Source organism: Thermobia domestica, chromosome 7, assembly GCF_964235325.1.
Source record: "Thermobia domestica chromosome 7, izTheDome1.hap1.1, whole genome shotgun sequence".
NCBI lineage: Eukaryota > Metazoa > Arthropoda > Insecta > Zygentoma > Lepismatidae > Thermobia > Thermobia domestica.
This window is the reverse complement of record NC_137460.1, coordinates 285,461,290-285,533,378: the sequence shown is the minus strand read 5'-3', so window position 1 is coordinate 285,533,378 and position 72,089 is coordinate 285,461,290. Positions and strand designations below refer to the sequence as shown.

The 72,089-nt window shown below is 33.5% G+C and overlaps 1 protein-coding gene and 1 long non-coding RNA gene across 2 annotated transcripts; one reads left to right on the top strand and one right to left on the bottom strand.

The window, feature by feature from the left end:
• Positions 1-18,906: 18,906 nt before the first annotated feature.
• LOC145689090 (uncharacterized) lies at positions 18,907-25,162 on the bottom strand. Its single transcript, XR_014132091.1, has 2 exons — positions 24,671-25,162; positions 18,907-19,413 (listed from the first exon to the last, which is right to left on the bottom strand). It is a non-coding gene; the product is annotated as an uncharacterized LOC145689090 (long non-coding RNA).
• A 4,037-nt stretch (positions 25,163-29,199) lies between these two features.
• Positions 29,200-62,398, top strand: LOC145690992 (uncharacterized). Its single transcript, XM_081766467.1, has 2 exons — positions 29,200-30,110; positions 58,274-62,398. Exons 1-2 carry the CDS (start codon positions 29,746-29,748, stop codon positions 59,727-59,729), a joined length of 1,821 nt encoding a protein of 606 aa, XP_081622593.1. The 5' UTR covers positions 29,200-29,745; the 3' UTR covers positions 59,730-62,398.
• Positions 62,399-72,089: the final 9,691 nt, after the last annotated feature.

The window sequence follows — 72,089 nt, the reverse complement described above, 5'->3', positions numbered from 1 at the left end:
TTCATCGACTTATCCAAAGCTTTTGATACAATTGATCATGCTATTCTTTTATGCAAGTTGTATGCTTATGGTATTAGAGGAGTAGCTCACAACTGGTTTCTCTCTTATTTATCCAGTAGGCAACAAGCGGTACAAATATCAAAATTAGCTGCAGATGGTTTTCAAACAACTTGTTCGTCTTTATCGACTGTAATCAGAGGTGTTCCTCAAGGTTCCATTTTGGGTCCTATTCTCTTCCTGATATATAGAAATGACTTGTTAGAATTTATGCATCCAGCAAAATGTATTCTATATGCTGATGACATCAGTATGATAATATCAGGAAAATCAATAGAAGTTGAGAGGAAATCTGACATTTTTACAGACAAATTAGTAAAATGGTTAACAGCGAATAAGTTAATTATAAATCATGATAAGTCGATTCTCTTACATTTTCATTTTCCAGGAAAACCGCGTATATCACTTAGAATAAAAATATCTTCTAACTTACTCCAATATTCTTGCATAACAAAGCTTTTAGGAGTAATCATAAGTGATGATCTTTCATGGTCTGCTCATATCTCCACTTTAAACAAGAAACTAAGTAGCGTGTGTTTTGCCTTATACAAACTTCAAAGTACTGTATCGAGAGAAGCACTTCTTAGCTTTTACTACGCCAAGTTTAATTCATTAATTAACTTCGCCATAATACACTGGGGATCTGCTGAAAATAGTTTAAGCACTTTCCGATTGCAAAAAAAAAAAAGAAAAAAAAGAAAAAAAGCGATTAGAATAAATTTTGGGTTACCCACAAAATCGACATGTAAAAAGGTTTTCAGAGAAGCAAAAATTTTAACACTCCCCAGCTTATACATCTATAAATCTATTCTTTTTACTGTGAAAAACAAGCATCATTTTATCTTTAACAAAAATGTTCATAGCCATAATACAAGACAAGGTAGTGACATATTTGGGATGCATCAAAAATATGCTCATATAAGCAAAACCGTGTACATGAACTGTGTCAGATTGTATAATAAACTTCCTATGTATTTGTATGACCAATGCTTCCATTCTTGGTAAGACTTTATATAATCCACTCACTGAAAAGTGCTATTATACAATTAAAGAATATTTAAATGACTCATTAACTGAAGAGTTGGTAACAGATACTTACCCGTGAGTACATGCCTGGTGTGGTACAAACAGTTACCTAATTAGATGTAAATTGTCATGTTTTTATACTTAATATATTCTATTATGGGGTTTTGTATTTTAGAAAGATGCATGATGTATACCTCTGGTACTTGACAATATTGTATGTTTTTTCTTTCTTTCTCACAACTGTAATGCTTACATGAGAATTTCTCATGCTTTGTAAGCTAATGAAACAGGCAAATAAATGAAATCAAATGAAATGAAATTGGGTCATGGTGGGTGCTGGGTCATAGGTGATGGTGATCAGAGTGGGTCACGGTTGGTGGGGTCAGTGGGTCACGGTGGGTCGTGGATTACAAAGAGTGGTTGCTCAGTGAGTCGTGGGCCAATGTTTCATTGATCTACGCATCTCTAAGTCTGATTTGTATTTACGTCTTTTGTCACTAACGATGATATCTAACACGAGACTTTAAAGTTAAAGTGAAGTCTGAATCACTATAATGCTTTACGTGCTGGAATCGAACTGGGACCTTGCGTACCAAAACCACATATCTTATTTTATATACCAACGAGGATCTCATTTATCTTTCGTGAAACAGTTGCAGTGATTTTTCTTGATATCCGATTCCAAAAACCTTAAAGGAATTGCAAGATTCTGAGATATTTTTCCACTCATAGACCATGCATTTAATTTAAAAGAGACGAATTTCCTTTTCTATTTTCCTCTTGATTTAATTGTATTTCGAAACTTTAACCTTCATTTCATTTTATATAGAAGTAATTAATACTCAATGACTAGCTTCAAAATGCCTGTCCTTAATTTTTCAGCTATCTTTTTCGCATTATTGATTCATAGAATTTACTTAATTCACATAGCATAAATTCTAAGTTTTTGTGCCTTCCAACCTCTCGCCTTACACTTTTCTAATCTCGTCCCATACCACCTCTTCTTTCTTCTCGAAACCGCAATTCTAGCTACAGTCATCGCCTTTATTCATAGTAGAGGTCTTAATTAAAAGGATAAGATATTTTTTTAATCCCCATCATATTAATATGTTTACTTAAACAACATTCATAATGATTAAGTTAATAATTATATTTATTGAGAATTAGCCTTCGGCTAGCTGGGGCCTTCACCCCCAGACAGGCCCGTATCGATGTCGTGTCTTGGAGCCCGGACTCCCCTACATTTTTGCTGCCCCCCTAAAATTTTCACGGTAGACTTGTAATTGAACTATAATATGGTGATAAACTGTAATAAAGTTGTATCGGCCCCCTAACTTCTACCGCCCCCCAACAATTTTGTGCTGGCTACCGGACTGTCCCCAGATCCCCGCATTTGCTCGGCGTATGGCCTAGTGATGGGTAAATTCCCGGGATGATATTTTTCGGGAAAATTATCGGAAAAATTCGGGAAGATTCCCAAAATTGGAATGTTCTGGGAATTTATTACTACATTATAATTTCAAAGTTGAATTCGTTTTTATATAACAGTATATTATTAGTGTTGTCCCCAGAGGAGCCTTTGAAATGTATATTCTGAACGATGTTATGCTATTTTATTAATATTTTATTACATTTATATAGTACTCATATATGGATATTTATTTACAATATGTTCTATGAAGGTAATTTTGTTTCAAAAATGGTATAGTAAGTTCACATACTTTTAACCCACTAAAAGGTTTAAATTTATATGTAAGTGGATTTTCTATACTTGACTCTATTAATGATATTATAAACATATTAAATTTTTAACTGTTATAAACAAATTAGGTTGGGTAACTGCCAGAAGACACATGTCCCACCATTTTGTCAACATTTACGTTTAGCTTTGGGGCTCTAGATTTTGCACCGACTTTTTTGCGATATTCTTTTCCGATGCGGTTGTGTGGTTTCATACGTTAAATTACGTCACCAACATTAAATTCAGACAGCGAGCGTAAGAAAGTGAAGGCGGGTTAGAGCCCCACAGGGCACATTACCAACAATTCACGTTCTTTTCTCACATAAATGGTTTGTACAAATTCCATACTGCCCTAAAAATAATTGTGTTCGATATTTTCTTCACTACTTGAACACCATTCTCGACTCATTTCTTCCGTAAATCATCCTACTTTTTGCTAGTTTCCTCCTCCCCAATACTAAACAGTAGGGGTGGGGTGGGGATTCTGCGCCACTTCATCATTTCCAATAACATCTAGCACACCATCAATAATAATAGCGCACCCCTAATAACAATAGCGCATCCCCCTACCTCCAAATAACTTCTAAACTACCCCTAATAATTTCTACCGCACTCCCTACTTCCCAAATAGACTCTATCACATCTCAAATAACTTCTATCTTACTCATAATAACTTCTAATGCATTCTATCACTAAATCTAGTTACAAAAGCAAAAAAATCACTAAATCTAGTTATAAAAATCACTAAATTTAGTAAAATAAAATTATAAAACACTTTTATGATTTTACCATAAAAGTTAACTAAATTCTTCATAATTACATAATACTTACAAATTAGTATATTAATAGTTACAAGTTCGGATACTGATAATGGAATCTTCTGCTAACCGTTCTCTATAGGAAACAATGACTTCTTAAACTCTGTCCACTGATCATAATTCAAACTGAATAGACAGCCGTTAATATCAAAAACAACTTGAACTTCGGTTTGCACATTTTTCACAATTACATTGAAGTTATTAGTAAGTATAAATTTCTTTTGAGGATCCATTCTATTCACTCCATTTTTTACTTCTGACAACATATTTTTGATCATTTTTATTATTTTTTGGATTCACATACAGAACTCAACAGTTGGATAGTTATCTTTTAAACCAGTGTATTTGACTTTTATTCCATCTTTAACGATCTCATCAATCATTTTATCTGTTAAGTGTTTTGTAAATCTAGGTGGAAGAAATACCTTAAACTCTTCACATTCAACTAAAATGCTCTTTCCAAACTTAGTTTTAATCTTTTCCATTTTCACAATCTTATATTCTGTATTTAATTCTAATTCTCTTAATCCAATAACCTGTTTTTGTTCAAGACTTCCAAGTTTATTTAAAAGTTCAATATGACTCGCCATCGTATTTATTATATTAAAACTTTTTAAAAATCAGTTTCTAATAGCCTCGAATTTCGTTAAGTATGTCATTGATTCTGTTAACAATATCTCTTACATTTTCATCTGTTAATTCGCCATTCATGAGCTTAATTACATTAAGCTCATCTTTAAACATCCCAATTCGATTCACCATATTTTTATAATATTCTTTCTTTGAAGCTATATTAAACCGTGTAGATAAACCAGTTATAACAGCAGAAGCCGAAGCAAATGCAGTTATAATAATTGAATATACTGTAACAGGAATAAATACATTGATGAACCCTGTAGAAGCTGATAATAGAATTGATAACGTAATAAGAGTAATATGAACACATTTTATTCTCTTGAACTTCCTTTTGTTTTTCATTAATAACTTCTCAAGATTTAATATAGTATCTTCAATTAACACAATTAAATTCTCACGTGGAATGTTATCTGGAATAGTCATTTTATTAAATAAGTTTTTATGATAATATCATAAAAACACTTACAAACTAAACAAATCTAATAAACATATAATTGATTTATATCTTCTCAATTATTTGTTCTTTCTCAACATCATACTCTAAATTTTTCTTACCAATCATAACAACATAGCAAATTGTTTTATCTGGTACATCACTTTCAAAATTAACAGTCAGTTTCAAATTAGTTCTATCACTTACAGTTACTGATTTATGCTTGCTTGTGTTAATTACGAACATCGGCCTATTTTCTAAAAATTCCTTAGGATAATAAAACATCTCAGTATTTCCAATTGTAGCTCGCTTATATACCGTATACATTTCATAAACTTTCAAATACTTATGTTTTGCAAAATCTAAGTTTAAAGATTCTAATGGGAAAGATTCATTTCTAGAATTACGAAAATGGATATTCTGAACTTTACAATGATCAAAATAGCTTGAATCTCTTTCTTGATTATCATTTCTATCAGTTTGGAAAAAGGCAATCACAAAATTAGGCATATCAAATTCACTTGAGTTAAATTGTGTGGTTAAATCGAATTCTAAATATTTCCCACTAAGTGATTTCTGCAAACATTGATACGTATTGAATGAAATAGGAATCTTACCTTCTTTTAACATATTAGGTCTTAACAAGGTGGCATAGTTAGGTTCATAGTTAACAATAGGCATTCTTAACTCCATATTTGTAATCTTAATTTTACCTGGATGTGGTTGATCATTCTCATATGTTCCATCCTGCTTTTTTGTTTTCCAAATAGCAAATGCATTATCATCAGAACCACTTCTTTTAAATGTATATTTCAAACCTCCTTTCCACATAATATCTTTAAAATCTGAACAAAATCCTGGTAAAAGTCTTAGCAAAAACACTATTTCTTCATCTGTTCTTGCCCACGTAATTCCTTCCCATCCACATTCATCATAGTGATTTGCCTCTGGTTTTGAAATCGTACATGTGTTTACAGCTGTTGAAGTTAAACCAGGATAATCTATAATATCTAATATCTGACCATGCTTACTAATTTGAATTTGAGAAAACAAACGTGGGAAGAAATTATTAATAAGTCTAATATTTTGACCAGTAGTATATTCTCCATCACCATCTCTACCTCTAATTTCAAAAGTTACATACATATCAGCATAATAAGGATGTATGAATCCATCACCCACGTCAATATCAAATTCAATAGACCTGTTTGGCTTATTTAAATTCTCAACTGTTTTTTGATTAGGTTTAAAGGATTGTAATTCATATGATTGTATCTTATCCATTTTTATTATAAAAAATATTTATAATCGTTTTATGAATTAAGCCCATAAAATAAACCCATAAAAACTTAAATATAACTTCTCCAAATATCCTTATTCCTATTCACCTGACTAATAATTTCTGAAAAACTATACCCATCTGTAAACATTTTTAACACTGTAATGCATAAATGACCACAAATTACCTCGTTAAAATGTTGTATACGGCTGCTATTGTACTTTATATTATGACCAAGATATTTTACGAGTGTTTTTGGTGGATTACCTCCAAATGAATCAAACACACACTTTCTATTTCCTTTTTTCCAATAACAAATCCAATGCGTTCCTATATTTTTAGACGTATCAAAATTAACAATACCACACTCATTCTTCCTTCGTTGTTTAGGCAATTCATCACTCATAAATACACCTCTAAAGTTTGTTATCTTAAGTTTTTTAACAAGTTGTATTAGATCTAAATTACTTAAAGGTTTAATTTCTTCTTTTTCTTTACTGTTTTGGAGTTTACGTTTTTTGAAAGCTTACCACCTTGTTTTTCTTCCATTGCTAAGTTATGTCGCTTTTGTTCTTCTAATTCCATTTTATTCTTTTTTGCATCATCTACAGTCTTAGCAATAGCAGCCGCACCTCCAGCAACAGAACCTAGAGCACCTATTAAAGCTAAAATCGTTGGAATAGTAAATATAAAACCACCATAATGAATTTTATTATCATTTGCCTTCATTTCTTTGTTTATTTTCTTAAGTTGTGGTATAGAAAGAGATAGAGACATACATTGTCCTTTACTTAGTTTTGCCTAATTTTGTTTGAGTTGTTTGTTAGTTAAAATGTGATCTATATTTAATTGTTTAAGTTCCTGATTAGGAATCGTAAATGTAAAACCTTTTAACTGCATATTTATTATATAAATTAAACGCTTTTTATGAAAAAATTACATAAAAAGTACATATATAAACCTAAATCTAAAAAATACTTATAAACCTAATCTTACTTTCATTACTTATAAACCTAAACCAAATCTTACTTTTGTATTCATCATTAAAGCAGTTCCAAGAGCAGGTAGTTTTTCAGTTATTAAATTAGCATGTTTATCAAAAACTCTTTCCCAAGCTTTATTTTCTAATTTCTTATCTGCAATATGTCTTGATTCTGTATCTTTATTATCCCTATAGTATATATCATGTTCTTTACAAGCCTAATCTAATTTGTTAATACCTTCATCACCTCTTTCTAATCTTTCTTCTAACTTAGTCCCAGGCCCGCAAAATCTAAATCCTGGAATATGCAACTCAAATGGAAGTTTATTAATCAAATCATTTACTAATCCTTTTCCATACTTTTTACTATTCCAAAATTTTGGTGGCAGCGTATTCAATATCTTTATCAAATAACCTATACCTTATGGATCATTAGGTATAAATTGTGCAAGTTTATAATTAATCATATCCATAATACCTACTTTCTCATTATAAAAGTTATCATTTCTAGATTTTTCTTCCCCATCAATAACAATCAAGCGCTCAATCAGTTTTCTCACATCATCCATCCATATGTATTCTTTTGATAATTCGTTATATACCTTTATTCCTTCTCCAGATTTTGGTGTGTTTTTGAAGGTGTTGTTTGTTTTAAATATTCATCCCAAATAGGTTTGATAATCTCTTTATATTTTCTACCTTTACTAGATTTTTGTTTTCTTGTACTTGGATCATTATTATGAAATGCAACACTAGAATCAATTACTATTTGTTTATATTTTTCTAGATCATCACCATTATAATTTGTTGGATTATGTTTTGTCAATAATTCCCATAAACCTTCTGTTCCTGTATAATGTCGATTATTAATAACTAAATCATCACCATGAATTTTAACTTCCGCATTTCCTATCATATGTATAATTTTCCCATCTTCATCATATGGCTGTATTCCAAAACTTTTATCATCTCTAGTTGCATAATATCTTGAGGCAATATTACCAAAATGAGTTGTTGCTAAAGATTCTATTCCTTCTACTTTATATTTAATTTGTTTTTTCATGTGTTTTATTTCTTCTGTTATAGGCGTATCACTTTCATTTATAGAACTATCATACATAGGCGGTGTTTCTAATAAGCTTGAATCCACTCTAGCACTTTTATGTACAACTGGAACTAACTCTTGAATTAGATTTTTATTTTCTTCTGCTACTTTTGATATATCTTGCCCTAAATCTTTAATTGCATCAATAACAGGCTGATCTTGTTCTTTAAATTTTTCATACTTACTTCGATTACTTTGTTTAATTTCCTTAAATCTTTTAATAAGTTCTTCTTTTAACTTAATATACTTCTTAGCTTTATTAACATCCATTTATTATATAAAGAAAAAAAATAAAAACATAACATAACATAACATAACATAATATATACGTTCACCTGCATTCATATACGTTTAGTTTACACTTTTAGAAATTCTTTAATTTTATTTCTATATTTACCATTATTCACCTTTCTAGTCATATCTATTGTTAAGAAACCATGTTCTTCACTCCAACACTTGCTACAAAATGATTGTAATTTTTCAAACGACATATCAGATGCAACAAATTCATCATATATATGTTTTAAATTTACATTGTCCTGTCTAAATATACAAAGAAAGTTTAAGTTGTCCCTAATTAATTGTTTTGGCACTTTAGAATATGTTTGTCCAAGATAGAAACAGTTCAAACCCTTATGACGACCTCGAGTAAAATATTCTCTAACGTGGTTTTGTTCTTCTAATATGAAATCATCAAATACTACCACAGAATAGTCCTCACATTCATCTAATGGAATAATCTCTTCATTGTTTCCTTTTATTATTGCTATTGTGTCTTTAATATTACGTTCTATATCTCGAAAAAGTTGTATTAAGTGTTGGTATTTAGGTTGATTTAAACTTTTAGAATATATATAAACATTTGCATATTTTAACCATTTAGGTGCCAACAAAAAAATATCAATCATTAACGTTGTTTTACCACATCCACTAGGTCCAACTATTAAACATCTTATATCATCAGGTAACTACTCTCCATTCCTCTTACTCTTCGCCGTTTCTTCTGTTAACCTTACTTTAATATCCCAATTATTCATTTTAATTATTTATTATATAATAAATGAAAGTATTTAATTTAAATGGTTATTCATCTGTATTAAACATGTCTTTGCACTACCCATTTGAAAACGATTTAGAAGTAGCTGTTGCAGGATTTTATACAACATACTTAACACCAAACATTACAGAAAAGAACAATAAATTAACGTTTTGCACTGAAGAACCTGAAGTTACAAGACAAGCCATAGTTCAACCTGGTCAATATAGTTTAAAAGAATTAGAAGAATATATTAAATCAAACCTTCCATTCTACACTGATGAATTCAAAGATACTTTTGAAATTACAGAAGACAGGAAAAGAAATAGCGTTAAAATATTTAGTGAGGTTTGTGATATAACCTTAGATACCATTAACACCGTATTAGGTTTTAGTGATAAAAACTTGGCTAATAACATAGAACATATTGGAGATAAACCACCAAGGTTTCATCCATTTGATACTATAAATATTCATTGTGATTTAGCAGAAGGTATGATTTTAAAATACAATGGTACAACACACAACGAAACAGACTTAATTGCAACATTTAGAACAAATTCAGAGTTTAGAGAACCAATTATATATGAACCTAATGAAAAGATATTTTTCCCAATACATCACAATAAATTTAATAATTTGAAAGTTTCAATTAAAGATGAAAATGGTGATTTGATTGATTTTGGTGGAGCTCGTATAACTGTTTTACTTGCTGTTAAATAATTTGAATTGTTATATAATAAATATGGATATATTTGGTAATACTAAAACGAGGACTACAAACCTCAATCTTGTAAGTGAAGTTTTTACATCAAATATAACATGGGTTGATTTCAAAAACAAAAGACTTGTTAATATAAGTGATGCAATTGACAAACAAGATGTAGTAACTTTACAACAGCTAGATTCAATAAATAGTAATGTTAATAGTCAATTGGAAGGTGATAGAAACAAATTTGAAGATGTATTAAAAACATTACAAAACACATATATAAAGAAAGATGATTTTCAAAAGATTAGAATGGATACTACTAAATTGATTATGCAGAAAGAAACTATACCCCTAATATGTCGATTGAGAGTTAAAAATGCTAAGGAACCAATCTTTAGAATATTTAATCTCTCTAATGGTTACAAATTTCTATATAATGGGAAAATAATGCACATGGAATTAAGTTTGGATAAATACTTTCTAGAGATATATTTAGGTGATACTTTGATTGAAAATTTACCTGTAAACATTAAAAAGGGTGATATAATTATGTTTCAAGCAAATAAGAATTCAGCTATGGAAGAAGGGCAACCATTGCAACTTATTATGTATATAGAAAGAGAACTTTCATAAAACCATTTGCTATATTCAATCTATATAACAACATTCTAATTCAATCCATATATATATAACATTTTAATTCAATCTATATAACAACATTCTAAATTGAATTATACTGATGAATTATAAATTGTTATATAGATTGAATTATTGTTTGAATTATAGACTAAGTTATAGAATGTTATATTGATTAAATTATATAGATGAACAGTGTTTGAATTGTAGAAGTTATTATATAGATTGATTATAGATTGAATTATAGATTGAAGTTCATGGTCAATTATAGTATTAATCAAGAAATACCAACAACAGCATTAATTATAGTATTAAACATCAAATATCGACACCCGTTAATTATAGTATTAATCATCAAATATCGACAACAGCATCAAACAAACATATGCTTGAATTATAGTTTGAATTAGGCCGATCTTTAGAATTATGTTGTTAGTTGATATAGTGTTTGAATTATAGATTGAGGTTAATAATTTTCCATATAATAAATAGTATGATGTATTGTGTTAAGTGTAAAAAATCAACAGATACAAAAATAGATAACATAAGAATAGAACAAACAAAGAATGGAAGATATATTAAGAAAGGTATATGTGTTGTATGTGATGTTAATAAATCTCAATTCATTAAAAAACCCGATTGACTATATGAAGGTGATGGTATTAGAGAAGACATTATAGAAGAAATTCATAAACCATCTAGAAAGAATTATGCTAGGTTAAGTGTTATTGTTAAAGGTATAGATGATTTATGGCAAGCTGATCTTGTGGAAATGGATAGTGGTGTGTTAAAAGGTCTTTCAAAATTAAAGGTTATAAGTATTTACTAATAATTATAGATGTGTTTTCAAAATATGCGTTTACTGTTCCTGTTAAAGATAAGAGTGGTAAGAATGTTACAGAAGCATTTGAATCAGTGTTAAAAATTAGAAAACCTAATAATTTACAAACTGATCAAGGTAAAGAGTTTTATAATAAAGAATTTGAAGATTTGATGGGAAAAAACAATATCAATCATTACTCAACATATAGTGGTAAAAAACCTTCTGTTGTTGAAAGATTTAACAAAACACTTAAACAAAATATGTGGAAAAAATTTACTGTTCAAGGTAATTATAAGTGGTTAAAAATATTGCAAGGTTTGGTTGATGAATATAATAACAAAGTACATAGAACAATTGGTGTGAAACCTGTAGAAGTGAATAAGAAAACTGAGCATGCGATATTGAAAAAAGTGTATAAGAAAGAATATAAGTCTGTTAAGTTAAAGTATAAGATTGGTGATTATGTTCGTAGAAGTAAAATTAAAGGTTTGTTTGAAAAAGGTTATACACCAAATTGGTCAGCAGAAGTGTTTGTTATTAATGAGGTTATACCATCTAATCCACCAACATATAAAATTAAAGATTTAAACAATGAAGAAGTTAAAGGAAGATTTTATGAACCAGAATTATTGAAAACTAAATATAAGGATGAGTATTTGGTTGAAAAAATATTGAGAAAGAAAGGTAATAAAGTGTTTGTTAAATGGTTAGGGTTTGATAATTCACATAATAGTTGGATAGATAAAGAAAATGTTGTAGTGTAATTTAATGTGTTTAACTTTTATGAATATTTTCATACAAGGTAATAAAGTGTTTGTTAAATAATTAGGGTTTATTAAATGGTTAGGGTTTAATAATTTACATAATAATTAAATAATTAGGGTTTATTAAATGGTTAGGGTTTAATAATTTACATAATAATTAAATAAATAATTTGCATTAATAATTAAATAAATAATTTGCATAATAATTAAATAATTAGAGTTTATTAAATGGTTAGGGTTTAATACTTTGCATAATAAAATATTATAAATGTTGTAGTGTAATTTAATGTGTTTAACTTTTATAAATATTTTCATAAAAAGTAATAAAGTGTTTATTAAATGGTTAGGGTTTAATATTTGCATAATAATTAAATAAATAATTTGCATAATAATTAAATAATTAGAGTTTATTAAATGGTTAGGGTTTAATAATTTACATAATAATTAAATAAATAAAAATAATATAATATTATAAATGTTGTAATGTAATTTAATTTGTTTAAACATGAAAAATATTATGAAAATGAATTAAAAAATGATAGTGTTTTTTCATATAAGGTGTGTTATTATATGGAAAAACACTGTATCATTTTTTTATGTCGACATTAACAGCTGTATTAGAAAAATAAGTATGTTAATGTTGGTATAAAAATATTATGAAAATGAATTAAAAAATTTAGTGAATATAAAATTACGATACAGTGTTTTTCCATATAAAATGAGTATGAATAATGTTAATTTTACTGGTGAGGAGATGAAGGAGATGTCAATTACAAAACTAAAACAAATATGTAAAGTCAAGAAAATCCGCGGCTATAGTTATTTAAATAAAAGTGAATTAATCAAAAAAATCGAACAATACCAAAATGAACCAGATGAATTGAAAGTTATATACACAATGAAAGTTGATGAACAAAAAAACCATTGTAAAAGGAAGGGGATAAAAGGTTATTCTAAATTAAGAAAGGCTGAACTTATTGACCGTATTATAAAATATGAAGATGAACAAAACAGATCACAAATTAGAAACATATTTCCATTTAAACAAGATGTTTTTGAAGAATCCAAACCACAACGAATACCAATTAAAGTACAAACAAAGAAAACAGCAATACAGAAACGATTACAAACTTTCACAATCGAAAACATAGGAGGATATAAGGATCCGGTGAAGTTTTTAAATATAAGTGGGAAAGTAGTTATTAATAAAATCAAGGAAGAATTAAAGCACCATCCATTAAAAGTCAACCTTGTATTCATTTGTGATTATATTAAAGATAAAGAAGTACAAGAACGCAATTTTAAAACTATGAATGAAAGAATATTACAATCAACTGACTTAGATGAATATATAACCAATGCTAAACAAAAACTATGTAGAGAGATGGAGGAATTTCAAGGAAGAAGTTCAGGTTGGTCATTACATCAAATTAAATATTTAGAAATCAGATTAAATAAATATGTACCATTACGAGCTTCTTCCTATATTGACCTTCCTAAACCAATTAAAGATAAAAAAGCAGTGATTAATGTTCAAAATAAAGATAATAAATGTTTCTTATATTCTATTGCATGTTATTTAAAACCTATAGATCATCAATTACATCCTCAACGGCCTTCAAACTATACAGAAAATGTGGATGAATTACAAGAGAAATATTGTAAGGGTATTGAATTTCCTGTACAATTAAAAGATATAGTAAAGTTTGAAAAAGAAGTAACATATCCATTAACGTGTATACCTATGATGATGAATATAATATATACCCACTTCAAATCACAAAAAATAAGCAGGATAAACACATCAATTTATTATATGTAAGAGATGAAAATAATGATCACTTTTGTTGGATAAAGGATTTATCAAGATTAATAAGAAGTCAAGTAACAAAGCATAAGGAAAAATTATACTTTTGTGATAGGTGTTTAACAAGACATTTTAGAAATGAGATACAATTACAAGAACATGAACTATATTGTAAGGAGCATGAATCTGTTAGAATAGAACTTCCAAAACCATATAACAATCAAATACAATTTCAAAATTATAATAGATCATTGAGGGTACCATTTGCGATATATGCCGATTTTGATTGCTTGTTATGTAAAATGGATGTAGACCATAATTGTTCTAAAACTGTGAAGTATCAAAAGCATTTACCAATGAGTTTCTGTTATTATATTAAATACTCAAATGATGTGTATAAAAGGCCTGTTAGTTATATTGGTTTAGATGCTGCAAAGGTGTTTGTGGAGAATTTAAAACAAGAAGCAATAGAAATAAAGAAAATATATAACAAAACAGTTGAAATGATTGACCTAACTAAAGATGAGGAAAATAGATATAATAATTCCAATAGTTGTCATATATGTGAGAGAAACTTGAATGATTTACCACCAGCAATTGAAAAACAAATAAATATGTTAAATAAGAAAATAAAATTTGCTAAAAATAATGATAGCATGGTTGAAAAATTATCAGAATGGAAACATGAATTAGGTAAATGTTTGAAAAATATAAATATAAATAAAGCAAAAGTAAGAGATCATGATCATTTAACTGGAAAGTTTAGAGGTGCAGCTCACAGTTATTGTAACTTAAGCTATCGAAATCCTAATTTTATTCCAGTACTTAGTCACAATTTAAGTGGTTATGATACTCACCTGTTTGTTAAGGACTTGCTTATGATAAGAATGAAATAAAACTAATTGCAAATAATGAGGAAAAATATACAACATACTCAAAATATGTGAAGGTTGATAAAAAGAATGGAATTAATTTACGATTTCTAGATTCATTTAGGTTTATGTCAAGGGGTTTAGCAGAACTAGCAAATATCCTTACAAAAGAACAATATAGAGAAACGTCAAAGTATTTCACTAATGATTTATTAGATTTAGTAATTAAAAAAGGTGTGTACCCATATGATTATATTGACTCAATTGAAAGATTAGAAGAAACAAAACTACCTTCAAAGAAATGTTCTTTAATAAACTTACTAACACCCACATCAGTGATGAAGATTATGAGCATGCGAAAAATGTTTGGAAGTCATTCAATATTAAAAATCTAGGTGAATATACAGAACTTTATAACAGGACAGATGTATTAATATTAGCCGATGTATTTGAAAATTTTAGAGATGTGTGTTTAAAGGCATATGGTTTAGATCCTGCTTCGTATTTCACTGCTCCTGGTTTATCGTGGGATTCAATGTTAAAGGTGACTAAAATCGAACTAGAAATGTTAACTGACTATGATAAAATATTAATGATTGAAAAAGGTATAAGAGGTGGAATTTCACAATGTAGTAAGAGGTATGTAAAAGCAAATAATAAGTATATGAAAAGTTATAATAAAGATGAACTTTCAAAGTATTTAACTTATCTAGATGTATAATCTTTTGTAGTATAATCTTTTTGAGTAATGAATGAAAAAAACAGCTGGTTTAAAACAGCCAACCCTGCTTTTTTTTAAATCAATATCACTACCGTAAAAGACTGGAGGAGAAACAAAAAGCAACCCCCTAATTGAATTTCATTAAGACTTTAGTTCTTCGCATAAAATCTTTCGTCACTGGTGCCTGATAACCCGTATCACGCTTCACAGTCTCGATATTTGGAAATTCTAACCTTTCAACCTCCGTTACGTTTTGAAGGGGTTCGACTATTATTTGTAGTTGTAATTCGCAAATATGTTCGGGGGGCTTCTAACACCGTTCGCTTGCTCAGGTAGACCTACATTTCGTAAAGTAAATAAACTACTTTTAATTGAAACATTAATATAGTGGAGAGATGTAACTCAAGCTACGTAAAAAAAAAAAAAAAGCCTCCACCGTATCCTTTAAATGGTTTCATTGCATCGTCTTTGCAAGTTTCAACACTATGATGAAATTTGCATGAGAAACGTCAGTTTAAAATTTTTTAAAAAGGCAGATTCTGCTGCGCTGCTTTTAAGTGCAACACTGTTGTGTTTGCTTAAGTCACTTCACAACAGAAAAGAAACACAAAACATATGATGAAAGCAGTTTTAATTGAAAATAATCAATGTTCATCAATTTCGCTAACACCTTGGCGGGTTAACTTTAGCAGACGGCTCTACCAAAAGAAAAATTTATAGGTCGAGAAATATTAGTAGTAAAATAGTGAAACGGTAATATAATTGTTTAAACTCATAAACCATATGGGGCCGCGGTGGCTCAGAGGTAGATCGTTTACCTCTGGTGCTTGGGGTCCCAGGTTCGATCCCAGCTCGCGCCAAGTGAACTCTGTGGTGGACAAACACCGTCTCCTCCCACTTTCTTCATTCCACCATTTCATTCATTTCTGATCATCACCGTTTCCCTTAGCCTCGGTGCACAATCGTGAGACGTTAAACTAGATATTTCATTTCATTCAATTTCATAAACCGTATGTGGGAGTAAGTAACATAGGAAAGTATGTTCTGGTGGAACTATTTGCTAATGCAGACGGCGGCTGAATACAAATTAGGAACGAGATGGTAAGTGTTGTATCTGAAGATTTGGGAAATGGTTAGAAACAATGGTTGCAGTGCAAAGGCAAGGTTCTAGATTACTGGTCCCCCTTCCCATTGAGCAGTAATAAAGACAGAAAACAACGTGCCCTGCGGGGCTCTAACCCGCCTTCGCTCGCTCGGCAATACTGTATCAGTTAAATGTATAAACTTTAGTACAGAAAGAAATCTACCCATCTACTAATCCACATCGGGGACCAGTAATCTAGAACCTTCCCCATGCAAATCATGTGTCACTTCAAAGGTAGAAAACAACTTGCCCTGCGGGGCTTCTAAGCCCCTTCAGTCGATCAGCTATAAGTTTTGAGGAGCGTTTTGTAACACTAGTGCTTCAAATCTAGTAAAAAATAACTAGACAATATTTGCTCATCTTCGCTTTACCATACCCCACACAGCAATGAAATATTTTCAAAACGTTTCTAAAACGTGCCATCATTTTCCTTCAGAAAATGTATCCTACTTCCCTTAAGGAAATATATTCCATATGTTGTTGAAAACATTTTCCACATAATACTGAAAATATTCTCTGAATACACTCAAAAACGTTGTAGAAATATTTTATACGCCGTTAGAAAAGTTTTCCTAAAAATGTTTCCTGTATGATTTCCAAACATTACTGAAAAAGTATTTGAAACGTTTTATACAATGTTAACGGAATGGTTTTTAAAATGTTTCTCATGGAATATTTTAAAATTATTTACCAATAACGCAGACAATATTTTCCTGCATATGCCAAAATATTTTCTTTACATGACAAAATATATTTAGTGAATATTTTTTGTACATCACAGAAAATATTTAAAGAATAGTTTCTGTGCATGACAAAATATTTAGGGAATATTTTCTGTACATGATAGAACCCAAAGCCCATAGACCAACTCGGTTACTACTACAGATACGAAAACAAGGTAAGATACAGAAGGAAATTTTTAAAATGCAGCAAGTTTTGTTTTTATATTAGTATACCGCCCAATAGTAACGAAAAGTACAACGCTGCCACTGTTGAACATCACCGAATGAAAGAAAGTGTGGTTTGAAATTATTTGGACCAAAGGGAACGGAAAGACACAATGAAAAATATCTGCTCCCCCCCCCCAACACCGTGGTTGCTACGCCTCTGGCGTGGATGTTGCATTTGCATGTTTATCCTTCACTGTGTCTCCTTTCAATTCTTCTCGGTGTAGCTAATTGCAAACCACACATTCTTTCATTCGTGTAGCCCGACATGATGTATGGTAACGCATTTTCTTTATTGAGCGGTACACTAGTACAAAAACAAAAGTGTTGCTGGAATTTAAAAGAGTCCTTACATATCTTACCGTGTTTCCATACCTGCAATAGTAACCGAGTTGGCCTATGGGCTCCGGACTTTTGCGTCACTCTGCATATACGGTATAACGGCTTCTTGCTGGGAACAAATAGTGGGTTGAAAACAAGGCGGCCAGGCTGTGACATAGCAGCTGGAAGAAAACAAGATTCCTCTGTACAATTTTACCTGCTTAGACGTCTTTGCCTCACTCTGTCTTCATGACGAGGAACCATTGCGGCCCACAGACTCAGACCCCCCCCCAAAAAAAAAAATAAAATAAAAAAATAAAAACAAAATAAAAATAAAATACTACTACTACTACTACTACTAATAATAATAATAATAATAATAAATAATAATACACAGTGTAAATTATAACTACATAATGTTAACTTGCTCTCATAATTTTAAGCATTTTTTTTTAACTCAAAATCTTATTTACACACAAAATGTTTCTGGGTGTTTCACTGGTACTACTGGTATGTGGACACGCCGTGCATATATGTTGGGGTGTCTTATGTGACTTACGACATTCAAACTGCACATCAGTGTGTTCACAAACGTCGCCTGCCAGTTTTGAAAGCGGCTGTATTGGATTTTTTTTTTAATACGAAAAGGATTGAAGTTTAGACATCCATTTCAAGAAACAATTGTTGGCAATCCTTTTCCTATCTTAAAAATAATAAATCCAATATAGCCGCTTTGTAAACTGGCACGCGATGATTGTGAAGGCTCTAATTTGCAGTCTCAACCTCGCAACATCACATAAGACACCCCAACATACATAGACGGCGTGGCCACATACCAGTAGTAGCAGTGGAACACCCAGAAGGATTCTGTGTGTAAATAAGATTTTGAGTTAATAATAATAATAATAATAATAATAATAATAATAAAAGCAGCTTAAAATTATGAGAGCAAGCTAACATTATGTAGTTATAACTTACACTGTACACTATAATAAATATACATCTTTATAAGTTTATATCGGTTAGTAGTTAAATAAAAATATAAATGTACACTATTCTGGCATTATTTATTTAAATACTCTTCAGCAGCATCTTCATGCTGCTCGTATTATTTGTTTCTATACATTAAGAACAATCTTCTCAAATATCAGAAATTCACATTTTAACTTGTAAACACTTGTTCTAGAAAATTGTCACTGACACTAATTAAAAAAAAATCAACAACAATATTTACGTATAATGCTGAAAATATGTTCTACAAATCTACGGCACATGGGGAATAGATCTTTTCACGAAATGTCACTTGTTTCCTACTTTCAAGAAATACCACATTGCTGAATAACCAGAAATTAGTATTTGCTTCTTTATAATGTCACTTTTGATTACCACAACTAACTATAATTTCGACGCTGCGAATTGTTAGTTAAAGTTCTGTGGAACTCCAGCTGAATTCTTAACTGATCTTCTTGTTCGTCTCTGTATGACATGTTGAAGCAAATCCCAATAATCTACGCGATCTCATCGTTAGTTGCGTTTCTCTTGTGTTACAGTTACTGAAAATAAAAATAATAGGCAGCGTTTAATAACATAATAACAGCAGGGAATGATTAAAGATCAATTATTACATCTTAAACTTACAAAAATATTTAAAATGTTTGTGTAGGACCTACAGCAGCTTGTGAAGACAATATTGTGTTACAAAAGTAACATCCTGAAGAAAATGTAAATGGCAAGGAAGACAACAGCTACAGCTGAAAGTGACATACCTTAGACTATAGCTTAATTACGGACGTTGTAACATGTTGAAGCGGTCACACATTTATTTTTAAAAAGTATAGCATCTTATAAATATTAAACCTAATATTAAAAAAAAATTGAAAACATGTGGCAGCATTTGAGTTGATGAAGAACTAGCGTCTCATTCCGAATGCTCTGATCTCAAATCTGGGCCCGATCATCCTTTTTCCCTCAGTCGTACCAGGTGAATGCCGAGGTGGTTACTAAGGCCTTGATGACCACTACCTTGCTTGATTTCTTTCCCCACGGAGCAGGCCATACATATTACTTTGCCTTATACAAATGAATAATTTTGATAACGTTGCATTGCAAAGAATACAAAAAATCGCGAATATAGGAATGAATCATGAAATGCTCAAGAAAACTACCAACATGACAGAACAATTCAGTAAAAGGATGAAATGAAAGGTAAGGGGAAAAACAAGGAATGTCCATGTGTGTGCTTTATTGGGTACTTTGTCCTATGTGATGGTGACTTTTGGTACTATTTGCCTGTATATATATGCATCCGTAGATGTAAAAATATCTATGTAAGAACAGGCAAAAGATTTGATTAAGCCTATGCCTTTTTACGAGGTTTTCGATATTAAAACACCGTTTTCTCAAAAATACAATTTTGTGACATTCCTTCTATTTTCCCCTTACCCTTCAAATATACTCTATACATGTTCAACTCTCTCTTCCACGAACACTTAAATGGAACATGTCACTTGAAGATGGGAAAATTGCGCATTTTGCTAAAATAAGGATTTTCAAAGTGATTTAAATGTTATAACAGCGCTTGTAGTACATGCTTTTGGAAAATAAAGTTTACAGGAAGATGATTCTGAGAAGTATTCATGGCACAATAGTATGTATTCAAAGCGAAGAAAAAATAAAAAGTGCGCCAGAGTTTTTTTTTTTTTTTTTTTTACAAGAATTTAAACATAGTGTATCCCTCTTCAAATGATTCTTTCCACTTCTATGATTCTTTTCACTCTGAATCTAAGGTACGGCTTTTTTAATGCATTCAGTGCATCCAGAACTTTATAAAGGTCTTACGTGGAAAAAAATGGAATCTTTAAGTTTAACGTCCCACGGTTATGCGGTTAGGCTAAAGGAGATGGTGATAATGAGAAATGAGTGAAATGGTGGAATGAAGAAAGTGGGAGGAAACGGGAGAACCCCGAGAAAACCAACGAGCACGGTGTTTGCCACCACAAAGTCCACACGGCACGAGCTGGGATCGAACCAGGGATCCCAAGCACTGGAGGTGAACGCTCTACCACTGAGCCACCGCGCCCCCGGGTCTTACGTTGAATGTTGTATATCTTAGCGCGAAAGCAAGTAATTCGCCCAAGGAAAGTCCAAAATCTAATAAGAACCACTTCCAATCACTTGATCACCTTAATTGCACCAATAATATACCAACGAAAAGCTCAAAAACCCAGGTGGGTTTTTCCGGGCTGAGCCCAATTGGGCAAACCCTGAATACAATACAATACACACACACACACATCGCAAAAGAATAATTATAATCTTTCGGCAAATCTAGTCTGATGGCCCCCTTTAATTTTATATATGCCAGGTGAAATATTTACATGTCGCCTGCCACAAACCATTTAAGATACAATAAGAAATTTAGCGAAAGAATTATTATTTTTCAACAATTATTTCGAGCGGCACGCCAATAGTAAACCTGCACGCAGAAGTAGGTAATACTCAAGCAGACTCTTTTACCAAATTTTGACGCATTTCTTGCATCTTCCGGTTTCTTTTTTCAGAACATGCACTAAACGAAAAGAAATACTTAAGTTTAATATCCCACGGTTATGCCGGTTAGGCTAAAGGAGACGGTGATAATGAGAAATGAAGAAAGTGGGAGGAAACGGGAGAACCTCGAGAAAACCCACGAGTAAGTCCACACGGCGCGAGCTGGGATCGAACCAGGGACCCCAAGCACCGGACGTGAACGCTCTATCACTGAGCAACCGCGCCCCCCTATGTACTAAATGAGGAGCTCTAAAAGAAAAAGCGAAACAAGTTCTGTTAGGTGGCCAGTAAAAAAGCACGCATGCTATCTGAGTCAGGGGGGCCCGAGCGACAGCGTAGCGAGCAGGCACGTCACCGACAAGGCAGGGGGTACGCATAAACGAGGATGGCGCAAAAACATTTACAATATTTGTAAATATTCTTATCTTCAAAAACACTTAATTTCTATCCTTAAAAAGAAAATACCTTTCACAGCTAATACACGAGTGTCACACCGCTTTTCTTTCTTACCTTTACGATAGAAAATAGCGTATGTAGGGCTATTGCCTCTGTTCTGAATTTTTCTTCTTGAATAAATCTTTTCCACACTTTGCGCAGTTGATTTTACGCGCTTCACCATACCATGCCTCTGTAGAAACTTTATAATCCTTCTCTCTTTATTACACAATTCTTAAAAAAAAAAAAAGTTTACATTACGGCCATCGCAGATGTTCACAACTGACGTATGAACCGGAAATTCCCGCCGCTTACTTCTACCATATTTGCATTCAAAATCCATTTCAATAAGCTGTGCAATGACAGAAATAACTTACATTAACACTCTCATTCCTTCACGAAAAATATTTCACATCATATTTTATCTATAGATTTTGTTCTCGGCGTAAACGTCTGCTCGAGAGAACCCAAGAATTATTATAACCCAGTGGTGTATTTAAGGGGGGCTTCCGGGCTTAAGCCCCTTGAAATTGTACTTACTATATTAAAGTAAATGGATTATCTTGGAGAACGTTAGCCAAGCCCTTCTCCCCTGAAAAAAAATCGTAAATACGTCATTAAAATGGTAATATACGCGCAATTATCCCGTCACCAAAATAGAAATGTACGTGCCTACTCCCTTCAGGAGCATCTCCTCGGCCCCTCTGCCTTCACCCTCCCTGACTCGGTTAGATGGCATTCGTGCTTTTTAGTAGCCCCGTAACACAGATTGGTTTGTATTTTTTAGACTTCTTATCCACACATTAGGAATCAGTATAAATACGCAAATCGTAAAAGAATTGTAATTTTTCGGCAATTAATTCTGACGGTCCCCTTGAATTTATAAGTGAAAAATTTATACGTCGCCTGGCGAAAATCATTAAATAGACAACAAGAAGGAAAGTAGCGAAAGAATTATATTTCACTAAGTATTTCGAGCAGTGCTTCTTCCAGACTTGTCTTTGGGAGGGCAGTGGCTCCCCGGAGCAGACCAAAATAATACGTTTATAATAATAACTAGAATAGCACGAGCAATGCCCCCGGAACATTACTTTTGAAAGAAACACTGCTTTCGAGTGGCACACCAGAAGTAAAACTGCACGCAGAATTATTATAACCTGTCCTAAAAATGGTAATATAAGCATCTTTTTAAACTCTTTACTTTGAGCAAGGCAGTGATATTATGTCAGTACATAGTATTGCCGAATGAGCATTAGCGAGTGAAGGCGGGTTAGAGCCCCGCAGGGCACGTTGTTTTCTCTTTCCTTCTTGGGAACTGTAACTGCAGAAACCGGTTCAGATCAATTGGTCATTGTCACTGCCTTGCCTAAAGTAAAGACTTGCCCGCATATTTTCCCTTTGGAAGCATCCCCTCGCTCCTGCTGACCTCCAACTTCGCAATGCTCTGAGACAGTATTGGTGCGGGAAGCTTCTAGAACACAGGTCCCCCATATAGGTTAATAGATGTTTCTTTTCTGTACCAAAGTAAAATATTTAATTCACTTAGTATTGCCGAGCGAGCGTTAGCAAGTGAAGGCGGGTTAGAGCCCCGCAGGGCACGTTGATTTCTGTCTTTATTTCAGATAAATTGGAAGAGGAACCTGTGTTCTACAACCCTGCCTGTTGGTGCTTTTTAGTGGCCACGTAGTACAGGCTGATTTATATTTTTTGCACTGTATTTTTTACGTCATACATCCGGCAACGTATATATATACGCAAATCATAAAAAGAATAACTATACTTTTTCGACAATTACTTCTGACGCTCCTTTTGAATTTTATCTATTCCATGTGACGTATTTCAAATCGCCTAGCGCAAATCATTTAGGAGACAATAAGGTTTGTGTATAGCCCGCTCCCCCCAGTTCTTTGTCACCGGAACTGGAAGAGTCAGTACTACTACTACTTATATCGAGAACATAACCCAACCAACCCCTGCGGGGCTTCTAACCCGTTCCTACTACTATTGCTACTAACTACCACTATTACTACTACTATTGCTACTAACTACTACTACTATTGCTACTATTACTACTACCGCTACTAAAGCTACTACTACTACTTATACTAAAGCTTCCTTACCGCAAGATTTACATCTTAAATCTTTATAACATGCGATTCCGGCTCATTATGAACTAGTATGAATCGTTAGAATCACTATGATTCGTTAAAAATCACTAGGGGGAGCGGGCTATATACTCAATCCGACAATAAAAAGAAAATTATTAAAAGATTCTATTTTTCAGCAATTATTTCGACTGGTGAGCCAAAAGTAAACCTTCACGGTATTTTACGTATAGAGATGAAAAATAGAAATCTAGCATCCCATACCTTTATTAATTTGTAAACATAAATTTCTCGATAATACATAGTATACATGAGAACCTCCTGATCTGCGTTTCTTCTGTGTTCTATTACCATTTCTACATGAAATACCATAAATTTTCTACGTAGTGCAATATAAGAAGTACCCATGTGCACAAGACATGCGATATGCGTTAAATCCCCCCCTCCGCCCACACATAGTCATAGATAAAGTACAAGGGCACTACACATGCAGATATAAAGTACAGGTACGTTCTTTTTTTATTTTCGTATCAGTCGATAAGTACATAAAAGTCACTTTGTTACCCCCTTTGTAAGTTCGTACATACTCAATGAATAATCCCTAAAAGTATGAGCGTCCTGCTTATTCGGGAACTGATGCAGCTTCATGTATACTATACAGACACTCAATCACTTATACAGACAATAAAACTAAATTATTTTATGTAATCGTTATACTTACCGACTTTTCTTGTCTATCTTTCTTTTTTCTTCACTATTAACAGTGTTTAGGTGTGCCTCCTATTTCGGAAAAGTCTTCTTTTAGGCTATGTGTTGTATTTGGTAGTTAAACTCAGCTGATTATTTCCGTAATTCCCATATATCTTCTTCAGTTAAAGGAATATTGCGAGCAATATACATAATCATCGTCTTAAACAATAGTCTACTTTTTCTATATAAAGATATCTTCTTGAATATACTGAGATTTATTTTATTTTATTTATTTATTTTTTAAATATTCCTTCTTGTCTTGACTTGTGAATTCAACATAGCGAGCAAGGAATGCTGGTACCTTTGATAAACAAATGACGGTTGATGTAGCGATGCTAATAAGCAATCTCACACACTGGATATCATAAATTTCAAATTTTTAACAAATATATTTCTTTGGTGCTGCTATAATTAGTATAATGATTGGTAATAATGCTACTACGATACTCTCGTGAGAGAATTTATTCAACATTCGATAAAATATTCTGGAAATAATTCTAAAATATTGCATGAAAACATTTCATTTAAGTTACAGGACAAGATAACAAACACATTTCCATACAAAATTAATAAGAGTTTTAAAAATATTTCTTATATTACGAACGAATTTATTTTTAAAATATTAGAAATATTTTAAAAATTATATTTCATATGTTTTCTTGTAACAATAGAAAAGAATGTAAATGACATGTTGGAAAACATTTTATTCTGTTTATAGGCCTATTCTGTTTCCTTTATCATGTATGTAAAACATTTTTTGTGTTACTTCGAAAACATTTTCTCTCTCAACTAGGGGTAAAATTACGGGGGGACGCCGCCCCCTCCTCGAGAAAATATATACGGCGTCTACCCAGTTCCTAAAAAAATTGCAATGGGCAAAGATAGGCAGGGGGAACGGCGTGACGTCATCCGCTACCTACCGTCCCCCAACCTTTTCAGATCCACTTTTACCCCTGCTCTCAACATTGAAAACATATTACATTACATTCAACACAATATTTCTATTACAATTTGTGAAAATTTTCCATACATTATTTTCCTACTAACGTTCTAAAAATGCACATCCTGTTCAGTGGCATATTTACGATTTTGTTTCGTGGAGGGAATCTTTGCTAACTTTATTCCTGAAAATGTGAAAATTGTGCAGGATGTTTCATTTACTTTAATATAGTAAAACAATTTCGGGGGGAGGCTTAAGCCCGGAAAGCTTATTTAACGCCACGGCTTCCCGTAGTTCATTAAATGTTCTCGAAACACATTTTAAAAAATAGTTCCGGTATATATTTGGGATACTTCTCAGATATAACAAGGAATATGTTTTCTCCAGTAACGGAAGAGTATATTCTGAATTCATGTAAAAATGTTTCTATAATAGACCTATATCAGAAAATGTTGTTCACTAAAGACACAAAATATCTTCCAAAACACAATGGAAAACATTTTCTATTCATTTTTAATGTTTTCTGTTACCTGTTTTAAAGTTTTATATTCAAAATTCCATAAAATATTCTGGAAATAATACTAAAATATCATACGAAAATATTTAGTTTAAGTTATAGGAGAAGATTACCAAAATACTTTTGTAAAAATTAAGTAAACCTTTTTAAAACATTTCTGAAAAATATTTCTTATATTACGAAATAATTTATTTTTAAAATATTCTAAATGTTTTTAAAAATATATATTTAATACGTTTTCTCGTAAAAATAGAAAATATTACAAATAACGTATTAGAAAACATTTTTTAAATATGTGGAATATATTTCGTTTGATTGTTTTCCGTATCATATATGGAAAACATTTTTAGTATCATTTCGAAAATATTTCCCTTCTCAACAGTGAAAACATATTAAATTAGATCCAAAACAATATTTCTAATATATTTTGTGAATATTTTCCTGGTTTTACTTTCCGGCAAACATTCTCAAAATGTACTCCAAGTAATTTCTAAAATGTTTTACAAACGTTTTTGGGAAAATATTTTCGGGAAATATTCGGAATACATTGGGGAAACCAGCATGGAAATCTTTAGAGAAGGAAAACCTTTTGGAAACCAAGGAAAATATTTTCTTTTGATTGAGGAAATATTCCTTGCTGTGTGGGACATATCTTAACAAAATCCCAGAGGCTGGTGCTGGACACTTAATGGCTGCTTATCAGTTTGGTACATCAGGTACGATGCAGGTTTTATGGTAAATCAGTTTGCGTGCTTATTCTTAAACTGAACGCCATAATTTCAGCATGAAATAACAGTGTGAAATAAGAGTAAGAAGGTTTTAGATAATTATTTGAAACATAAAAAGTGAAAAATATTTTAAAAGATTCCGACCTATTGTAAATCTGCTCATATTAATCCATTGTTCATATCATTCCTGCTCTGTTGAACTTTAAACATTGAGTACTACGGCTGTACGATCACCATTTCATCATTTTTTTTACAACTAGAATAACAACAACTCTTTTTTTAAAAAAAAATCACTAAAATTTTCATTTCTTACACATACCAAAATCAATTATACTGCAGACTAAAATCTGTTGGAACACAAAATATTTCACTAACATCTACCACTGCGTCACCGCTGAACCTCACGTATTCCTTCCAATACCACAAACCACAATGCAATTGTGACAAACAAATGACGGTTCCGAACGCGCACCACAGCACTGAGGACCAGGCGAAATTTTATGGTTTATATTTTCTTTTCTGCAGATTTTAAACATATTCTTTTATTATGAGAGAAATACGTATAATTTTGTGAATTTCTATTTCCCGTTCCTAGTGGCCATCCTGCGGGACAACCGTGGGATTCCCATCCATATATACCCATGCCTGTCCCAAGCGGGACTTCCCTGGGATTACCTATTTATATCCTGGATTTTTTAGGATCGTCTTGGGTCGTATGGTACGTCCCGTGGACTACTTGTGCTATTAGGGATGATTTTTTAAGTTCCATTTCCATTTGCAGTAAAACGTAAGGTAATTGTTTAGTATTTATAAAAAAAAACAACGTGCCATGGGGGGTTCTAACCCGCCTTCATTCGCTAACGCTCGCTCTACAATGCTGTCTGATTTTAATGTTGGTAACGTAATTTAACGTATGAAACCATAAAACAACCGCATCGGAATAGAATATCGCAAAAAAGTAGGTGCATAAGCTGGCTCCCAATGTTAAAGAACAGCCAAAATTAGCAAAGTACTAATTTACAAATGAAGAAAATTAAACATTTTGTAAAATAATTTAGAATTATGTATAATTAGAGATTAAGTGCTCTTAATAAACCTTGAACCACCATTAGTAATAGACGTCGGTCTGTCTGCTCTCTCTGACTCGATTTTCTGAAGAGGTAGGCTACTTGGACTTCTTTTACATGTGAATTAACGTATGGAATTTCAAGAAATAGATAGAATGAAGGGTCGTGTATGGAATCAAGTTGAGTAAATCCACTTACATATAAATTTAAACTGTTACTATATATTTTCTTCACACATATTTAATTGATAGAACGTATTGTAAATAAATATACATTTATGTGTACTGTCTAAAAATAATCAAGTGGTAATAAGGTAACATAGACCGTTCAGAATGTACATTTTAAAGAATCCTCTGAGGACAACAATAATAATATATTGTGATATAATAATTAATTGAACTTCGAAATCATAATATAGTAATATAATGCAATTTTCTTTCTGATTTTACATAAATTCCCGGATAAATTCCCATTTTGGGAACCTTCCCGGGAATATTCCTGAAAAATATCTTTTCGGGAATTTACCCATCACTAGTCGTGACATCCTCATCTATATATATATATATATATATATATATATATATATATATATATATATATATATATATATATATATACCTTCTGCGTGTGTGTGCCCCTCCAAATATCCAGAGAAATGGGCGCGCTTGCGTAGTACTATATACCTAGGTACTTGCTAGAAATCACAGAAGGTTATTCGTTTTATACCCACCCATTTTCGGTTCGGTGCTGCCACCTGGCGTATCATACTGGAATTATGGTCACCTTACAAGGGCAGTGTTTGTCTGACCTGGAATACTAGCAGACACAGTTATAGATGCTTTTATCATGGAATCTGGAGAGTCCTCCAAACCTTTCCCTTCTGTTCTTTGAGATATTTGTTAGAGATTTATGACCCCGTTACCTGAAAATCAACGTTGCTACTTCCCTCTATTGTCCCTTTCTTTTATCTACCATTCATTGTTTTTTTTAAATCCTGAATTTTGTTGTTTATGAAAGGTTACGGAAGTACGGCAACATTGAAGAGAATGACAGCGCACGTGCTGCTTAAAATCAGCCCTGGGTTTTGTGGGGGGAAATGTGTAGTGTTTGGGGCAAGAGATCTCTTAGTTTGTCTTCAATAGTTACAGTAGGTGCGTCAGTGATGGTAATGACTGTTATCAAATGGCACCGAAAATCAACGTCTTATTCCACGAGACGCTTACACATACACACAAAAGCCACAACCAGTTATTGTTCTCAAGTGAAAAAATTGTGTTAAAATATTAAATTGTTCGCACTAACTATCTTAAGTCGCGGCACAAATCACAATCAAAAGTAGCATTTAAAGCAATAATAGCACGTGTATTAAATAAAATTAGTACCGGTATACGCAACGGGAGTTCGACAGTCAATCAAACCGCAATGGCATACAGAAATACAAGATTTGCTATTCCCGCTAAAACGATAAAGATGGATTTATACCTTCTGAAACACGAGAATAGCGGTATGTCAGAGTGAGCTACACTAGCGACAAAAGATCTCACTTGAACGAAATATGAGCTAAAGAAGTATAGATCTGGGTTTTTTTCATTTTCCTCCGGCTGCTACAAACAAACAAACAATTGCCTAGAGAGCGATCGTGGCTAAGGAAATAAGGATCTGCTTAAGAAGCTGATTTTAAATATAAAGTTGCTTTTGTGAACGTTCTTGTAAATCATTTCATTAAGACTGGCAACATAAAATATAAGGGAAGTATAAGAACAGTGTTATATTCTTATTATATTTCATTTCACAATGGCTGGTGAGGCGTCTGTTAAGTTGGAATTGATGTGCAAAGAAGAAACTGCTTTTGACTTACCTCAGGAAGATCCACTCGAAGCGAAAGGGTGGACATACGAACTGATGACTGACAAGAAAGAGTTAATATTATCCACAACGGAAGGAGAGGAAACAATGGACAAGGATACAGCTATGTGTTCTTTGGATGTGAAACTAAACGTTGATAGGGTGAAATCAGAATTAGCAGTAGAAGATGATCCTGAATTTGAAAGGAATATAGAAACGCCTAGAAAAATAGTAGTTCAGGAGACTTGCGCGTCGTACTCTAATGACTTCCAACAATTAACAACAAAAAGTTTAAATTCACTTCGCCCAGAAAGGTAATGTTCAAATTTTCATATACTAATTGGCTCAGATTGATAATAAGGTTACATGCGTTCGGAAAGTTTGTTGGCTAAAAGCAATACTTCACGAGAAATACTTAGATATGGGAGATATCTCGAACGTAAGTTAGTAACCTACAATTAGGAAATTGGAAGACACAGGTAGATAAGCTGTATACCAAATAAAAATAAGATCGATACGACTAATACAAATCTTATGTAGTTTAGATCTTGATAAACTAATTATTTCTTTATTATTTATCACACACTTCTCACTAATTGTTGCACATATTTAAAATATGGGTGCTCGACAATATTGTTTTATTTATATAGAGACTTATGTAAAATAACAAATCGTGAGAATGGTATATATCCTAATATTTTGCAAATTTAAACGTGGAATATATTATATTGGAACAAGAACTATGGACGTTTGTGTTTTTACTTAGAATTTAGCTCAAATGTGTCTAGCCTCATTTTTCCGGAGGGCTTCGAAAGACATTAGTAAAATACAAGAGAAAGAATATTTTAACCATCAATGAATGTTCGTTAATTGTAGAGGTCCATACATCAAACCATTTCATAGCTGCACTCATTTCTTTCAAGGAAGTCGACTTTTTACATTCCCAGGAATCATTTCTAGAGTATGAACCTAAATTTCTCAATGTATAATCACTGTGGGGGCTTAGTGAACGTACATGATGTGTGTATTATTGTACAGACAACGCTAACCAGCATGTGCTAGATGGCCGGTAAAAATAAGATTGCTATGCAGATTAGAGCATTACGCAGAATGTTGGTAAACGAGGATAGCGCAAAATTCTGTATTTAGGATAAACTTACGTGTTGAATGTGTTCTTGTACGTTCCTAAGTATTTTATAGGTAACATCTTGAAATGCTTTCTTTGCTTGTATATTTGTATTCCAAACTAACGCAATATATTAGGGACGTAATTCCTTAGTTATATGAATTCCTTCCTTCCCAAAGGTAGTTCTAGTTTTGTGTCATGATTTGCCACATTGAATGTTGATATTTCATTTCGCTTACAGTGGTAACTACCTACCGTAACACGGGGTTACTTTGCACATTGGGCATTACTTCCCACAAAATACGAAAAGAGATTCAGTCATCTGTTAGTAAAACCCTGAACTGTAAACAGATTGGTGGTAGTTCCTAGTTTTCTCACTGGGTGTCTGTACAGTCATATGGTACTATGTTACTGTGACGCCACATATTCTGTCTGCTTGTATGTGTGGAATGCGGTGAGCGGGTAATTGAATTTTGGTTTCATGGCGACGATCGTGGTAACTATTCTACAACCAACTTTACTGAATAAATAACTTAGTTCTTTTCATTTTTAGTAGTTAAGTTTAACAAATTTGGATTTGTGCTTTTTACAATTTAGAAATTTATAAGAACATCCCTAGGTGGCGAATACAAAGAAAGTTTGAATTCGTTCTATTTCAAGCGCTTTCCAATTCGATTTTTTTTTTTGCGCTGCTCTGAGCCTATCGTAAAAGTATGTATTTGACATCTAGATATTCCTAGTAGAAGTGGCAAGTAGCTCGCGAGTTTTTTTTTTTTAATGAAGAAGGAAGTATTAATGTTTGTACTGACAAACAATGAAAGACATTTTGATCGTAGCTTTAAAGTTGTTTCAAACTTCGTGATCAGAACGGCTCCTACTCTGCGGATGGTATAATTTGAGAACGTTTCATTTCTTTTAGCCCAGTGAAATAAATTGAGATCTTATTTGAACATATAAAGGAAAGTAAGAATATCTCAGATACAAACCATGAAAAATTTCCCAACCATTCTATTTTTAACATCTTTTAAACTTTAACAGTTATTGCCAGTTATTTTGCTTCTAACTGCAGTGAAAGTAATTTGAGATCACGTCTTTCTTATTAGGTGAGTTAAATAAATTTTGTTACTCTGCTTTTAGATTTTAGATAGAAGTGAGAATGGCCATAGATACAAGTCCCGCAGGATTTTGTGTTTTTTTTATTTAAGAACAGTTTTGGAATAGAAGATTAAGAATAGATTTATCAATACAAAATAACTATGCAAAGTATCTCTTTTGACACTAGAGAATCTTAATATGTTTTAAAATGTGCCCGACGTCGGTTACTTCTTTTTGGGTTCCCTTTAAAGGGCGGTTGTCATTATGACTACGAATCGAATTCTAAGTGACGTTAGTTTCAATTTTTGTTATGGGGCAGCAATATTTTATCAGATAATGTTCTCGTTGTACTGTTGAAAAGGGTATTTTATAAACGACTTTTCGTTCTTCTATAAATAAATGTAGTACTTCTGTATAGATCATCATTATTATTTAAATTCATTTCAGAACGATGTTAAATCAAATTTTATTGTGGGTTAATGAGATGTACTCATAAAATGCCAGCGAAGCGTTATTTATTTATTTGTAAATTAGCCCTTTTAGAGTCCAGATTAAGAATATCATAAATACGATATTATTAAGTACATCCCGCTTTTCGAACAAAATTTCTTAGTATGACAGAAAACTACATAGTATAAACTGCATTTCATTCTTGAATGTAGGTTTTGCATTAGTAAAGCACGATGATGGTTGAGTCCAAGTTTTTATGAGACAAAGATTTAAATTGCTTTAAGAAAAATTATTTTCCACTTTATTATATTTTTTACATGGGAGAATATATTCTATGATCCAATCGAAAGTGCAGGAACGTGAGAGTAAAACTAACCAAGACAGACGAAAAGGTTATGGAGCTAATGGTTTATAGTTTACTTGTGTATTAGTTTTCTGATATATTTTGTGTTTCCACGTATTTTTCTTTTCTTTAATTTGCATTTTTCTCAATTTTTAAGATTTTTTCACACCATTTTCGACTAAATTCCACCAAGATATGAGTTTTCTATCATTTTGTCAGTACTTGTGTGAATTGATAGCTTTTCCCATAGTTCATACTGCCTTTTTGGACAGGTCTATATTTTTGCTCTTAAAGTTGTAAACGCTGAGCTATTCCATATAAAATCAGGAAGTTCACGAGTGAAGCCTTAAAAATTAAACTTAGATTTTATGTTTCAAATGAAATTGACGTTTGTTTGATTTGCACTTGCTGATGGCTCAAAGCTCATAGGATACAGGCTTGGGTGTCGTTTCTAAGCTTGTGTATCATCCTTTACAAGAATTTCCATTAACAAACCTGGATTTCTTTAATTTGTATTATTGTTTTCTTTTGAGATTTTAGCTTGCATTCTCCGTTTTTTGTTGACTATTTACATCTTTATCTCGGGCACTTGCGTAATGCTTTTTCATCCTTGTAAGTGTCTATTTCCTTTGTTTTTTTTTCTTTTTAGTTATAACTCAGTAGTTTACGAAAATGCATTTTAAATTTTGCATCGTCCCTGAATTTTAAACTCAATCTTTTTCTCCTTCGTTTCCTTCTGCTTTTTAACCCTTAAGAGGAAATATGTGTATGTCAGACACCTATGGTTTTTCTTTGTATTACATTGGCAACACTGATTCACTCAATGTATCGGTTCTCTCAGTACCTTCTTATTATTTAGTTGTATGTCTGTCGCAGTAGTCCATTGTTGGCGTAATGTCTGAGTGAACATTTATCGATGATTTTAGAAAGAGGCACACATTTCCATTATTGTTTATATTTTCGCGTGATTATTGGACACACATTTCCTGAAGAGAGTTTTGCTTTCAAAAATTTTTGTGGTTTACTTTTATTTACCATGAAATAGAAGCTACTGAGCTCTTGAAACATACTATTTTGTTTGTGTGAGATTTTATGTATTTGCAAAATATAGACCTAGTACCTCGAGAAAGAAATTTAAGAATGAAACTGTAAGTACAGCAGATCCTTATTTCACGGGAAAAATTCCAAAAATGTTGAAAATACAGAAGTAATTTATATTATTGTCTTCAGTAGATTCTGACTGAGACGCCTAATTTTTTCCTCAAATCAAGAATTACCTACTAAATGTGAGGACGATACCAATTCTGATACAGTGGCAGGTGTGAGCTCAAGTAGTAACAGAACTGTCAATGTGAGCAGCCCTAGTGAAGTTTCATGTGATAACGAAGGCCTTAGATACAGAGGTAAAAACAGGTTTGTTTGGAATTGAAATGAACCTCTAAGAAACCGAAGGGTTCTTCATCAAAACATAGTCAGAGGGATTCCTGGTATAGTCACCCATGTAAGAAATCTGGGAAAAAAATCCTGTCTAACTTATGTAATGATGATATAATTCAGGAGATTTCAATATGAAGTTGGAAGAAAATCGAAACAAATTTGAAGTAAATTAGAGCAAAGTCAAACTACAGATCTACTGACCTATCTGAAAATAAAGCCCTTATTGCTCTCCTAATATTGTGTTATATTTGTAAATCAGGCAACGAAGACATGTATTCACCATTTTCAAGACACTTTGGGACGACCTCTATTTAAAGCTACCATGTTCGTTAAACGTTTCCAAGCTCTTCGAGAAATAGAACATTTGAACAGGGCAGCTACATGTGGACAAATAACATATTTGCGGGGTAGTAATATGTAGAATTATACTAATTTAAAATTTGTCAGTTTTTAAATTTATATTCTATTTTTATTTAGATATTGAAATATTTTCCGAATTTATATTCCAATAAAACCGAATTAATATATGTAATTCTTGTTTATCATATTTTGCTCGAAGTACAAAATATAAAGTTTCATTATTCTACATTACACATACGTTTTTTAGAAAAGATATTACTTTATACATGTCCGTGTCCCAGAGACACGCATTTCCTGTAAGCGAACAAAAATAACGTTCCCTGTTAAGGGTTAAGATATTTTCTGACTTTAAAAATTACTCTAATAGAATACATTTTACAAAAATGGAGATCCTAAAAGAGCTGGGAGTGAATCAAAAAACTACTCTCTCTTATTTGTCTTCAGTTAAATATAATGTTACTATTTGGATGAATCCTTCGCGATTAATTCCAATCAGTATTGTCCTAAAATCGATAAGATAAAGCGCAAGTAAAATGGAATTAAAACAAGAAGAAACAGCTGGCAATCAACAAGGATATCATCTTAAAGTTTGTTCTTGGCTTTCTTTACATTTTTCCGAATATCTCTTTTCCATTTTGTCTATTGCCAAACATCTGGAATTACAAACATGTATTATAACGAACATTATCAAAACGGAAGTGATGTTCACCTGTTCCACGTTATTTCGAGAGAAGATAATTTTGTTTATAACAAGTTTTCGTCTTCGTTTATAAAGATTTATAATTTGTGCTGAAGAAATGTATGATTTTTTCTGCTTTCCTTTTTTTATCTTCTCCCGATATTCTTTACCATATATTGAGCTAAGTTCTTAAATTAATTTTCTTTCTTACCATTTGATGTTATCCCATGTATCTCCATTAGCTTTTTCTAATAACAATATTGTTCTCGTTTCTACCAGGGTCATAATGAGAAGCTGTGAGGGGCGTAGACATAAAATCATTAATAAGGCCCGCTGACTGTAACATAGGGACGTTATTTCATATGCGTATTTTTTATTAAACAGGCTTATCAACAGTTGTATATGCAGTATTATTACAAACTATCCTCGCAGACCGTTTGAACGCTCAAAATTGTAAATAAGTAAAATGCAGCGAAATGATAACTATTTCATAATAAGTTACTAGGTTTGGAAACACCTGCTCGAAACACAGGTACCGTAGTGAGTCATCAAAATTGCCAGAATTCCATTTTATTAAATTTTATAACTTTTTCGTTTGTATAAAAAAGTTAAATCGATTATTTCTGATTCAGGCCTACACATCAAGGATAACACTGCTACCAACTTGAAATGTACAAAATATAGCTAGTTGACCAAATATTTAAACATGTACAAATTTTGCCCTGTAATCCAAATTGAAAAGTTGAATATAATACAACTCAAAGATATGGTAGTCAAATAGATTGATTATTTGATCTCTGTGGATTCAAACTTCAGAAAAACGATCATATGGCCTTTCACTATATTTGACCCAAAAGCCGTTGCTTGTAGGAAGCGCAAACCGTTGACCGCTAAGTTAGTCCGACGGTGATTTGTTCCGACTTTTGGTCTACCATGCAGTAACATGTTAAATCACATTAGGTATTTAATCTTCTAGTATAAGAATTACAGGAACCCTGACCTGTAAACATTTTCATCGTCTCAGGGGGCGCGGTGGCTCAGTGGTAGAGCGTTCACCTCGGTGCCTGGGGTCCCGGGTTCGATCGCAGCCCCCGCCAAGTGAACTTTGTGGTGGACAAACACCGTGCTCGTGGGTTTTCTCGGGGTTCTCCCGTTTCCTCCCACTTTCTTCCTTCCACCATTTCACTCATCTCTCATCATCACCGTCTCCTTTAGCCTAACCGGCATAACCGTGGGACGTAACACTTACAGATTTCATTTTCATTTCATTTTCATTTTCATCGTCTCTTTGTTTAATTCCCTTTTCCCTTTTTTTAATTTTAATAGTCGGTATATTTTTTTTTTCCATTTGTCATCTCTTGGTTAATTTTTACTATGATATGCATTTTCTGTTGATGATTGCTTTTTGCTGCATAACAGGAATTGTTTCAAATATTTCTTAAATGTTCACTTATTTCTCTTTAATCCAATTTTTTATCACTTTTCCATGTCAGCTAACCACTTACATTTAAGGGGACTGGCGTTCTAAGAAATAGTATCTCCTTCCTCCAGTTTAATTCTTTCAGTTTATGTCTGATAGCTGGACACCGAACATGGCAACACGTATGCCCCGAAATATGACATGCCAGTATATTTCTCCAATTGGAGCAAGAAAGAGTGAATATTTCGCCATCACTTAGAGACGCACTAGATAGATTTGATAAACTACATTCACTTTGAATTCTAAGGTATGAAAATTAATGCAAGCAAAATGAATATTACAATATGCATCATGCTAAGACAGAAAGCATGGACAGGACAACGAACTTTCAACTTTTAAGAATAGCAAGTCTGCATTTCCCATCTTTTTGTTTTTGGTTTTTCTCTTTCCTTTAAGGAATATACCGCTTTTAGTTTCAATAGCGAACATAGCTTACCATGCTTAACTCCCTGAAAAACAAACTGTAGTTCCAGGCTGCCATTCGAACGAAGATTAATTAGAACGAGTCTTACACGCTGTCGAATTGGGTGCACGATCTAAGGCGTATGCTCAAATCAGCCATAAAACTCCACACTTTTTTTGTTTGTTTATCATCAGTGGCTGTACGATATTTTCATACGCCTCCGTGTAAAATAATTTTTTCAAATATTGTGCAGAAATCAGCAGTGAAGTGACTAGTACATATGTGTTAGCACCCTAACATTCGTTTGTAATCTCAGTTTTGTGACAAATTCTGGCTCCATATCATTGAAAAGAAGGAGTAATTGTGCCTGCTTGAACGATCGCTTATTACTATCTGCAGAGGACTCCAGCGGACCCTTGGGATAATACGACGTGGAACGCCTGAGATTCTATTAACTGCAACGCCTCTGAAGGAGTTGACCGGTCGAAGATTATTGTGATTAACTGAAATCTTAATTTATCAATTGTGCCACACAGTACAGTATTAAAAGAAAAGAAAATAAGATAAAAGTGGAAATAAAAAAAGGTAACACGGCCGAAAATATATAGAGTAAAAGCTACTTTTTCATTTGTAACTTTTTGATGTTCTTTTAATTTGTGTAAATTACATTCAGTATTATCACATTTTCTGCACAGTTTAACCAGGTTTTATGATTTGCACCAGAAGATAATTTTAGTTTGTTAATATCTAAGGTTAATTTAATCATTTGCTCACTTTTCAATTTTATACGGTATCTATGTTTTGTCTACCGTTCTATCCAGCTTCGGTTTATAACACAACGTATGTACGGAAGAAATCGTGATTTGCCGTAGCAAAGCTGGGATAAACGTAACACACAAGTGAGAGAGAGAAAGGATGTGTAAACTTTTGGAAAAACAGCGAAAATCATTATGAACGTTACGATTATATTTACAAGGTTCTAACAACGACAAAAATCACGATTTTGTGGCCACAGGAGTAACCCACGCAGTTAAAAGAAAAAAATAGAAGTGTAATGATATTTCACCAACACTAGCCTCCACTAAGCACTGGCCATTAAAATTTAAGATATCTACAAGAAAAGCAGAAAACAAATTATTATTAACAAAATAATGTGTTTTGAGAGTAAAATATAGCTTGAGTAGTATGGGCCTGACTATAGGACACTTTTTGGCCCCTGGGTCCCTGCCTCAGGACCCATGGTCCCTGGCCCGGGGTCAATGACCTAGGGGTACATAGGACCACCCCCTCTAAATTTTGGCAGGGGTACCTTGGCCCACCCCCAAAATTTTGGCAGGGGTACATAGGACCACCCCCCTTAAATTTTGGAAATTGACAAATCTAAAAATTTGGTATGGTAGCCTAGGACCACAGTATGTACCTCTATCAGTATTGGGTGTCTATGTCGTTCCCTTTCATGGGTAAAAAATTGCCAAAAATTGAAATTTCGGAGGTTTTTGACCTAATTTATCCCCTTTGATGAGGTGTTATTACCCTATATGGTTATATGGGCGTATACAGGGGTCCATTATCTTTCATAAGACATGGATATATTAACGCACCCATTGAAAAATTTGGGAGGGGTACCTTGGCCCACCCCTTAAATTTTGGAAATTGCCCAATTTAAACATTTGGTATTATAGTATAGGACCCAAATATGTATTATGATAAATTTGGGTGGTCCACCTGGTTCCCTTTTAGGGGTACCAAATTGCCAAAATATAAACGTAAGCAATACGTAGTACCACGTGTTTGGTTTTTGACCTAATTTATCCCCTTGGATGAGGTCCTATTACCTTATATGTTTATATGAGCGTATACAGGAGTCTATTGCCTTTCATAAGACATGGGTATATTGGTGCACCCCGGGAGGGGTACCTTGGCCCACCCCTTCAATTTTAGAAATTGCCCAATTTAAACATTTGGTATAATAGTATAGAGCCCTAGTATGTATCACTATAAATTTGGGTGGTCCACCTCGTTCCCTTTCATGGGTACACAATTGCCAAATTTTAGTACAACCACGTGTTTGGTCTTTTTACCTAATTTATCACCTTTGATGAGGTGTTATTATCCTATATCGTTATATGGGCGTATACAGGGGTTCATTACCTTTCATAAGACAAGGGTATATTAATGCACCCCTTGAAAAATTTGGGAGGGGTACCTTGGACCACCCTTTAATTTTGGAAATTGCCCAATTTAAACATTTGGTATAATAGTATAGGACCCTAATATATATTACTGTTACTTCGTTCCCTTTTAGGGGTACAAAATTGCCAAAATATAAACGTAAGCAATACGTTGTACCACGTGTTTCGTTTTTTACCTAATCTATTCCATTGGATGAGGTCCTATTACCTTATACGTTATATGGTCACGTATGGGGACTCATTTCCTATCATAAGACATAGGTACATTTGTGCACCCGGGAGGGGTACTTTGACCCACCCCTTTAATTTTGGAAATTGTCCCTTTTATATGTTTGGTATTATAGTATAGGACCCTAATATAAATTACTATAAATTTTGGTGGTTCACCTCGTTTCCTTTCATGGGTACGAAATTGCCAAATTTTAGTACAACAACGTGTTTGGTTTTGGCTCAATTTATCCCCTTGGATGAGGTCCTATTACCTTATATGGTTATATGGTCATGTATATATTGGTCCATTTCCTATTATAAGACATGGGTACATTGATGCACCCTTTAAATTTTTGGAAGGGGTACCATGGCCAACCCCCTTAAATTTTGGAAATTTTCCAATTTGAGCATTCGGTATCATAGTACATGCCTCAACATGTATCATGATAAATTTGGGTGGTCCATCTTGTTCCCTTTCATGGGTAAAAATTGCTAAAATATAAACATAAGCAATATGTTGTACCATGTGTTTGGTTTTTGGCCCAATTTCTCCCCTTTGATGAGGTTCTATTACCTTATATGGTTATATGGTCATGTATATGGGTTCATTTCCTATCATAAGACATGGGTACATTGACGCACCCTTTAAAAATTTGGGAGGGGTATCTTGGCTCATCCACTCGGTTTTAGAAATTGTTTAATATAAGCATTTGGTATCATAGTACAGGACTTCAATATGTATCACTATAAATTTGGATGGTCCACATCGTTCCCTTTCATGAGTAAAGAACTACCAAAAAATCAAATTTCGGAGGTTATTGACACCTATTTAGCACGTTATATGGTTTATTACCTTTATATTTTTATGTTCCCTTTTAAGTTTGGGAATTATCAAATAACAAAATTCGGTAAACGTTTTCTAGGACCCATTGGTGTTCCTCTTATGACCAAATATTCAAAATTTAAAGGTTATTGACCGGCTTTATTATTGAATAAGTACAGGATTTATTACTTTTTCATAAGACACATGTGTATTTGTGTACCAATCTTAAATTTTGGGAGGGGTACATTTCTTATTGTCATATCAATAATTGGTAATTGGATAGTATCTCATTCATTGGGTAAATCATTGTCAAATATGAGTATGATCACGTGATCAGTTATTAACCTATGATGGGATTAGAAGTCCAGAACAATGGTACATTGAAACTTTGTAGGATAATTTGAGAATGCGTTATTGGTTTTGATTATTCCCGCCAAATATGAACGTAAGCAAGACGTTGTACCACGTGATTGTCCTTGATGAGGTAGTGTACAGGGATTCATTTCCTTTGTTGTGGTACTTCTTAAGTTTGAGTACACACACTTCTAGAAAACAGTTGGTTCTACTCAGGTAAACAATTGACGGACATTATTGACCTTATTGAACATATAATGATATGATTAACTCTAAGACTTAGGTATATCAAGAGAAGTATTCTTTAAATTTGGGAATGGTGATAAACAGAATTTTAACATAAGGTGCGAAATTTGAAACAATACATTGAACTTTAGTCACAGCTCATAGTCTAAGATCATTGGTGGTGATTGATTTGACCTTGAGCTTTAGAAATCTGATAGCTAACCTTATTGAATCTTATGACTCACAGACGAAAGGCAATACATGCTACAACAGTTTGAAATTTAATCATAAGGTGATGTAATCTGACACTAGCAAAGTTATTGTTAATGCAATTTGATTGGCTGATCACTATCTTTCGTACAATCTGATTGGCTGATCACTATCTTTCGTGCAATCTGATTGGTTGATGATTTTCAAATCTTTGCTGTATTCAGTTTTAAGTTTTGTTTAACATTTAAAAATCTTGGTTTCGTTCAACATTTTGCACTCACTGATAAATATGATCAGAACCGTTTATTTGTTAATCGAATAGTTAAAAACCGGATAAAGTTTCACGGTTAACCATGAACGTAAAATTTTTAGTTTGAAATTTTTTTTGTTTGAAACTTTTCGTTTCGAAATTTTGTTTGAAATTTTTTTTGACAACTTTTGTTTCAATTTTTTTTTGTTTAAAAATTTTTCGTTTGAAATTTTTTAAAATTTTTCGTTTCAAAATTTTGTTTAAAATTTTTGTTTGAAATTTTTCGTTTCCAAATTTTTTGTTTGAAATTTTTTGTTTCAAAATTTTGTTTGAAAAAATTTTTCGTTTCAAAATTTTGTTTGAATTTTTTAAAAGCTTGTGCACTCATTAGTAAAGAACCGGAACTGTTTAGAACAAAAACCTCTGGCAACATTGTGGTGCAATAGTACACGTCAGAACATGATGATGCAACGTCATCAGTTTTGAATCATATAAGTATCGTTCGAGGTAGTATTCATGATAACATCATCATGGCTACTTGTCTGCAGTTTCTAAACACACGTGATGTGACGAAATCATTTACCAAGATTACTGATTTACAACAGAATGTACCTTATAGAATCTTAGCTAGCCAAACGATCCCTACAAAGTTTGGATTAAGAATCGTAGTGAAGCTTGAAAATGATAAGAATATAATTTTACCAGCAAGATATTTTCCCATGGAAGCATCAAAACAAGAAGAACTGCTGCGTTTCTTAAATACTGGATCTGTATCTTTATGTTATAAAGGATTCTTGGGTCGAAGTCATCAATTTGAATTTAGTACACAGCCAGATTCGTCAGCAATTGTGATGAAATCATGAATTCAAACGTCAGCACATTTCTTTCCAATGACGTCAGCCGTAGTTGTATGAATTTGGTTGGTCGGCATGACGTCAGCAACTGTGATGAAATCATGAATTCAAACGTCAGCACATTCCTTTCCAATGACGTCAGCAATAACTATAAACCAGCAAATACAGTGTCATCCCACGAAATCATTTGAGCAAGTGCTTTTCAGGAGGAAAGATGTGTACTTCTAACGATAAAGAGTTCATCTTCGCAAGCTATTATCCAATAAATATATTTCAAACAAAACATGTGATGATTGGTATCAGTGCTAGAACATTTGAACCTGTGATTCGATTGGGCAAAGCAGAACAATTTGGTGTACAACTGACCTGTGAAGAATGGCAAATATTATGTTCACGAATCGACCAAATGAACGATTATTTTCATGATGAGCTAAATGTGACCATAGTCAAATCATTAGGCTCAAATCATGAAGTGGTGCTGCGTACAGTCCTCGAAGAGAAGATGGTGCTGTTACGTAAAAAGAGTACATTTCATGTCCCTCGCAATATGGTGTATCTAACACAAACGGAATGGAACAAATTCTTCAGCATATTTCAGTGTGTGAAACATGCAGTGGAAGTGTGCAACAAAACTAGTATATTCCTGAAAAAGTACTATTTTGAAAAATGTGTTATGCATATTGTACAACATGTATCTAGATATTGTGATGGTTGTCAACATCGTTCGTGGGTGCATACCTGTATTGATAAACAGTTTATTTGTGATCAAATGGACATTGAGTTTCCACCAATTGATATTGCAATAGACCTTAAAAACTTCAACTGGAATTAAAATTATATGCTAAAGACAAACTAGTGCAAGAAGTTCAAAATACATTGTATCGACAATATCCAGAACCACTATCTGGTATGGATGTATGTGAAGTGTAATAAAATGATCCATTTCAATGAATTGTGTTTTTTCATTTCAAGTACAACCCCAGGTTCTGACGTGTACTATTGCACCACAATGTTGTCAAAGGTTTTTGCTCTAAACAGTTTCAGTTCTTTACTAATGGGTGCACAAACTTTTAAAAATGTCAAACCAAACTTTCAAACAAAAATCTTTGAAACAAAATTTTGAAACGAAAAAAATTCAAACAAAAAATCTCAAACAAAATTTTGAAACAAAAAAATTTGGAAACGAAAAAATTTTCAAACCAAAAATTTAAAGCAAAAAAATTTCAAACTAAAAAAATTTTACGTTTCACGGTTAACCGTCAAACTTTATCCGGTTTTTAACTATTCGATTAACAAATAAACGGTTTTGATCATATTTATCAGTGAGTGCAAAATGTTGAACGAAACCAAGATTTTTAAATGTTAAACAAAACTTAAAACTGAATACAGCAAAGATTTGAAAATCATCAACCAATCAGATTGCACGAAAGATAGTGATCAACCAATCAGATTGCAGGAAAGATAGTGATCAACCAATCAAATTGCATTAACAATAACTTTGCCAGTGTTGTAGCATGTATTGCCTTTCGTCTATGAGTCATAAGATTCAATAAGGTTAGCTATCAGATTTCAAATCAATCACCACCAATGATCTTAGACTATGAGCTGTGACTAAAGTTCAATGTATTGTTTCAAATTTCGCACCTTATGTTAAAATTCTGTTTATCACCATTCCCAAATTTAAAGAATACTTCTCTTGATATACCTAAGTCTTAGAGTTAATCATATCATTATATGTTCAGTAATGTCAATAATGTCCGTCAATTGTTTACCTGAGTAGAACCAACTGTTTTCTAGAAGTGTGTGTGTACTCAAACTTAAGAAGTACCACAACAAAGGAAATGAATCCCTGTACACTACCTCATCAAGGACAATCACGTGGTACAACGTCTTGCTTACGTTTATATTTGGCGGGAATAACCAAAACCAATAACGCAATTCTCAAATTATCCTACAAGGTTTCAATGTTCCAATGTCCTGGACTCCTAATTCCATCATAGGTCAATAACTGATTACGTGATCATACTCATATTTCACAATGATTTACCCAATGAATGAGATACTATCCAATTTTAAGAACCATTACCAATTATTGATATGACAATAAGAAATGTACCCCTCCCAAAATTTAAGATTGGTACACAAATACACCTGTGTGTTATGAAAAAGTAATAAATCCTGTACTTATTCAATAATAAAGCCGGTCAATAACCTTTAAATTTTGAATATTTGGCCATAAGAGGAACACCAATGGGTCCTAGAAAAAGGTTTACCGAATTTTGTTATTTGATAATTCCCCAAATTTAAAAGGGAACATAAACATATAAAGGTAATAAACCTCTGTACATACCCATATAACATGTACCCATGAAAGAGAAACGAAGTAAACCACCCAAATTTATCATAATATATGTTAGGGTCCAGTACTATAATACCAAATATATAAAATGAGCAATTTCTAAAATTTAAGGGATGGGCCAAGGTACCCCTAACAAATTTTAAAGGGGTGCACAAATGTACCTATGTCTTATGATAGGGAATAGACCCCTATACATAACCATATAAACATATAAGGTAATAGGACCTCATCCAAGAGATAAATTGGGTCAAAATGTCAAACACGTGGTACAACGTATTGCTTACGTTTATATTTTGGCAATTTCGTACCCATGAAAGTGGACGATGTGGACCATCCAAATTTATCATAATACATATTAAGGTCCTGTACTATAATACCGAATGCTTAAATCAAAAAAAAATCTAAAATTTAAGGGGCGGGCCAAGGTACGTACCTCTCCTAAAATTGAAAGGGATGCACCAATGTACCTATGTCTTATGATAGGAAATGAACACCTATACATTACAATATAACCATATAAGGTAATAGGACCTCATCCAAGGAGATAAATTAGGTCAAAACCAAACACGTGGTACAACGTATTGCTTACGTTTATATTTTGGCAATTTTGTACCCCTAAAAAGGGAACGAGGTGGACCATCCAAATTTATAGTGATCCATATTAGGGTCCTATACTGTAATACCAAATGTTTAAATTGAACAATTTCCAAAATTAAAGGGGTGGGCCATTGTACCCCTCCCGGGAGTGCAAAAATGTACCTATGTCTTATGATAGGAAATGGACCCCTATACATGACCATATAACCATATAAGGTAATAGGACCTCATCCAAGGGAATAAATTAAATCAAAAACCAAACACGTGGTTGTACCTAAATTTGGCAATTTCGTACCCATGAAAGGGAACGAGATGGACCATCCAAATTTATCATGATACATAATGAGGTCCTGTACTATAATACCAAATGCTTAAATTGGAGAATTTCTGAAATTGAAGGGGTGGGCCAGGGTACCCCCTCCTAAAAATTTAAAGGGGTGCACCAAAGTACCTATGTCTTATGATAGGGAATGAACACCTATACATGACCATATAACCATATAAGGTAATAGGACCTCATCCAAGGAGATAAATTAGGTTAAAAAACCAAACACGTGGTTGTACTAAAATTTGGCAATTTTGTACCCCTAAAAGGGAACGAGGTGGACCACCCAAATTTATAGTGATCCATATTAGCGTCCTATACTATAATACCAAATGTTTAAATTGGGCAATTTCTAAAAATGAAGGGGTGGGCCAAGGTACCCCTCCCAAATTTTTAAAGGGGTGCATTAATATACCAATGTCTTATGAAAGATAATGGACCCCTGTATACGCCCATATAACCATATAGGGTAATAACACCTCATCCAAGGGGATAAATTAGGTCAAAACCAAACACGTGGTACTACGTATTGCTTACGTTTATATTTTGGCAATTTGGTACCCCTAAAAAGGGAACGAGGTGGACCATCCAAATTTATCATAATACATATTAGGGTCCTATACTATAATACCAAATGTTTAAATTGGGCAATTTCCAAAATTTAAGGGGTGGGCCAAGGTACCCCTCCCAAATTTTTCAATGGGTGCATTAATATACCCATGTCTTATGAAAGGTAATGGACCCCTGTATAGGCCCATATAACTATATAGGGTAATAACACCTCATTCAAGGGGATAAATTAGGTCAAAAACCTCCGAAATGTGAATTTTTGGCAATTTTTTACCCATGAAAGGGAACGACATTGACCCCCAATACTGATAGAGGTACATACTGTGGTCCTAGGCTACCACACCAAATTTTTAGATTTGGCAATTTCCAAAATTTAAGGGGTGGGCCAAGGTACTCCTCCCAAATTTTTCAAGGGGTGCATTAATATACCCATGTCTTATGAAAGGGAATGGACCCCTGTATACGTCCATATAACCATATAGGGTAATAACACCTCATCCAAGGGGATAAATTAGGTCAAAAACCCCCGAAATTTGACTTTTTGGCAATTTTTTACCCATGAAAGGGAACGACATAGACACCCAATACTGATAGAGGTACATACTATGGTCCTAGGCTACCATACCAAATTTTTAGATTTGGCAATTTCCAAAATTTAAGGGGGGTGGTCCTATGTACCTCTGCCAAAATTTAGGGGTGGGCCATGGTACCCCTGCCAAAATTTAGAGGGGGTGGTCCTATGTACCCCTAGGTCATTGACCCCGGGCCAAGGTCATTGACCTTTGACCTATGACGTCATAAAGGTCGGGGTCAAAGTCCAAAGTGAGACCAAGTCAGGCCCTTACTACTGCTTGTACACCTTAGCCGTAAATCTCCATATGGCTGTACCATTTAGAAGTGTCCCCCGCTGTACCAGCCGATACTTGAACGCGTGTTCATGCGAGAGCTTGTAAATATTATTTTCGAAGATTTATTTACGCTGTCAAAATTTACATAACAAAACTAAAAAAAGTCATTCCCGCCATGCTTTCTCTGTCTCAGCATGATGCATATAATTATATTAATTTTGTTTGTATTAATTTTCCTCTCTTAGAATTCAACGTGAATGTAGTTTATCAAATCTATCTAGTGCGTCTCTAAGCTATTCGGTTCAAAATCTCTTGTCGTCGCGAATTCTGTCGAGGAATTTGAAACTTAAAATATACAAAACGATAATATTGCCTGTTGTTCTGTATGGCTGCGAAACATGGTCGCTTACTCTGAGGGAAGAACATAGTCTGAAAGTATTTGAGAACAAGATCCTGAGACGAATATTTGGACCCAAGAGGAACGAGAATGGGGAATGGCGGAAACTTCATAACGAGGAACTACATAATTTATATGGTTTACCCAACATTATGAGGGTTGTCAAGTGTAGGAGGCTTAGATGGACGGGTCATACAGCTAGAATGGAAGAAAGTAGAGACGCTTTCAAAGTCTTGACTGGAAGACCAATCGGAAAACGACCATTAGGAAGAGCTAGGCGCAGGTGAGAGGATAATATTAAGATGGATCTCGCAGAGATTGGAATAAGAGTAGAAACTGGATGCAGTTAGCTAAGGATAGAAAACAGTAGAGAGCTTTTGTGAACGCGGCATTGAACCTCCGGGTTCCATAGGCCATAGAGAGAGAGAGAGAGAGAGAGAGATAGAGAGAGTCTTTATCATTCGCATAGACATTTATAGAAATATTAAGTAATTTTTCGACTTTTGGAATATCGCTTATTTTTACAGGAAAATGAATATTTTTTAGTATGGATTCTAAGTTTGACAATAGTTCATCATCTTTTGGTACTCGTTCAGGATGTGAATTTGTAGGATATAAGGCACTGTATAATGAGTATAAGAAGCATTTTTCGTCTTCATTTTTACATTAATTACTGCCTTTTTGTTTGAATCTGTTTAGGTAATGTATGATGATCCTCTGTTTGGTATATATTTAACGATTGCTAGTTCAAAAAAGTTAATGTTTATAAGAGCCCAGCCAGAACTTCAAGCTTGAAACTCATCTATTCTTGTTCTTAATGCTTGTTTCATATTAGTTAGTGGTTCCTTTACATTGGTTGATTGATATATTACTCGGTTTTCAGTATTAAAATAAAACTCTTGCATTTCTTTTCCTTTCTTATATTCAGAACAAACATAGATTAATTTTCAATGAGCCATGTTTTTGTAAGCTGAGTTGTATTCTGTTTAATATAGCTTTAGATGTTTTAATATTATGTTCTAATGGATCTTCTGGTTTGTATTGTGTTGTGAATCTCTATGTTTCTAATTTTTATTTAAATGTAGTATTTTGACGTTTTACATCGAATGGTATTGATTCAGATTTGATTTTTGGTTCTCCAAATGCTTCTTTTTTAAATGGAAGCAGTTTTAAAACTCTCTTCCTACCTAATATCTTAGGTTTTTGTTTTTCCAATATGTTTTTTTAAATGGGAAAGTTTTGCTAAAGTTTAATCTGTTTTTTTCATCTTCATATTCTTTAATACGGTCTATGAGTTCTGTTTTTCCTTAATCGGGAATAACTTTTGATCCCGTTTCCTTTACATAAGTTTTTTTTTAATTCCACTACTGTGCGCTTAATTAAATTCATAATTACCCTCTTGTTTTTATTATACAAAAAATAATTTTTAATCATTTTCGTTATCTAATACAACAGCTAATATTCATGTGACGTAGGAAATCTCGATGTCTATTAGCATATTGTGTTAGAACATGGCCTTTATGGGAATAACCCATGAAAGTTACTAATGATCTAATGAAAACTAATTCATTTTTATTATTATTTTTTCAAATCTACCTCACCTATCATTTGTAGGCTCAAGTTCTTTGACACTATCATTTGTGGGCTAAAGTATTTTGTCACTATCCCAATTTGATTCTGGTGTATATCTTTCTAATACTCCATTCTCTTTTTCTTTTAATAGCATTTCTTGTTCTTTTAATATTTGTTTTTCTAGTAGTACTGTTATGAGTTGGAGATCTTGATGAATAAGGTTAAGTTTATTCTGTATCCATTCATACTGCTTATCCATATTTATTAAATACAGAAATGAACAAAAATGAATACCTACTTTCTTATTATTATAAAAAAGGAGGTTATGGAAAGGAAAACTATCCCCCAACTTAAGCAATAATGTAGAGAGAACGGAGTACATGGTTATTCAAAGCTTAGAAAAGCAGAAATAATAGCCTTAATCAACGAGCACAGAAATAAGTCTCTAGCAACAACTGCTGCAAATTCACAACAACCAAGTAAACAAGATAAAACAATGATGAATAAAGATGAGCTTATAAAAGACACGATTCAAAGGTTAAACCCTGAGCATATTGTAAACTACTTTCAGAATCCGCTTTGTAGAAATATAGTTATAAATGCACTTAGTAGTCGAAAATTCAAAGAATGGAAACAAATTTTAGAAATAAAGAACTTACCCGATAACTTTCTACATATCTTCAAGCACAAGATACATTGGTGTTCAGTTACATCAACCCATAAACTGTCACTTTCTTTTATAGAACGTTATGAAGAACACATCAATTGGGTCAGATTATCAAACAGGAGAGACTTAGTTAGATACGAAAACATTATTAATAAGTATAGTGATAAACTTTTCTAAGACAACTTGTGTGAGCGAAGGTATGGTTCATGTTGTTATCATCATTTAAAACCAGATTTCGTACGAAACCACAAAGAACATAAAAGATGACATATACATTGGGAAGACTACACGTATGAATACGCTCAACAAATGAGTGAAAATTATGTTAATGAATTTAAAGAAAAAGTTGATTGGCTCGTGTTTGGTGAAGAAAATGACTGGAAAAATATTCGCAAAAACAAGCTATTGAGGTTTGCACACACTTCCAAGAATACTTACTTTGGAGCATACTCTCTTGCAAAACAGATTTGCTTAAACTTACATTCCTAAAAACCTTTAAAGACAAACTCTGTTGGGATATAGTTTCTAAAAATTGTCGCATCTCAGGAAAAGAACTAACAGCCTTCTTGAGAGAATTTGATTCTCTTATCGATTTGCACGATATTACACCACTGCTAGATGAAGCACATGTGAGAAATAACAAAATAAAGTTTACTGGTCAAATGTTAGTTTACACGATAAAAGCGAAAAATTCGTTCTCGAGTTCGAAAGCAAAGGTTTAGAGTAAAAACAGCATAATACGCACTTGTTGCGATAGGAAGTTCTCGGAAAACTTTCTAATGAAAATCACAGGTAAGATCGATACGTTTAAATTCTTAAAAGTAAATAAGCATGTCATGAGTCCCTCAGAAACAAACTAGTGCTACTCTGAACAGGTTTACATTTAATAGAGAACTCAGAAGAATGCTCAATATGCAAAGAAACAAAAACTGAATTATGTAAAATGACGTGTTCTGTGTTGAATATATGCTTACCTAGTAAAGAATTAATAACACTTGTCCTTTCTGTAGAACAGTTATTATACTTAACAACAACAACAATGAATATCCTGAAGAAAATCCTGATTTTGATAATCCGTTTTATTTTCTGTGGAAGATTGGAAATAATAACATCGAATATTGATGTTAAGTTTTTATGAAATGATAATCATAAAAGTTATATCGAAAGTTTTTTAATAGTACTCGATGTTAAACGATAATAGAAACAACCATTTTTTAAATTTCTTTAACCAAATCTTCTTCTGATAGGGACGTCCAAAACTCATTACCCTTACCTTTACGAATATCTAATTCTTTTTGCACTAGGTTGAATAACTTAATACTGTTAGGATCTCGAAACTTTTCGTATATTATCTCATGATCTGGATATTTTTCTTCTGCCTCATTAAGAGGCTTATATAGACTTCTCTTTTGGCATCTGATAGCATAATAAGGGAAAGGATAATTAAGTTTGTTCTTCTTGTATATGATTAGGCAATTATCTTTTGAATCATCGTCTGTATATGGTGCTGCTCTTTTTTTAAGCCCTTGTTCTTAAGACTTATCTTTTCCGTCTGTATTTCTATATCCTGCATTCGTGTTTGGAGTAATTCGTTGTTAACTCTATATTGCTTAAAGTCTTGGATGAAATAGTCTTCGATAATATCATAACACTTATTGTAAAAATCTTTAGATAACAAAAAGGCAACAGCTAGAAATATTTCTTGTGTACATAAGTTCCACATATGATTAAGGTTGCTTCTTTGTCTCCTCCTTTTATTAGGTATAAGGAAGAGCAATTCCTATAATTAGAGGAGTTGGTTAATTCTAGCTCATAGTATCTTATTAACTCTTGTGACTTTATTTTTTAACCAATTATCTAACCTCTTACCAGCATCTTGACACAACTTAGTAGCAATGAAAAATCTTGTACTCTTATCCACAATCAATTTAAAATCTCCAAAAATAGCATACCAATAATTGTCTTTAATCTGTTCGTAACAAATAACGTTTAAACTATCCATAGTACTCGTATTTATTGTTTAGAAAATATGTTTTAACATTATTTCGTTACCAGCTAGTTTTACTGTATAAGGTGAGTTTTTGAAGTGGCCCGAATTTGGTCCACTTAGTTTGTTATTGTAATATTCTAATATTTCATTTGAACCTTTATTTTCTAACTTTTTTTTAACTCTTGTATCTCCCATTGCACACAATTTAGTAGCATTGAAGTAACTTGTGTTCTTATCTATAACCAGTGTAAAATCACCAAAGATACCATACCAATATCTTTAGTCTGTTCGTAACATATCTCATTCAAACATTGATCCATACTAACCTATTATGGTTATTATTCCATAAAAATAATATTTAAATTTATACTACAACATTACTTTTATCTATCCAGCTATTATGTGAATCATCAAATACTAACCATTTAACGTATGCTTTGTCACCTTTCTTTCTCAACACCTCCACTAAGTATTCATCTTTATGTTTCGTCTTTAATAGTTCTGGTTCGTAAAATCTACCTTGCACATCCTCTTTTTCTAAAGCTTTAATTCTATACGTAGGTGCATTAGATGGTATAACTTCGCTAATAACAAATACTTCTGTTGACCAATTAGGTGTATATCCTTTTTCAAATAACCCTTTCGATTTACTTATTTGCTTATTCTTTTTATTCACTTCTATAGGCTTTAAACCAATGGTTCTATGCATACGATTATTATACTTGTTAAATAGTGTTGGTAATATTCCTATCCATTTATAATCTCCTTGTGTTGTAAATTTTTCCACATGTTTTGTTTAAGAGTTCTATTGAATCTCTCAACAACAGAAGCTTTCTTGCCCCTATGGGTTGAGTAATGATTAATCTTATTTTCCTCCATCACCTTCTTAAATTCTTTATTGTAAAACTCTTTGCCTTGATCAGTTTGTAAGTTACTAGGTTTCCCGTTCTTAATATGGATTCAAATGCTTCTGTAACATTTTTACCGCTCTTATCTTTAACAGGAACAGCAAAAGCATATTTCGAAAACACATCTATAATCGTTAGCAAATACTTATAGCCTTTGTTTAACTTGGAGATACCTTTTAACATGCCACTATGCATTTCCACAAGATCTGCTTGCCATAAATCATCGATACCTTTAACAATAACATTTAACCTAGGATAATTCTTACGGAACGTTTGTGAATTTCTTCTATAATTTCTTCTCTAATACCTTTACCTTGTTCTAGTCAATCTTTCTTTTTAACGAATTACGATTTAGTAACACCACATACTGAACCAATACCTTTCTTACTATATCTTCCATTCTGTTTTTTCTATTCTAATAGTGTTTTTCTTCGTATCTGTTGATTTCTTACACTTAACGCAATACATCCTGTTTATTATATAGAAATTTAAAATTCATAATTACCTAATACTACCCTCCTAACATTATCATTATCACTTGATTCGTTTTCGTATTCATCTTCATCCTCTCTTTCTACATACATAATAAGCATTAAGGATTTGCCTTGTTTCAAATCAGAATTTTTGGATGGTCTAATTGTTAACTAATCATTTATATTAAAGTGTAATGGAAAACTTTCAAATAGAATGTCATTTAAAAATGTGTCTGTAAGTTATGAATTGAAACTTGATTCTGTATGCATTAACTACTTCTATAAAGAAATTTGTAGGCAGCAGCTAAATTATATACAAAAATGACTGGTTTCTCAACATCATCTTTTGCCAATCAACATGGTAATTCTACAGTTTCTTTTTGTGTAAACTTTGCTTATTCAAGCTGCTCTAATGTTACAAAATCTTGTTTATCGATAGCATTAGATACATTAACCAATTTTTTATTCTTAAAATCAACCCAGGATGTTTAATTTGACGTAAAAACTTCTTTATTACTTTTAATGTTAGATGTAAGTTTTAGATGTTAGTATTTTATGATTTTAAATGTCATTAAAGCCTATGCGCAAAGCACCTTGCTCAATCTCACCCTACTCAATCTGAGCTGGTCAAAGATATTTTCAAAATGGGTTGGCCTAGAGTTTGGCCCAGGAGTTAGGTTATTACACTACTGTCCTTTACCCAAAGAAAGGGTGTTACTTCGAAAGGGTGTTGTGATAAAGACACATCCTACTTAGGTTCTGTTCGATTTTCTTCATTATCCAGTAGCTGACACCTTTTTCCTATCTTTTCTTTGCATAGTATCTCATAACTCAATTCATCCTTATATAGGGTTAAAAGAATTTATTTTCATTTCCGTAACTTCAGTATGTTTATTTACATTGCTGTAGGATGTAATATTGAGGTCTCAAATATTCAATAATAATAATAATAATAATAATATAGGTAACAATTTCCGTATGAGGACACATTGTATTAAAATCTGTAAAATCGCCCGTAGCGTTAGCCAGAAGTTACAAAATAGTCGTGATTAGAGAGAAGTGTCAGGATCAACAGGACATACCCTCACAAACGTCCCTACAACTAGCTAAATGTTATAACGGAAAGTTTCGAGGGAAATTTCGTTTAGAAAGTATGGATTCTGAACTCACAAGAGCCGTAAGAAAATTTGTTTTCAAGTAATGGTTATGCCGGCTAAGATACAGAACACGTCGATGATGAGAATGAAAGAAATATTGAAATAAAGATAGTACGAGGAAGCAGAACACGGAGGAAACCTATAAACCCGTTGTTTGTTCAGCACAATGCATACTAGGCGGGAGCTAGGTGGAACAGGTTGTACCATTAAATTTACAACACTTGAATAATAATAATAATAATAATAATAATAATAATAATAATAATAATAATAATAATAATAATAATGCTATTAAAGTTTATAGTTGCACTAACATTCGGCAAAACATACTTAAACGTAGGGGTTTCGAGGAAGGGGTACAGCTACTCTAATTTAAACGAAAGCTTTCTGCTAATATTTCGTGTAGAAAATATTCTACTTTACGTTTCCAGGAAAATAACTGTAATAGAAAGACCTGAATATAATTGACACAAAAGCTTGTAATAAACTAACGTGTGGAATTTGCAGATGTAATTATAAAAGCCTTGCTACAAAAATATATACATAGACCATAAATCAGTGAACTCTGAAGTACAAAGTAGCAAAATAATATATAAGATTCAGTCTGCATAGCAATTGTTGCTTAAAGTGTGGCACATACTATTTCTAGAATTGAGATAAGACGAGAAATGTTTACGATACTTTTCGTCTCGTCTCGATTCTCATCTCCAAAGTATGACGATAGAGTGAGTTAGCCTTGTCCCGTCTGGAATTAAAATGTGAAGTCTCATCCCGATTTTGTTTGGTTTGTTTTTAGAATCGAGATGAGAAATTCGTCTTTTCGTGCGCAACGTTACACAAAACCAATTTTTTTTTATTTCTGCTTGTAATGGTATGACCTGAGCGATAACAAATTTTTAATTTTTAAATATTTTTCCGGATAATATTTATTATCCCTAGTATTATTCCTGAAAATTTGATAGTTGAAGTGTTGAAACAAACGAGTATTTATTTATTTATGTATTTATGACATCTTTTACGTGCGGAAGTTAAGGATCTGCAGCCTTCTCCGAGCACTTAACCACGTGCATACATTATATATATTTAAAAAAACACCAACATAGAAAATATTAACAATTACAAAAGAAAAGTATTGAACCATATAAGAAAACAATATACTACTTAATTTTAAAAAAAATGGTTAAGCACTTCAAAAAACAAAAATTGAAAAATAATATTCAATAGGGGAAACAAAAATAACATGGAGAAACCAAAAGTTGCATATTGCATATAGCAGTACTAGAGGTATGAATAAGCTGTACAAATTAACATAGGTTACCTATTGGTTGTGTGTCCATATGTATGTTATTAATAATCTGGTAAAACGAAGATGCCTCATGTGCTACCAGTGTCCTTATCTTTACTTAAGAGAAGGGAATATATCGATTTTTTTTAAATTTGGCGACTGTGGAAACCTTGTGTATTGATTGAGGTAAACTGTTCCAGAGGCGTGTAGTACTTACTGTGAAGGATTTTGAGTATGAATCAGAATTGTGACTGGGGATGGAGAGCAAGAAATTATCTTGTGATCTTGTGCTTCTAGTATGAAAATCTCATAAATATAAAAATCTACGGGCTAGATACGATGGTTCTGACGTAGTAAGTATTTTGTACAATAGGGTAAGATTATATAAATTTCTTCTTCCGACTAACGCCAGCCATGACAGTTTTTTATAAAAAGATGTGAGGTGTTCCCTGTAAGTTATATTGAAAATAAATCTATTGGAGGCATTTTGCACTCTTCGCAAGTGCTTTGATTGATTTTCTGTTAGATCAGAATAGACTGAGTCGCAGTAGTCAAGATGTAGGAACACCAGTATCTTGACAAATTTGATCTTCTAAGATATTGGTAAAAAAAAATCCTTAGTCGATTTAACGTATGTAGGGCACCAAATGCTCTCTAACAAACTCCTTTTTTTTTGATCTGACCAGGAGAGATTTTGATTTATTACGACTCCAAAATTTTTGGCAGCCGTAGAAAATGGAATAACAGTATTGGACAATATTATATTTGGGAGCTGATAGATATTAATAGAAGAAAGAATTCTTGGGGAGCCAATTAAGATGCACTGCGATTTTGGTGCATTTAATTTTAACCCATGAGCCGTAGACCAGTCTCTGATTTTGTTTAACTCAGTATTTATTTTCTCAATCGCATTTTTAATATCTTGTTTTGCGAAAAGAAGCATGTAACTGAAAATCATCAGCGTTAATATGGTATTTACAATAGGTGAGAATTTTAGGGAGATCATTAATGTAAAGGGCAAAGAGGAGGGGACCTAGTACGCTACCCTGCGGCACTCCACTGTTGATACAATGCCATGTCGATATGTGATCCTGATTGATCACTACTCTTTGTTTACGTTCGTGAAGGTAAGAATGAAACCATTTAACCACTGATTCAGAAAAATTAAACAATAATGATAATTTCTGAAGTAATATATCAAAATCAAAGGTTTGAAATGCCTACTATAGTCAAGTAGAGTAAGGAGCGTCAGTTTTCTGTTATAAATAGCCAATCTTATATCCTCCGTTATGTTTACTAGTACAGTTCATGTGCTATGATTACTTCGAAAACCAGATTGAAATGTATCCAATAAATTATTTGTTGTTAAGTATTCCCGAATTTGACCATTTACAATATATTCAAAAAATTTTGAAAGCTCGGGAAGGACACTGATAGGACGATAGTCTGCAATATTATCAGCGTTGTTCTTTTTTGGAAGTGGGGGGACCTTAGCGAGTTTCCATACTGTGGGAAAAGTACCTGTGGCAAGAGAGTAATTAAAAATGTCAGTGATAGGATTAAGTACATGCAGTAAGATTTTCCTGATCATGGTTATTGAAATATCATCTGTACCAGTGACTTTATATTTAATTCTTTGGATCGCTTTTAATACATGTGCAGGCTGTACGTGAGAAGAGGAGAACAGAGAGTTAATTTTCGAAGCTACAATATTATTCATTGTTTGCAGTTTCATGGAGGCTGGTACCATACAGGTTTGACAGAAAAATGTGTTCAATTCGTCTGGCGTATAGTTAACATCGTTCTTGGCTATGTTTCTCCCAACACCCAATACTTCAGCCATTTCCAAAGAACTGCTCCATTATTTTGGAATTCAAGTATTTAATAGGCAAAGCGCCGTTTTGCCTTCGTTACTTCTTGAGTGCAACGGTTTCTTAACATCCTATTGTTTTCGAATTTCGTATTAGGATTTATTGTGCTATCACTGGAAGGATCGCTATTTTAAACATGTCTCCTGTATGCTCTATAAGCTTTATCTGTCCGAGCCATTAACGAACGTAATACATCGGTTTAGCATGGTGATAGTTGTTGCGAAACACGTTTCTTAACTACAGGGGCGTGTCTATCACAGAAATTTATTATTAAAGAATTATTAAAGAAGTATTCAAATATTTGAATGTAATAAAGCGTGTGTTATCGCTGGTCAATCGCTATCAACATTCCTAAAGTAAAAAAAAAAAAAGAAAAAATGCTCGACGTGTATTCGATCGAAAAAGTTCCAGATTACTCGCCAATCGCCTAGACCACTGAACTACAATCATTACGCTTTAAATGATTCGTCTTTAGTCTGGTTACTTTAAGTTTCTCTGCCTCACCTTGGAAATTGTATATATTTTTTTTCTTCGTTTCAAAATGTCTCATATACGAAATTCCTCTTATGATGATATAAGTGAATGATTTTCGATAGAGTTTATTTTAATAAGTTCAGTTGTTCTTAAACCTTTGCTACCCAAATTTGTTTTTTCTCCACATGAATCTACAGATAAGACAGATTTAATTCTCGTACTGTGCATTTGTTTCAAAGCAGCCACGGTTAAAGACTTATGACAGCCACGGTATAAACGATGGCTCAATTTGATATATTGAAACAAGCTACAGCCTCTTATTTTGAGAATAGAAAGATATGGAAACTACTCAGTGTTTCATATTTGTACAATATTTCATGTAATAAAAAAATTGAGTGTTATTTTATCATGAAATAAAGAGAATGATTATTTTCTTGTTGCTACTTAATCATTATCTCCATTCACATTTCCTTATTTGTTGAATTTGTTACAGGCGCGATAACGTATTACCATTCCACGGAGAGGACGACTCGTGTATTACTTTAAAGGAAACCATTTTTCATTCACATGAGGAATCTCATACTTCGATGCAGATTGGCAAGGGGTTTCATCCATCATTTTTGTCAAGGCATATTCTAGCTCAGGAAAGTGAAAAGCGTAATATCTACCGAAAGAGTGAAAAACACTTTAGTCAAAGTACAACTTTGTCAAGCAATAGCTTAGTGCACACAGGTCAAAAATCCCGCAAATGCGGAGTATGTGGAATGGAATTTAGTGTATGTTCATGTTTGGCTACGCACATGTTAAATCGTACAGGAGCAAGGTTATACACATGCCAAGAGTGTGGTAAGTCATTTACTCGACGTTCATATTTGGCTAGACACATGTTAATCCACACAGGAGATAAACCTCACGCATGCCAAGAGTGTGGTAAGGGCTTTAAACGACGTTCTGATTTGGCTGCACACACGTTAATCCACACGGGAGAAAAACCTTACACGTGCCAAGAGTGTGGTAAGGCATTTAAACTACGTTCCCATTTGTCTTCACACCTGTCGCTCCACACAGGAGAAAAACCTCATACGTGCCAAGAGTGTGGTAAGGCATTTTATCGACGTTCCAATTTGTCTTCACACCTGTCAATCCATACAGGAGAAAAACCTCACACGTGCCAAGAGTGTGGTAAGGGATTTAGTGTACGTTCACATTTGGCTAGACACCTGATAATCCACACAGGAGAAAAACCACAAACGTGCCAAGAGTGTGGTAAGAGATTTAGTGTTCGTTCACATTTGGCTACACACATGTTAATTCACACAGGAGAAAAGCCTCACACGTGCCAACAGTGTGGTAAGGGATTTAGTGTACGTTCACATTTGGCTACAAACATGTTAATCCACACAGAAGAAAAACCTTACACATGCAACGAGTGTGGTAAGGTATTTAATCATCGTTCAGCTTTGGTTAGACACTCGTTAATCCACACAGGACAAAAAAGACACACGTGCCAAGAGTGTGGTAAGGGATTTAGTGCACGATCAGATTTGGCTAAACACATGTTAATCCACACAGGAGAAAAACCACACACGTGCCAAGAGTGTGGTAAGGGATTTAGTGTACGTTCACATTTAGCTACACACATATTAATCCACACAAGAGAAAAAGCTTACACATGCAACGAGTGTGGTAAGGGATTTAATCATCGTTCAGCTTTGGTTAGACACTTCTTAATCCACACAGGAGAAAAAACACACACGTGCCAAGAGTGTGGTAAGGGATTTAATCGACGTTCCAATTTGTCTTCACACCTGTCAATCCACACAGGAGAAAAACCTCACACGTGCCAAGAGTGTGGTAAGGGATTTAGTGTACGTTCACGTTTGGCTAGACACCTGATAATCCACACAGGAGAAAAACCACACACGTGCCAAGAGTGGGGTAAGATTTAGTGTACGTTCACATTTGGCTACACACATGTCAATTCACACATTAGTAAAGCATCACACGTGCTAAGAGTATGGTGAGGGATTTAAACATCGTGCAACTTTGGTTACACTCGTTAATTCATAAAAGATATAAAGCTCACACTTGCCAAAGTGTGGTTAAGTATTTGAATGAAATTCAGAGTTGGCTACACACCTGTTAAGCCACACATGAGAAAAACCTTACACAGGCAATGGGTGTGGTAAAGCATTTAATCGACGTTCCAGTTTGGCTTCAAAAATGTCAATCCACACAGTAGTAAAGCATCATACGTGCCAAGAGTGTGCTGAGGGATTTAAACATCGTGCAACTTTGGTTACACACGTTAATTCACAAAAGATATAAAGCTCACACTTGCCAAACTGTGGTTAAGTATTTAAATGAAATTCAGAGTTTTCTACACTCATGTTAATCCACATCCGATCCAAAATCTCACACGTGCCAAAACCCTGGAATGGAATTTATTCAACGTTCATACGTGTTAAGCCAAATAGGACGTAAATCTCTCAGATGGAAAATGATGAAAATGATTTAGTCTACGTTGAATGCTTGCAAGGCATTTCAGTACACAAGTGACAAATCAAAGAGATGCATAGAACGTAGCCTCCTATTTACTCAAAGTTCACATTGAGAAAGTTAATTGTTAATCCACACAAGACAAGAGTCTCACACGCGCGGAGTGTAGAAATACATTTACTGGCAGTTCTTATTTGGCAAATCGTATGGTAAAACACATAGTTCAATAACGACAGATATGCGAAGGAAGTTCAATAGGATTTAGTTTAGAATCAGCTTGACAAGACACGTAAATAGACATGGCATATAGAAAAGAATTTGCCGCTCTCACAAGTTAACTTTTGGCAGAAATATTATGTGCACGATAAATACACTGCTAAAGAGGACTACAAAAGAATTAAATATTAAAGGAGTCAGACCACATTAAGCCCTTGAAATGTAACTGCCCTTTGGCATGGAATGTAAGTTGTGAAGGACAAATTGTTAAGTCCGTATTTTGGGGGCAGATGTTAGAGGAAATTGGTTCCGCATCTACTACACGAATAGCTCTTCTGCTTTGCCGCCACAGCGATTGCTGGATAGTGTAAAGGTGGCTGACGCCGACGAAGATTCAAATGACGATTTTGCAAAGGAACATTTATCTAGAGATAAAAATTTTATATATATAGTCCATGAGAGTTCTTGTATGTAAGGGAGTTGAGGGCAACAAGTTTCAGCGACATCCATAGTGAGGGCGCACTTTCCTCATCAGCTACAAGTGTTGATCCAGCGGAAAAACATGTCAATTCCAACACTAGAACTTTCTGGACCATCTGCATTTTAGCTGCATCTTGCTTGTCGATACATGGTTGCGCAGTTCCATTTTCACCGCAAATATTTATATTTCCCGTTTTTACAACATTCTTTTATGCTCTTTGACAGAAAATTTTATGCAATTTGAAGATAAGAAGCGATCATAAACTCAAGTCTTTGTCCCTTCCACATGGGTTAAACTGATCAGATAAACTTTACGTTAAAATTGTATTAAGGTTGTATGTGCCGAAAGATGACTGACTAATATTGAAAACGATTGCATTCCAGTTGTTGTCGTCTTTGATTTCAAATCGAGATTAATAGCATTTTTATCCAAAGTGTTAATGACTTTACCGGAATTCGTGGTGTTTGTGCGAAAAGAGGGTCTGTACCAAAATTTCGACGCAAATATCTTCTACTCTTTTTCGCCCACAGTCGCTTCTCAAGCGCGGGATGATGATATAAGGTGAATGTGCATGTGGGTTGATAAAAATGAAGTTCGAAGCTATGTTTCGCATTCCTTACTTATTCTCTTGTATACTTAGAAGTTTTTGAGTATACTGACTTAACAACTTTTCACTCGTTTTATAAGAAAAGTTGTTAAATCAGGTTTTAAATTTTATTCAAAAACGTTCTGTTTACCTTTTAAAAATCTGGTACTGTAAGACAACGTCACACCTGTCAAAACGAACCAGCATACAAAGTTTTACACTATTGTATTAATATATCGGTATTTCAACACATTTCTATAAATTTTAAAGCGTGATCCTGTAAAATCAAGCAATAATGAGTTAGCAACTTCTGATTTGAGTGCTTCATATAGTTCGCGTTCAAGCTTGGCAAGACAAATTTAAATATACACAAGTGGAAAACTTCACATATACGAAGAGTTTGGAACACTACTTAGTCTATACTCAAGTTTGGAAGGATATTTTAATACACATATGAAACTCTCACACATATGACAACACACAGGCGAAAAGAAGATTTATATGGAGCTCACGTTTTACAATGCACAGGAGAAAACATACTATTAAATACTAAGGAAAAAACTAAAGCGTTCTACGTGTGTAGAAAGGGCTTAATTAAAGTTTCTATTTCCCAACAGATATATTAATACAGATGGGGAGTAACTGCTCAGTCAAGACTATGAAGAACGGTATAATCGAAGTTCAATTTTGATGAAACATGCTATCTCATACGGGTGAAAGATGGTTGTGCATAATTGTGAAAAGCATTTACATGAAGTCCATATTTTGTTAGTGGAAAGACATTGTAAGATATGTGAAACTAATTATTAAAAAATCATGTTTGTACATAAAAAGTATATTCAATTTACACACGTGATAAAATATACAAATGCGAAACATCTTATTTATCAAAAGTGCTATAAAATTCGTTCAATATTACGTATCAATCTCACGTACTGCCAATTCACGTTTCCGCTCGCGACGATGGTAATTCGGCCGTGATTGATTATTCAGCATTGCGCATGATGCAAAAAGTATGTTTTGGAGCATTTAGGTTTAGTAAATCAAGACAAATCATTGTTGACCAAACGTATAAGTTTAATTAAACTATAATACTGCTAAATATGAGTAAAACACTGTACAAAACACAAAATAACAGATTCGAACCTAACCAATATCCATGTCACTGAGCTTGTTGTTATAATGCTGATATTTATTGCAGAGAGCAGTAATGATTGAATGCTTTTTGCAAGTTTTTCCACAATATGTAGACTCAAGGCGGGTTCAAAGTTAATCAACATCCACTTCACTGCTCTCTTTCTGAGATTGCTTGCATGTATTGCAAGTAGTGATAATTGTTGACTGCAATCTGAACATGTATTTTCCACAATCATTACATTCAAGGCGAGTTCTGTTGCTTTCCCTTGACCCGCAGATGTAGGAAATATCTCTTCGGATTGGTTACAGTGCTTCATCATCGGTAGTTAGTTTTCTGTATTGTGCGAAGCACACCAGCAGTTTTTCTTGTTTTCTTTTTTTTTTCCTTTTTTTTTTTTGCAAAATTAATATTTTACGATGAGCTTTCAGGTTTTCATTTATTAATTCAAATGCTAACACGTATAGATATGGGTTTGTAATATTTTTTATGTTAGGGCAGTTAAAAATGAAGCAGCTGATGACAAATAATGAAACTTTTATTTACAATTTTATGTAAATGCGAAACAAAAAATCACGTTTTGGCTCCCTCTGACGGCAGATTTGCCGTTCACCCTCCACTACCAACTTTGGGATTGTACTGAACGGGAAGTAATGCATTTGATAATTTTCTAGCAGAGGATTGGTATGTTTAAAGTAGCGAGATATTGCTTTTGCATTACACATTACTTTCTAATCCACATTTACAAATGGAAGAGAATCGGGCTGTTTCCAAGAACAGGGAAAACAGGATTCCCTGGAACATCTATTAAAAATGAGCGAAAGTGGAAAAGAAATAATATATGATTTCTAACACAGAAAGGTCCAGCTTATATTGTCCTGGCCAAAGGCTCTCAGGCCGGAGTGAAAATGAGAGTAACTCATACTCTGGGGGAGTGATAGATAAATGAGATAAGGTGGACGAGTAAACGGATTGAACAGGGAGATACGTCGATTATGCAGTTGAGAACTTATTTCAAAATAATTTATTAAAAATTTTTGTTCTTCCCTCAATTTGTGCACCTGATATAACATTGTACTTTAAAAGACTTATGCTAGAAGTTTTAGATCTAGATCTGATAAGATACCAACGTTGTTTAGTGTTGCTGATGCTGGTGTCGTTTTTTTAAAGATATAATCTAGGTGTTTGCTGCATCTCAATAGCTTTTTTATATTAAGTCATATATTAGAAATTATTTTAAGATATGTATTCATTTGGAAATGCACACCACAATTCCCAAAGGTTTTTTTTCTTTTATTTTGTAATGTGTAGCGACTCTGTTCGCCGTGCCTCATTGGAAATTTCATTGTTTTTACTTTTTTGAACAGTAGAAATATTTATTGTTGCATTAAAAACATGAGGGAAAGAATCCAGTGCCTCGTCTATAGTTCAATTTAGTGAAAGTGTCCACTGTATCACCTGTTGCACTTTGCAAATTTCACCCAAAGGGGCCTTCCTTCAGTCAGGTACAAACTTTCTTTTTTAGTTGGACTGCTGGCTTCTGAGATTGGGAGTAAGATAGGGAACGGGCAACTCCCGGTCTGGGAGAAGGAACTCTTTATATGAGATGACGGATTATATCAGAAAAATAGACATGACATAATTTAAACTGCTATTTTTACGCGCGTTATGAAAATCGTACAATCCCAAGTCGAGTGCTTTGAGTAGAATGTTCGACAAAGGAATGTCATTTGTGTGATGTTATCCCATGTTTACTGTAGTTCCATATGTAAGCCCAAGATATATTCACCAAAATGAAGAATTTTGTCACCTTGTGCAATGACTGGCTGATTAATAACCAAGGAGAAACTATTTCTCCTCATTCTATTGATGAGTATATAGGACGGGTATACCCCTGTGCTATGACACAATAGAATATCAGATCTCGATTTTTTTAAAAAAACTGTAATATACCCTTTCAACAGTGCTTCTTTTACAGAAGACTAATTTCTGATATCTTTAGTAAATGACCGTCCAAATCCCTCGTTGAACAGAAACGCACCGTTTCACCAGCAAAATCTATAGACAACCTTACCACGCAGAATGTTGCTTTCATATCTGAGGATATGGACCATGGTTCATCAGAGCTTCTGCCTCAAAGCTCGCTTATATTAGCTATCCAAGAAACTACATATGTTATATTGTGCAGCAATATCTTCCACTGCGTTAGTATTCACTCAGAATATCAGTCCTTTTCCGAAGGATGCCTACCTCTCTTAATAAAACCAAGCGTGAGAAAAAGAGGAGTGGTCGAACAAGAATACTAACAGCATCTCCAGGAAAGATGAAACCAAAGAAGAAGGCTTTGCACAGCAAAAGCGAAAGAGATGTCGGTATTAGAATTCATTTACAACAAGTAATAGGAAGGTTGATACGAACTCAGAGTCCTCAACCGAAGACAGTATTTTCTCTCAAGAACAGTGTGTTGATATATCCTTTAGTAGTTCTGTTAGTGATGTAGGGTTATCAATGAACGAAATAGGATGGGAAAACACTAATGTCAATGTTGAAAACAGTAATATTATACTTCTTAAATTTTACATCAATAATGCGTACAGTTTCTGCCAGGTTTTCCAGACCAATTACTAATGGTTGAGATCACTCAATGGTAATGGTTACTTCTTCTTTTCAAATTAAATAATATGTTTCAGAGTAACTTCCGAATTTCTTTTCATGAAGTGAGTATGGTGTTTTCTTGGAATGTAAATAATTATAAAGTGGAAGTTATTATGTATATTGTTGAAATTATTAATATGTCAGGCGATGTAATTGTAAACTTAATAAAAAAAATAAGAAATAGCTCAACTCTGCGCTGCACAGCATTATTAGTTTGATAGAGATTATTATTATTATTATAGTTCGATGTGTCCAATTCTGCTCTGAGTTTATGGGAGTAGGTGATGGTGATGATGGACGACATAGTAGACTGAAGAACGTGAGATGAATCGGGTTCGGGACAACCCTGAGAAGTCACTTGGATAGGATGTTTATCTACCTAAATGCCCACTTAACGAGAGCTAGGATCAAAACAGGAATCCAACATATCAGAACTGATCGGTCTACTACTGAGCCACTTCGAGAACTGGAAACATTCATGTTGGAAATGACGTAATTCTTTCTAATCCATATCTTATCCCGAATTGCATCCAAAGCACCGAGAACTATCAAAAACCCTAAAGAAAATACACATACTTCATATTATGTGAAATCAAATGTACATTCTAGTTATCCATATTCTTCTCCACATCCACATTTCAAAAGCCTGCAATCTTTTATCGTCCCTTTTTCTTAAGTCCATGTTTCTGCCCCATTGAGAGAAAATGTATAAAGCAATCTAAACATCTGAAAAGAAAACAGGCTCGCAATTATAGTATCGGTGTCTAAACGTATGAACAAGTACTATGACTATGGGCTATCTAGAAGCAAATGTCATTAAGAGGTTTGGATAGTTTATCTATTCATGTTACAATGTTCAATATTAATGTTTACAGCGTTGAATATTAATGAAAAACGCAAGTAGAACTCTGCAAAAATTGAGTCACTCACAACATATTATAATAATGCTTAAATATAGTTAGTGATGCCCACGAGACAAGATTTGAGGGTGTCTCGTGTCGAAATTTTTTTTCGAAAGTTCTCTCTCGTCTCGAAAACTGTATATATTTTCGATTGAAATAGATCTGTCTCGTCTCGAATCTTGTAAAGATAATTCCGTATCATCTCGTGCGTATCACTAAGTATAGTGCGTGACGTAACAAAAAAGCAATATCACGAACCTTAATCCTTCAATAAATCCCAAGTTTTAATTAATCTTTAGTCTAATTTTTGAATAGATTTTACAAATGTTAAAATAACTTATTCGTATGTTTAGTTTGGACCCTCAAAAGCTTTGGATTCCTTCCGAAATAAGTTCCTGCGCACGCGACTGAATATTAGATATTCATGATTTTTGTATATACATAGTTGGACTTCCGTCCTTGTTCAGTTTCATCCCTTAGTAATTATAATACCTCAATATGAACGACTCGATTATGTTATATACAGAAACAGTATCAATCAATATTGGATACGCTTAGTTAACTATCTACTCTCTGTATTTCGCGATTCATCGCCATATTTAATCTCTCTCTATTAATAGAAAAACTCCAATTTAATCTTTTCAGGTGGCTAAAGCGCGTAGCTCCATGGTAGATTCATAATAATTAGCGACTTGCTATTCGAAGTGACTGAAAATCTTACCTGGTGAGGGATAACGCGCTCTTTAGTGTCCGAATTCTCGTTTATATTCGCGAGATCAGACTAGTTAAAATTCTTTGCGGTGTTACCTCTTACGAGAGAACATATCCAAGTGAAACTCTGACTTCGAGTCGAGACTATGGCCGTTGGATACCTTGTCCCAAAAGAACATAACACGAAATGGGATATCCTCGATCGCAACCATTGCGGAGATAAAACGTGAAAAGTTAGATATTGAGCTCCATACTATATATTACAAATTCGGATTCCGGGTCAAATTTTTCGGGAACGGTCCCGTAAGGAAACGTAGCCTATACATATCAAATTAGTGTGGGGAGCCCAGCACCTTTTGAATGAAAAATTTGTGTCCCCGGGGCACTCGCAGGGTCCCAGACGAAGTCCAACTCAAAATTTGCAAATCGAACCTGGGGTCAAGTAGCATACTGTATAAAAGCTATTGTTAAATAAAATAAGATAGAACAAATCTCAACTCTCTACGATAACGCTGTGCAAACGGGCAAGTGGTCAAAATGTCAATACAACCTACATCAGAAAATCTATGGCCAATCTTCTAAATCCGTTAAGTTGCGACTATAACAAAACAGAAAACTACGTTTAAAAGTGCAAGGTATTGAAGTCAAACAAATTGCTGCAGTCTCTCTCAGAGTTGCACAACGGACCTTATCCAGGTATAAGTGTGACTTCGAATGACAATTGGACCATAGAATGACAATGGCCATTGGATTTCGTGTCCTAGAAGAGAAAGGTTACATTGTTAACCGCAACCGTCGTGGAGGGTGAGAAGGTCAAAAGCCAACGGTATATGCGTCGCACATCGGGAACCCAAATTCACAGATTGCACCGTGGAATTTCTATTATAAGGTTGGAGAAAACTGGTATAATGGTGCAGAAATAAAATATATCGGAGGATGCTTTTGAGAGAGTGACTCTGCAGAAATTTCCTTTACTTCAATACCTTGCACTTTTAAACATGTTTTTCTGTTTTGTTATTGTCGCAACTTAACGGATTTAGAAGCTTGGCCATAGATTTTCTGATGTAGGTTGTATTGACATTTTGACCACTTGCCCCTTTGCACAGGGTTATCTTAGAGAGTTGGGATTTGTTATCTTATCTTATTTAACATTAGCTCTCATACAGTATGCTACTTGACCCCAGCATATATTTGCAAATTTTGAGTAGGACTTCGCCTGGGACCCTGCAAGGGCCCCGGGGACACAAATTTTTCATTCAAAAGGTGCTGGGCTCCCCACACTAATTTGATATGTATTCGCTGAGTTTCCTTAGCAGACCGTTTCCGAAAAATCTGACCCGGAATCCGACTTTGTTATGTATAGTATGGAGCTCAATTTCTAAATTTGCACGCTTATATCTTCACAAAGGTTGCGATAGAGGATGTATTCTTTTTCATGTTATGTTCTTTTGGGAGAAGGTATCCAACGGCCATAGTTTCGACTCGAAGTCAGAGATACACTTAGATAGGTTCCCTCGTTGTAGTTTATTTTTTAGTTACTTTGTTGTTAAGCGTTTTATATTTTCTAATTTAATCTTTATATATATATATATATACATATATATGGCTATTTTTACTTTGTCGAGCCTTGTCTATGACTATTATTTTGTCGAGCTTATATCTAAACATCAATTTTCTCTAGAAGTCTTTGCTTTGAACAAGATGCATGTTTTGGGCATTGGCCTTATCGTAACGGGAATGAATAACTTCGATGCTGACATCACATTAAACCTTAATGAATTAATCAGTCAATTGTAGATATCGTGCCACATAGGATCGGTGTTAAAGAGGGGCGTTAAATTTCCATCCATCAATCAATATAACATAATAATGAAAACAGCGAAACGTATTTCATTTTATACTCTTAAACAAACAGTTCTTGTGAATTGAATGATGTTAATTACTGAGTGGCTGGTCACAAAGCGATTCAGCCACTAGATGTCAATGTAGGAAAATCCATTCACAAGGAGATGATAATAAACCATTCCCATTGTATTAGGGAATTATAGGTACATGCGAACTACCAATTCGAAAGACTTTCATCAAATATTGTACATTTGCCATTTCCATCAAGTTAGAAATCGCTTTAGCTTTGAAGGAAAGTCATTTACACTTAGTGATCTGCATGGACCAGGCTCAGTCTGAGACCCGCAATCCGCTTCGGCCTACAGATCGCACTTGGGAGGACCAGCTCATTTCCTTCTTTGGATCGGGTCTGGCTCGGGCGGGTTCGATACTGCTTTCTCTTCAGGGCAGGAGGGGCTACAGACGATTAATTGCAGTTCTTTAATAATGTTTCTTATTAAATGATAGTTGGAATATAGCTAAGCGTTGAAGTCTGTTTGCACGGCTGCACGTGTACTGAAAGACATTGCAAACAATGCAATTTGTACAGTTAGTGATCCTTAGCTGTAGGACCAGGCTCGGGCCAAGACCTTTTAAAACTTAATGGCCAGGTTGGGTTCGAGCCAAGAACCTCCGAGCTTTGCGGGTCCGAGTTGGACTGGAGTTAGCTACGTTAGCGATGGATAGGGCTTGGGGCGAAAAGTTCGGCTCATGTATTTCTCTAGTACAACTTCAGCAACTCTAGTTCATAAAGTAAAAAGAAGGGGGTATAGAAAGAAAAATCTGCAAACCAATAATTTAATGAAATAAGACTTGTTTGTCAATTTATAATATCAGGGTATGGCAGATCGCTTTAGCTTGGTTTCAAATTATATGAATGCCAAATTGAAATCTTACTTGTAGAACGAATATGTATGCACATGTGCAAAAAAATGCGCGTATACTGCCACTCACGATTTTCCGCGTTTATTTCATTTTCCGTACTTTTATGAGTAAAATTTAGTTATTAGTATATGGTAATAATAGAAAGCAATCTATCTAAGGAGATATTTTCAAAAAAAAATATAATAAAATAATTAAAATATGAGCAAAAGCAAAATTATGCTCGGTTCTGTCTTTACTTGCAACGATGATTTCTATGAATTTTTCAGTAGCAGAGCACGATTGCGGAGAGAATTCAGTAGGGTTGTCAAGGAGTTGGATCAAGGAACTGGACACTGTAGCAAAATGTTGCATTTATTGGTTAAAACCTAGTGTGTAGATTGCCTGCCAAATATAAATTAGCTTCTGTAACTAAGATTCGTTCGAAAATATAGAATTAAACAGAAAAACTCTTGTCTTAAGGTTCGAAGCGATACGAACCATGGTTATGAAGATTATTTCTTAAGAAAAAAGAGCAAACACAGCGTTGCCTCCGTGGTTAGGTGGATAGAGTGGCGGACTCGTTGTTATTTTATTACTTTGACATCACAACGAATCCCATCCCATCCCATATATTTTTTTACAAAACATTATAGAAAGTGTGTAATTGATATATCCTTTAATCGACGTATTTATTCAGTATTAGAATACGTGTACTATTGGAAACAGTTATTGTTTTCATTTTATGGTCTTGTATGTTACACCTTCCCTACCCGTTCTTAAACAGCAGAACACTCACTTCGGATTTGTGTGTCAGGAACAGGAAAAAGAGCATACGCGACCTTGACAGTCTTTCCAGTGTTACCCTATGTTATATCGACATGACGTTATATCGAATGACGCTTGTTGTTCTGAAAATTTCGTCTTGATCCATCAAATAGCAGCAGAGGACATATGTATTTTATATTCTTCACAGGGTTCATAATAATGGATTTTCATGGAAGTATGAGTATGACTTTGTGTCAATGTACAGTTATTACGTGACAACACAGCAAACTGCGTGAATAATAAAATGTAATTATGTGTTCTATTTTATGTTCAACTGAAACTGAAACTTTTGTCTTGATTCATCAAACAGCAGCAGAGGAAATATGTATTTTAAAGTCTTCACAATTTTCGTAATAATTGATTTCCATTTAGGTATGAGTATGATTTTGTGTCAATGTTCCGTTTTATTTTTCTATAGAAAACAAGTGATACAAATTATTCTATTCGATTTTCTCATTAGTTATATTACGACATATCCCAGTACCGAGAAATCCCCCAGGAAGGTTTTATGGTTTGTTGGTCCGTGGTAAAATAGAAAAAAATTTCAAAGCAATAATTTTACTGTTGTTCGATTACATTATGTTCCTTTGAAAATACTTGTTCTGCTATTCTACAATGAATACACTTCTAAACATGTCTGCTGGTATGTGAAGTTATTAAACAGCTCTCGAACGTATTGCGTAGAGCATGTATCCTTATTGCATGTGCACATATATAATCGCACTTAATATAGTATGCAATATGTAGTTTTTTAACTGTCGTAATATTAAATAATTTGTTATATTCTTTGTGTTCTTGTCTGTCTGTAAGTTGATAATAGTAGCACATTCGCCCTGAAATCACGTGTTCTCAGTTATTCTGGAAAAGAATGACAAACAAAAATAAGCCAGTCAGACAGACGACAATTTCAACAAGAAAAATGATTACTGTAATGAAAAATTGAAAATCCTGTGTAATACACTACGCATAAAACGAAACTGACACGAGGACTATAAATTTCATTAAAAAACCTTCCGTATGAACTTTCAGGTCAAAGTACTGCGGCAAGAGACTGACACTGCAAAGCTGCATCGCTCAACATCAAATTGCATCCAAATTCCTACAGAACACAACACAAACCAACATGGTCTATCCCTGGGACTACCAAAATTTCACAAAATTACCACGATTGCTAAGTCAATCTGCTAAATCCTGTGTAGCGAAAAGTTGTACACTCTTAGTGGATAATTCACCATATTTATAGAGTACTGCTATACGGCAATATGTAGCAGACCTTGTGTTTAACGAGGAGCAGTGCGTATTTGGCCAGAATTAGAGCTAAAATGGTAATGACGAAAAAAGAGAAAGGATGTTTCATGGAAAAATCTGTTGACATGTGTTACTAGAATAGTTGAATGTGTCATTAAAGAAACACCTATTCGATAGGAAGACGAATCATTAGTGTTACAGATTCAAGAAGTGGATTTCATAGCAGCCGAAATGATGTACCGTAACTTGTACCAGATCGTCGAGGTGAAAGTGTTCATGGAAGAAACATTCCTAAGGATAAAT

Bases quoted from the DNA above. Each gene is read 5' to 3' on its own strand.
- LOC145690992 (XM_081766467.1), top strand. From the start codon at position 29,746: ATGGCTGGTGAGGCGTCTGTTAAGTTGGAATTGATGTGCAAAGAAGAA. The intron at 30,111-58,273 runs GTAATGTTCAAA...AATTTGTTACAG, and splicing joins AATTCACTTCGCCCAGAAAG to GCGCGATAACGTATTACCAT.